We start from the raw sequence: 72,089 nt of genomic DNA, 5'->3' as shown, positions 1-72,089 counted from the left end.
TCTACAGCTACATACTGCCAAATCACAGTAATCCAATGGCATTAAACTGTGAAATTACAATATACTGCTGTAGTTGCATTGCATTTTACTGTGAAATTTTTACAGTGCATTACTGTAAAACATGTGCAGTAAATTACTGTGAAATATTTACAATAAATTACTGTAAAATTACCGTGAAATGAATGCAATTATTAGCCAGTAGTTTACTGTAAAATTACTGTGAAATATTTTACAGTGTATATATAACAAAACTGATAGGTGAAAAATCACCCTAGTTACCTCAGGACTCCGAAGCTGCATGAAAGTATATTTATTAGACAAACAAACACAGACAATTGCAATCAGGCTCCCCTGCCAGCACAAGGCTGACAGTGAAGGCATGATAAATCCTTCCGACAAAGTTTATGTAGTCAGAAGTTTAGCTTTCAGCAGGGTTGATCACGTGGTGGATTTCTCACGTCCGAGGCTCCCTGCCTTGCAAGGATGGCAGTTTTGCACAAGGTCGGAAGAAGCACAGTTCCCTTCTTATCTCCTCTGGTCTAAACATGCTCTTGTTCATATGCAGACATATGCAGTGGCTCATAATATTCTAGTTACACACAGAGAGAGAAAAGCCATGCTCCTGCTTTCATAAGCATATGATTCATACAAGCAATATATTAATACAAGGCACTTGATTACTATATTCTAAGTCATTAACAGTGTTTGCAAATAATCTCTATCAACAACACACCATTCTGTCTTTTGCTAAATGAGTGATATAACACAGTTCACTGTTATGTTTTTCTCTACACTGTTGATGCATGTAACCTTCCTGCCATTAAAGGCACCCAGTGCTACTTTATATAAACATTCAATGAAAAATAAACATTCAATTTCTAGTCTATTTTACACGTAGTAAATTTCAATGACTCCATAGCATTACATATCGACCTTCAAGGAGCAAAGATGAGACGTCGTTGTGTGGTGAGGACTGATAGAAAATCGTAAACAACAACAATCACCGGTGAAGAAACGCAATTTTTCCATTGACTGGAATCCTGCTTTATTTTTTGGAGGTCTCAATAAATAAAGAAAATGGCGCCCATTGTTTTTGTTTATGTTTTTCTATCAGTTCTCACCACACAACGACGTCTCATCTTTGCTCCTTAAATGTCGATATGTAATGGTATGGAGTTATTGAAACTTACTAAGTGTTAAAAAGACTAGAAATTGAATGTTTATTTTTAAGCCTCGACAGTTGCACTGGTTGCCTTTAAAGATACAGAATAAAGTGTAATGGAATGGCAAGATTAATTTAAAAAGTGGGACTCTGTTTCTACCATGTCCTGGCTGCAGTGAATGCAGGACATCTCTTTTCTGGACAGCCAGGTTTGTCTGTGTCTACCCCTTTCCATAGCCAGGCTATGGTTGCTCACAAAGACGTGCGGTGAGGTTCGTGGCTGGTAAGGCACTGACTCTTTTAGAGTCAGATTTACAAATACATAAACCCAATAGAGTATCCTAAATCACCATTCAATTGGCAGCTTGCACATTGACTACTGGTTGTTTTTCATATCAGAATTCTTTACACAGGTATAGGTAAGGTATATACAGTTGGCAGCTGCTAGTTTGTGATAGACCTCGTGTTAATATGTGTGAATATGCACGCATGAATATGAACTCTTTCATACGAAGTTGCACAGGCACCCTGAGGGTTTCTACCTTTTCCCATCATCATTTTAAGAGTTTAATTGAGGAGAATATAACATCAGCTAGATCAGGGGTTCTCAAACTTTTGAAAGCTGGGCCACCCGCCCGCCCTAGCAGCTATGTGAGCCTGCATGCTTTCTTCTTATAATAATCATCATTATTTTATATTATTATTATTATTATCACTTCACTCATGCATTTGTTGAATGCCATCATCTGGGGAGTGAGATTGATATTTCTGAATGGGGCCTGGAGGTGGACACGCAGTGGATATGCTGGATCTCCATATAGGCACATTGGATGGACGGCTGGGGACACTGCATGTATCTGGGTGACAGTGGTACAGGAGGTAGAGAAGTCGATTAGTAATCAGAAGGTTGCCAGTTCGATTCCCTGTCAAAGTGTCCTTGAGCAAGACACTTAACCCTGAGCTGCTCCTGATGTGCAGTGTGCCATCAGTGGAAATGTAAAATAAATCCTTGTAAGTCGCGTGGGATAAAACTGACCGCTAAAATGACAAAATGTAAATGCATGCTGTTCCAGTACAGGTAGTAAACCGCAGTCTGCTAAAAGCCCAGAATCATGTTTCCTTCCCTCTGCAACACAAAATACCAGTATGCTTCGGTTTGGAAAGAAACTGCACATCTGGATTCCAAGCGAGTGTGAAGAGAGAAAACCTTGGCACAGAAGCCTTTGATCTGAGAAGTTAAGAACAGTCATTGAGAGAGCAACCTGTCTGGCAATAACACAATATCAGATCTCTCCCTCCCTCTCTCCTTCACTGGCTCCTTCTCTCTCTCCCTCTCTAACTTTCCATGGGAAGTTTGGCTCGTGAATTTTGCATTTTGTTTTGTTGCAAAAGATAGCCTATTACGTTTATTAGCAGTCTTAAATAAGCCAGATTGGAGTGCACCCATGTTCTATAGGGCTGAATTTGTGAGACATTGTATGGTTCTACACAAGGGCGTAGGTTTGGTCTCAGCATTGGTAGGGACACTGCCCGGCAGACCCCCCCACCCCCACCATAAATTAAAAAATGCAGTTGATGTTATATTTAACAGGCAAACTTTATTAGAATATATTAACATTTGTGTACTAACTTGTGGAACTTGTAACTGATTTAGATGACATAATAAGAATAATAAACCCCTAGTTTAAATAAAAAACTAAACATTCTCCACATTTCTTGACATCACATGTTTTTGTTGTCCTTTTTGGATATCCCAAACATGAGTAAGACCTCATTTCAAGCCCTGATGGTCCAGCTGCTTCTTCCTCAACCTGCACTACATCTGCACTGGATTTCTTAGTTTCCTGAATGCATTTCAAAATATTGCCTTAATGAACAAAATTACCTAATGATAAGTACATGCAGTGCATTTGTTTGTTCTGAAAATAATATGTAGGTAAATGGTTAAGGTTTTATGGAGCTGTACTAAGCCTACATCATCTGGATTGCAGTGCAATGAAATAATGTATTCATGAATTATATGCTACATACATTTGGGCATCCCAATTTATTGCACCTTTTTACTACCTTCAAGTATAACATGTATTCTCAAAATAGCCGGTGTGATTGATTACATTCATGGGTAAAATTGTCTAAACAATTGTACAATTGAACATTGTATTGATAATAATACGAATGAGTTTGCAAATATATTGTGCAAAATAATGTTTTTCTCAAATTAACAAAATATTGGTAGGGACTTTTTTTGTCTTTCCCAAACTTTGGTCGTGAGTAGTCCCTACCAACCCTATGCAAACCTACGCCCTTGGTTCTACACATTGCATAATAACCATTCATGGCTTAAATTAAAGAGGACACTTGGGCCATCAAATGCAATCAGTTAAAGTGTTTTAGTTTACATTTCAGAGCAGCAAAACATTTGTATGTTGCAGTGTATAACTTTTTTTTGAATGCAATAGGAAACTAACAATAACATTTCCTGATGCACCAACATCTTGGCAGTGTGTGTAAAAATTTGAAGCAGATTGACAAAAGTTTACAAGTAAGTAAGTAAGTAAGTAAGACTTTATTTATATAGCATATTTCGTACAGGAGTTGCAATTCAAAGTGCTTTACATAAAATCAATAAGAGCAAGCAGCAGGAGCAATAAAATATTGGTCAACATCGTATCAGAACCTGATGTTCCGATAGGCTTAAAATATTGAAATCATAATAAAAGTAATAAAACCCTTCTGCCTGGTATTTAGCGCAGTCGAAACCATAGTGCTGCTCCATAGATTCCGCGTGTTACACATCAGTTTCCATATGGTGTCTTTAGACTTCGCCAAATGCTTTTCCACGCTGGGCACTTTTATGTGACTTCGCTCCAGTGTGTATTAACATATGTTATTCAAGATGTGAGATGTTTGAAAATGCTTTTCCACACTCGGCACAATTATGATACTTCTCTCCAGTGTGTATTAACATATGTTATTCAAGATGTGAGATGTTTGAAAATGCTTTTCCACACTCTGCACAATTATGAGACTTCTCTCCAGTGTGTACCAGCATATGGTTATTAAGATTTGAAATGCGTGAAAATGCTTTTCCACACTGGGCACATACATGAGGCTTCTTTCCAGTGTGTATAAGTATATGACTTTGAAGACTTGAGGAACAAGTCAATGTTTTTCTACACTGGGTACATTTATGAGGCGTCTCTCCACTGTGTATTATCATATGTGTTTTAAGTCTTGAAATCTGTGAAAATGTGTTTCCACACTGGGCACATATATGAGGCTTCTCTCCAGTGTGCATTAACATATGGGTTTGAATATTTGAAATCTGTGAAAATGCTTGTCCTTAAGCATTTCTACAGTGTGTAATAGTGTATGCCTTTGAAGATCTGAGGAACATGTAAATGCTTTCCCGCATTGGGCACATTTATGAGACTTCTTTCCAGTGTGTATTAGTGTATGCCTTTGAAGATCTGAGGAACATGTAAATGCTTTTCCACACTGGGCACATTTATGAGGCTTCTCTCCAGTGTGTATTAGTACATGCCTTTGAAGACTTGAGGAACATGTAAATGCTTTTCCACACTGGGCACATTTATGAGGCTTCTCTCCAGTGTGTATTCGCATGTGGGTTTTAAGACTTGAAATCTGTGAAAATGCTTTTCCACACTGGGTACATTTATGAGGCTTCTCTCCAGTGTGTATTAGCATATGGGTTTGAAGATGTGCAACTTGTGAAAATGCTTTTCCACACTGCACACATTCATGAGGCTTCTCTCCAGTGTGTATTCGCATGTGGATTTTATGAACTGAAATCTGTGAAAATGCTTTTCCACACTGGGCACATTTATGAGACTTCTCTCCAGTGTGTACTAAGATATGTTTGTTAAGATTTGAAATCTGTGAAAATGCTTTTTCACACTGCACGCATTTATGAGGCTTCTCTCCAGTGTGTATTCGCATGTGGATTTTAAGATCTGAACCCCATGAAAATGCTTTTCCACACTGGGCACATACATGAAGCTTCTTTCCAGTGTGTATTAGTATATGCCTTTGAAGACCTGAGGAACATGTAAATGCTTTCCCACATTGGGCACATTTATGAGGCTTCTCACCAGTGTTCTGCCTTTGATTAGCACTAAGAGTGTGTGTTTTCTGGTGTTCCACGAGTTCTCTCAGGACCGTGAAACTCTCCCTGCAGACTGTGCAGTGGAATGGCCCTCCATTGAGTTGCTGGTGGAGTTCATCGTTCTGTCCATGGAGCTTCTGTTGGGTTCCATCTGATGCACCTGCAAGAGATTCATATGGATTTAGAATGACAGACAGATGTTCTAGATGCAGCAATTCATTGTTACCCGATGAGGAAATATTCCATTGTTTGGATGTTCTGATCAGGGATTAGAAACGGTTCAAAGAACGAAAACGAAAACCGGTAAAGAACAAAATTTTGTGATGAACGTAATCGAAAACCGGAACAAAAACAATTTCAGCTGTTCAGGAGTGAAAACAATATTTTCAATTTTAAATAACCGGTTAATAACGTTATTTTTCGTTCCAAATAACCTTTCTTGAAATATTGAGGGAAAAAAATAATTGTTAAAATAAATCTTGAAATAAAGTTTTATTCCGGAAGTGATGGGCTTGGATACCTGCCCGCTAAATGTTACCCAGACCGCCTGGCTGAAGTGAAACTACTGTTGACACTAGTAGCCTAACAGATCTGCAAAGATTGTGCTGCCTGTGCCCGTTACCTAGGTCAGTGTAGAGCGTGCCTTTTCGCCTCTCAAATATATCCTGTCTCCTCTGCGCAACAATCTGAAGGAGAATGTTTTGGAGGACATACTTTTCCTTAAACTGAATAAGCAATTTGGTATGTAAGCTATCTGTTGTCCATTTCAAATAGGCTTACTCTCGAGTTAATAGAAGAGAGTAGGCATAGGCCTCTAGCTATGGACATGAGTTGTGTTTATTTTGCGCGTAATGGAGAACGTTTTGTAGGAGATGCTTTCCGAATTTGAATGTAGGCCTAAATGTGACCGACTGAGTTTGTTGTCATTTTGTTTTAAATAGCCATGGGTCTAAGCTGCTGCATTTCTTGCTTTCTTTTTATTGAACGGACTTCAGTTCGAAAGACATGTTTGCGTTTAAATGGTCCTGCAGCCTAATTTCATGTTGCCGACTGGAAACAAATAAAATTGAACTGCAAGGTGATATAATGTTGTTTCATTATTTATTATAAGTTGTAGGCAAACTCCGTTTCCACAACGTTGGAAAAGTGCGCATTGCATTTAGCCTATAGGCTTCACGCACGCGCAGCCCCCCCCCCCCCCCCCCCCCCTGCATAATGACAAACATTACCCCCCCCCCCCCATGACATTTTTGAAAAGAACGTTATTAACCGTTCTTTTATAAGGTTCTAACCGGTTAATAACATGAAGAGAAGCATAGGAACACTGGAACGGAACAGAAAAATAACGTTTCTGGTCAGAACGAAACGAAATGAAAAATATATCGTTTTTAATCCCTGGTTCTGATACATCTAGAAGAGTTAAATCATTAAACTTGCTTTTCTGGCTCTGCATGGGAGCATGTTTGTGTTTCAACCCCCTTCACTAGTAAAACACAATCAATGTTCTTACTCACATTGACTGTGCGCTAGCATTTGGCATACTATCCACACCATTTGGCATAGTAACCACACGAATTGGCATAGTAACCACATCAATTTGGCACAGTAACCACATCAATTCTCTGATTGGTCTTGCCACTACTTATAGCAACTGTCTGCAGACTTTTTTTTTCAACTGTTTTTCACCTACAATTCATTGTTCCCTGATAAAGAAATATTCAATTCCAAATACAGATCAAAACAAATTATTGAGTATACATACAGTCTAGGGCTGCTCGATTATGGGAAAAATCATACTCACGATTATTTTGGTCAATATTGAAATCACGATTATTCAAACGATTAATTCTGAGTTTGAAAACATGACGCATTTATTTACTGAGAACTTTGAAATTTCCGTTAAAAATTGTATTTGTTGTCTAACGCTATATGCGTTGGAATGCGTTGAACAGTCAAGGTTGACGGATCCCCATTCAAAGTGAATGATAGTTAGCTCAGACACCTTGCAAATCCTCTCAGACATATTTTTGAGTTACAATAATGGGGGTTTGACATTGTCCAGTGCTTATTTCTCAGTAACTTTATAAAAATATAAGGTAAAAACAACCAACTTTTAGGTGCAAATGAGACCATCTACGGAGTTTGGTCACCCATCTTTAGTTTTTTTTGCTTCGCTTTTGACATAATAATAATCGTGATCTGATTGGCTAGAGCCTGTGCTGTCATGAACATCTGTCAACGGTTGATGCTGCTGATTGGCGGCTCACTGGCATGTCCGGCTAGTGGCATACAACTTTGTGATGTCACACACCAGTTTAAGATTTAACTCCCTCTCGCCGCGTTGAATGCTTTTGGGGGAAAGACTGAATTACGGAAATTAATCGTTTCAAGTCAATTATATGAGTTTGGAGATCGTTTGGCCCAAAAATTGATATCGCGATCAAAATTCGATTAATTGCACAGCCCTAATACAGTCATAGACAAAAATATTGGCACCCCTGCACTTATGTCAGATAATGTACCACTTCTCCCAGAAGATTGTTACAAGAACAAATGTTTTGGTCTTCACATGTTGATTTCTATTTTTTGCATTGGAACAAGCAGACAAGATAAGCCAAATCTGACATGATTCCACACAAATCTCCAAAAATAATTGTAATTCAAGCATATAATGTTCCTTTTATTTGTATTTAAACTACAGATGCTCCGATCATCATTTTTGGGGCCGATCACCGATTACCGATCACCAAAATCATGATCGGCCAATTGCCGATCACTGCTGATCGATCACAGAATGGCAGGGGAATGGTAATCCTTTATCTATAATCTAGCAAAGTTTGCACTGTTCAAAAGGCTGCCGCTATCAACCAGCGGTTAGTCTGTTTCATGTCAACAGTATATGTTCAAGATATTATTTCTAGTATGATTTTAATCATTCTTCCGTAATCAGTGTTGGGAAAGTTCACTTTCTTTAAGATGAACTGGTTCAGTTCATAGTTCAAACATTTTAAAATAAACTAGTTCAGTTCTTTATTTCAATATGTTGGGAGCTATACTTTTTCTAAAGAATTTCCACAGCCCATATAGAACCAGACAGCACCTATTTTAATAGATTAACGCTGAAACACTGGTGGCTGTCGTTGCCAGATTGAAATCTCTATCTGTCTGCAATACCGCTCTCGGCCTCTACACAACTTTGGCGCTCTCACACTTACCAGGCATAGGCAGTAGAGGAAACCCTGGATTGTTAACGGTGTGATTTTCGCCTGGAAGTGAGATACAGATTCGATCAATGAACGCGTTCAGACACAACACTGGTCATAATATTCTTCATGCGTGTAAATATTTGTTGTATATAATTGTTCATATCTTGTTATCAGATAAAACACTTGCATTGCATTTGATGGCCCAAGTGTCTTCTTTAATTTAAGCCAGGAATGGTTATTATGCAATGTGAAGAACCATACAATTTCTCACAAATTCAGCTCTATAGAACATGGGTGCAGTCCAATCTGGCTTATTTAAGACTGCTGTTAAGCGTTATAGGCTATCTTTGCAATGGAAAGTTTCCAGAAAATTAGAGAGAGAGGGAGCAGAGGGAGGGAGGAAGAGGTAGAGAGGTAAGGAGCCAGTGAAGGAGAGAGCGAAAGAGGCTGAGAGAGAGAGGGAGGGAGAGGGAGACAGAGAGGTAGAGAGAGAGAGGGAAAGAGGGAGAGAGTAAATGCGAGTGAGGGAAAGAGGCTGAGAGAGAGGTAGTGAGAGAGGTATAGAGGAGGGAGAGAGAGGAAATGAGAGTGAGGGAAAGAGGCTGAGAGAGGGAGAGAGAGGTAGAGAGGGAGGGAGAGAGACGGAGGCAGAGAGGGGTAGAGAGGGAGGTAGAGAGGGAAGGAGAGATAGAGAGGGAGGGAGAAAGAGAGGGAGAAAAAGCCTCCTGGCATGCCTTCGACTCCCAGCATGCACAGCAAGAAGCATCTGACAGTCTGACCTCCCTTTGCCGTCCGTCCATCCGTCCGTCCGTCCGTCCCCTCACACAGGATTAACGAGACCAATATCACAGGCCATGTCTGTTTGTCTGGTTCCTGGCCCGACAGGCCTGGCCACTGATCCAGCCTGACCTTTCACAACCAATCAGAGACCCTGCTTGACCTTTCACAACCAATCAGAGACCCTGCTAGACCTTTCACAACCAATCAGAGACCCTGCTTGACCTTTCACAACCAATCAGAGACCCTGCTGGACCTTTCACAACCAATGCCACGGGCTGTAAACTTCTTGATGACACTGCACACAGTGGACACAGGAACATTAAGATATCCGGCGATAGACTTGTAGCCTTGAGATTGTCCATGCTTTGCAACAATTTTGGTTCGCAAACCCCCAGATAATTATTTGCTCTTCTTTCTTTTGTCCATGCTCAGTGTATTGGTAAAAAATTGCTTGATCGGTGTACCCCAAAAGCACTGATCAAAAAACCCGAACGATCACGTGACGTAAATTAGTTGCAGGACTTTTTTCACCTGCATGTGCAGCAAACGGGGAATCAGCAGCACAGCAGAGCAAATGGTGCACATAAAATACGGGGATATTTGGCTGATTGAATCCCAAAAGGATGTGTATGAAGGTTATGAAATAAGTTCCAATCGCCACAGACTCCGGTAAGAACAGATAATGTCAAAGTTCCAATGAAGTAAGAACGGTATTTATTTTCTCGCAAGACATGAATTGGTACGTTGAATATGAATGACTGTCTACATAAATGATCAATAACAAGATATGAACAATTATATACAACAAATATTTACACGCATGAAGAATATTATGACCAGTGTCAGAGGTTGACAGTGACACTGTGAGGTCCATTCTCCATCCATAGTGTCCAAATGAGCATAAAATATCACTAGTATGTAAAAACTACACGGACAACAAAATAGATGTTAATTGTATTCCCGTCTGCTCATAATAAAACAAGTAAACAACTAAAAAGTTAAAACTTATAATAACAAAGGTATATACTTTATTTCACTTTGTTATATACTTTGTCATATAGCCTCCTTTTTTTTTTTTTTTTTTTTTACTGTTTTGTGCTGTTCCTGCACTTTTACATATATTTTTACTTTTGAGAAGGTGTATGTAAAGATTGTAAATATTTGTAAAGAGAAATTCAATTTTCCATGAAAGCCACAGGTGTAAGCTCTCAAATACTTTTTGAATTGTGTTCCTATCTGTTACAGGGGCTGAGAAATCAGTAATGTAGTAGGCGTTGACACAATTGCTGCATTTCTAGAAAAACTTCAGGTTTTAGGGGGGGTTTCTGAAATCGCCCATAGGTTTTAAAGGCATTTTTTCCAGGCGTTTTAGGCCTATATGGGTTAACAAATGCTCTTGAAGGTAAGAAATGCGTGAAAATGCTTTTCCACACTGGCCACATTTATGAGGCTTCTCTCCAGTGTGTCTTAACATATGCTGTTGAAGATGTGAAACGCGTGAAAATGCTTTTCCACACTGGGCACATTTATGAGACTTCTCTCCAGTGTGTATTAACATATGTGATTTAAGGTGTGAAACATTCGAAAATGCTTTTCCACACTGGGCACATTTATGAGGCTTCTCTCCAGTGTGTATTAACATATGCTGTTGAAGATGTGAAACGCGTGAAAATGCTTTTCCACACTGGGCACATTTATGAGACTTCTCTCCAGTGTGTACTAGCATATGGGTATTAAGATATGAAATCATTGAAAATGCTTTTCCACACTCGGCACATACATGAAGCTTCTTTCCAGTGTGTATTACTATATGCCTTCTAAGACTTGAGGAAAATGTAAATGCTTTCCCACACTGGGCACATTTATGAGGCTTCTCTCCAGTGTGTATTAACATATGTGATTTAAGGTGTGAAACATTCGAAAATGCTTTTCCACACTGGGCACATTTATGAGGCTTCTCTCCAGTGTGTATTAACATATGCTGTTGAAGATGTGAAACGCGTGAAAATGCTTTTCCACACTGGGCACATTTATGAGACTTCTCTCCAGTGTGTACTAGCATATGGGTATTAAGATATGAAATCATTGAAAATGCTTTTCCACACTCGGCACATACATGAAGCTTCTTTCCAGTGTGTATTAGTATATGCCTTTGAAGACTTGAGGAAAATGTAAATGTTTTCCCACACTTGGCACATTTATGAGGCTTCTCTCCAGTGTGTATTAACATATGTGATTTAAGGTGTGAAACATTCGAAAATGCTTTTCCACACTGGGCACATTTATGAGGCTTCTCTCCAGTGTGTATTAACATATGCTGTTGAAGATGTGAAACGCGTGAAAATGCTTTTCCACACTGGGCACATTTATGAGACTTCTCTCCAGTGTGTACTAGCATATGTGTATTAAGATATGAAATCATTGAAAATGCTTTTCCACACTCGGCACATACATGAAGCTTCTTTCCAGTGTGTATCAGTATATGCCTTTGAAGACTTGAGGAACATGTAAATGCTTTCCCACACTGGGCACATTTATGAGGCTTCTCTCCAGTGTGTATTAACATATGTGATTTAAGGTGTGAAACATTCGAAAATGCTTTTCCACACTGGGCACATTTATGAGGCTTCTCTCCAGTGTGTTCTACCATATGCTGTTTAAGATTTGAGGAACATGAAAATGCTTTCCCACACTGGGCACATTTATGAGGCTTCTCTCCAGTGTGTACAAACATATGTGTTTTAAGATGTGAAACGCATGAAAATGCTTTTCCGCATTGCACACATTTATGAGGCTTCTCTCCAGTGTGCATTAGCATATGGGTTTTGAGAGTTGAAATCCGTGAAAATGCTTTTCCACACTGGGCACATGTATGAGGCTTCTCTCCAGTGTGTATAAGTTTATGACTTTGAAGACCTGAGGAAAATGTAAATGCTTTCCCACATTGGGCACATTTATGAAGCTTCTCACCAATGTTCTGCCTTTGATTAGCACTAAGAGTGTGTGTTTCCTGGTGTTCCTCGAGTTCTCTCAGGACCATGAAACTCTTCCTGCAGACTGTGCAGTGGTTGGGCCTCTCATTGAGTCGCTGGTTGAGTTCATCATTCTGTCCATGGAGCTTCTGTTGGGTTCCATCTGAATGTTCTGCACCTGAAAGAGATGCATATTGATTTAGAATGACAGACAGATGTTCTAGATGCAGCAATTCATTGTTACCCGATGAGGAACTATTCCATGGTTTGGATGTTCTGATACACCTAGAAGAGTTAGATTGGTAAAAGAAAATACATTTTCTTACTCACATTGACTGTGCACTAGCATTTGGCATACTAACCACACCATTTGGCATAGTTACCACACTAATTGGTATAGTAACCACACTAATTGGCATAGTAGCCACATCAATTTGGCAAGGAATCTGCACGGGAGATGAGGTTGAAATGGTGGCGTGTTTATTTGATTCATCACAGCATCCTAGAGGACGCGAACACTCTATTATCTTGTAAAACTTTTGTCTTTTGTTCTTGTTTATGCTATTTTGTTGTTATGCTAGGTGTTATGTGTTATGTCCTATGCACCAACCACACCAAGTTAACTTCCTGTATGTGTGAATATACTTGGCCATTAAAAATAATTCTGATTCTGATTCTGACTACAAATACACACACACACACACAACACATATACAAATTGGGGTTTAGTATCAGGCCAGATCATTAGGCCTGTTCATCAAAAAGGGCCACCCCTAGATACCCCTTTACCACCCTGCAATTACCATCATTCATAGCTATTATATCAGGGGTACTCAATTTGAAATCCAAAAAGTCCACTAGCCAAATTTCCATTCAGTCCAGGGTCCGGAACAGTGACGGTCAAAATAACTCCAACAAAAACGTTCGAACTATGCACTAAAGGTGATGTGGTCTGGCCTTATTTGTGTGAAAGGTGGCGCTTTTTTTGTTGTTTAAACTTGGGCATAAAAGGTGTGAAGGGTTCATTAGTGAGTGCGCTCCTGTATTTGTTTTTCACAATATTCATGGTTAAAAAAAAAGTATATTTAAGTATGCAGACTCTTTTTGTGTGGCTGATCTAACTATTACACTGCAGCTTGCTTGGTATGATTGCTCAGAGTTCTGCGGGTATTTCTGTTCGAAGTGTGAATGCTTGGTTTCATAGTGACTTTTCACGTTACCACTTTTGACAAGGGCAAAAGTCTCGTTCAGTGTTGCCAGGTCCGCGGTTTTACAGCGGAATTTGGCTACTTTTGAAGAGTTGCCGCGGGTTGAATTCTTTGTCCACTTGTACGAGTAAACCAATTTTGCATGGAAATAACATTATATATTATATGTATTATATATTTAAATATTTAATACAAAATTGTTTTTATACCCAAATCCTACCAAACTGACCCCAGATCAGCACGTACACATATGGACTTGCGAAAAGCTGAAATAACTTTAATTCAGTAAATACTATTGTAACGTGCCGGCATAATCGCCCCATAATGCCGAGCAGCAGGCGCATACTTTACTGTTTATGATGCACTAGTGTTCGACGATGTTCCCTAAAACCTGATAACAATGTTCCTTATTTTTCTAATTGCATGTCGTTGTTTTGTGTTGGGACTGCATTTATACAGGTGTGTGACGGTAACACAGTCCGTTCGAGATAACTTGTACCAGGGCATAAAGTCCGTGCCACTTTGAAATTGTGTTGTGATTACTATAAGTACATGATTTAAATATAGTGAAGCAACATGATAAGGTGTACTGCAGTAAATGCATATGAAGTAAAAACAGTACATTCATGTTGTCCAGGCAGGGAGGAAGAGGGAAAAGGGACGAGAAAGCCAAAAGACAAAGCAACATGTTAGTTTGTCCCTCATTGAATTGGTCTACACCATCAGGGGCATATTTTGAGTTCTGATATTAGGCTGGTTTTTGGGCTGGCTTCATTGGCCATTGGGCTGGTTTTGATTGGCCATTGGGCTGGTTTTGGGCTGGTTTTGATTGGCCATTGGGCTGGTTTTGTCACTCAGACCTAGCAACCCTGGTCTCGTTGCAGATTAAACACACCGATTTTGTGCTCCCCACAAGCAGCACAAATGCATACTTGTCAGTCCACTCTGTCTTAAATTCGCTATTTTTGGAATCCATCTTTTGTTTTTGTTGGTTTACTGTAAAGCACGCCATGATTTTCGATTGCTGGGAAAATATACCGTTCACAAATCTATCTGCCCCCGTTTTTGCCATTGACACACACAACCTGCGTGACCCACAGAGAGCTCGCAGCAAACATTGAGTGAGTTAATTGTCATAGTGATGATGTTTTTACAGCTCCTGATTGGACCTCTGGATTGGACACGGAAGATAGAAACCACATTGAGTAGGACAAACATATACAGCACGAAATCATGCACCAATAAAACTTGCTTGGATCATCATTAAATTAGACTGCTGTTTTTGGTTCGGCCCACATTTGATTGCGTCTGGGTCCGGATCTGGATTGCGGCCCGTATTAGATGGTTGTTTAGTTTGAGTTAAGTAGAGTTGGGCAACAACCTGAGCACTTCATTCAACAGCCATATCTGTCCACAACTTCCCCATCAACTAAGCCGGATTAACACATTTTTTAAGAAACACAAATATGCGTTAACGCATGAAAATTGAAAGGTATCAGACAAAAATATTTGAAAACACTCAAAGACTGCCAGTCCATTGACAGAATTTTGTTGGTCTCAATCAGAGCATGTGAGCGGATCGCCGCGCAATACCCGCTCCCCGCTCAGGAGGATGTCCGCTCAAAACCGCTCCGCGCTCATCTTAAATGTCCTGCTGCTCCGGCAAAATCGCTCCACGCTCCGCTCAAATTTTTAGGAGAAATTATTTTCTGACATTTTCCCTTCATGTAATTATGCCAGGGCCCTGGGACATATGGCGTTTGATTTAATGATGTCACCGATACACGTGTCAAGTCTCATTCAGTTACTCGAAATGATGCAGACAAACGGACGGTCATATCACCTAACCTGCTGATAATAATGGGCCTAAACCAGTATGACTGTCAAGTTTTTGACCGAAAAGTGTCAGTCTGCTGCTCTCACTCTGTTTCTTGGCCTGAATAAGAAATAGGCCTATTTTAGAACGTTGTATTAAAATACAGGCTTTCATGAACACGAAATGAACATGAACATGAAATGACGTGTAATTTCTCTGTGTAGGCATAGGGCCTATTAGCTAAAGGCGGCTACTGAATAAGACAAAGTGACATAGCAGTTGGAGAATCCGACGGCAGCCAACTGTCAACTTGTATTTAAATTAATCAAAATTATTTAATGAAATAATCTAACTCCAAAGAATTAGTCTACGGGAAATTGTTGTTATTGAGAAGTCAAAACAAAAGGTCTTTGGGGAAATGTTGTACCCAAAATGTTTAATCTAGAATTGGCAAAAGAGGAATGCTCACGTTTTGTTGTATCCTGGTGTTTGCGGAGCACCTCCTCGTGTTCTCATGATATGCCTTCGAAGGTTAAAATACGAATCTAAGTCTTAGTCATAGGTCTTAGTGCATCAGTCTAAAATGACTTACTTTCGAGAGGAAAATCGTTGTGTTGTTGCTCATCCTCTTCTATCTTCACTTTAACTTCCACTGAGTCTTGGCATGTTATCATATGTCCATATTCCTCTTCTTTCACTCTCAGTATCAGGTGTACCTGGTGTGTTTCATCACAGGCAGAGCTCAACGGCAGCCCGAGATCCATGTTAGCAATGGACCCGAGATGATCCTATCCAGTTTCCTATATAGTCAGGGAACACCACAAAGAAAACAGAAAAACAATGACTGTCAATCAAAGTTTTTGTCTTTGTCAAAGTTTCAGAGAAATAAACTTAACTGGCACGTCGCATTTCGCACGGAGGAATTGATATTGTCGCGGTCTCCGTATCTCACTTGCCTATGGCTGATACATTCGAGTACGAGCTAATGAAGAAGGCTAAGATGTTATAAAACGGTGCGATCTAAGTCTACTGTTGGATCTAACGAAGACGGCTAAGATGTCATGATACTGTGACTAAAAACCTACTTCAAATACTCACATAAATATCTTTGAGTACGAGCTAATGAAGAAGGCTACAAATGCCCATGACATCGTAGCCTTCTTCGTTAGATTCCACAGTAGCGTTAGATCACAAAGTATGACTTAAAACCTACTTCAAATAAGTTAGCACATAAAGATCTGTTAATTTAATGTTAACGTCAAGCAGTGTTTATCACAGCAAAATATGAAGACGAAGCGGTCTTTACAGAAGGAACTTCGGCAACACACCGTAAACTTCTCCCGTGGATTCCTCTGAAATGTTTTTACTTGTGTACTTCCGGTAGTTGGCAAACCAGACAGAAAATGATGTATGACTGCCACGGCCTGGACAGGAGTGTGACTTCAGGAACATCCTTAAACATTGAACACCTTCACAACCAAAAGGCTATTTGATTCAAAAGACACCGATGTTATGTTACCACCCCGTTACTGAGAATTGTAGTGAAACTTTCTCTGTCATTCAAGGGTGGTTGGAATGTGAGTACTTCTTGCTGTGCATGCTGGGAGTCAGAGGCATTCCAGGAGGCTTTCTCTCTCCCCCCCTTCCTTCCCTCTCTCTCTCTACCTCTCTCTCCCTCCTCTCCGTCTCTATCTCTCCCTCCCCTCTCTTTCCCTCTGACTGACTGAATAGTCGCTACATCTGCTGACAGAGAATGACCTAAAATATTTATGAAATGTATTTCCACTAAATTTCTCAGTAACGTGGTGGTTATCTAAATGAGTGAACACAACACACCATTCTGTCTTTGTGCTAAATGAGAATAACACAACACACCATTCTGTCTTTTGCTAAATGAGTGATATAACACAGCTCACTGTTATGTTTTTCTTTACACTGTTGATGCATGTTATGTAACCTTCCTGCCATTAAAGATACAGAATAAATTCAGGTTTGCCTGTGACTCCCCCTATGGTTGCTCACAAAGACATGCAGTGAGGTTCGTGGCTGGTAAGGCACTGACTCAGAGTCAGATTTACAAATACATAAACCCAATAGAGTATCTTAAATCACCATTCAATTGGCAGCTTGCACATTGACAACTGGTTGTTTTTCATATCAGAATTCTTTACACAGGTACAGGTAAGGTATATACAGTTGGCAGCTGCTAGTTTGAGATAGACCTCTTGTTAATATGTGTGAATATGCATGCATGAATATGAACTCTTTCATACGAAGTTGCAAAGGCACCCTGAGGGTTTCTACCTTTTCCCATCATCATTTTAAGAGTTTAATTGAGGAGAATATAACATCAGCTAGATCAGGGGTTCTCAAACCTTTGCAAGCTGGGCCCCCCAAAGCTGGTCAGAGGTAGTTGGGGCCCCCCCACCCGCCCTCCCTGAAATACACCACCATATATAGATATATAGCAGGATGTATAGATAAATAGCATATGGTTTTTGATAGGCCTCAAATACACCACCATATATAGATAGCTAGAAGGATGTATAGATAAATAGCAAATTGTTTTTGATAGGCCTCACATATCTAGGTTAGGCTGTTGTTATTGTTGGGCCCAAACAGACAATTATTATTAATATTTATTATTATTATTGTTATTATTATCAGTGGTAGGCCTATTAGTAGGCTATTTATATTAGCAGCTATGTGAGCCTGCATGCTTTTTTCTTATTATAATCATCATTATTATCACCGTCATATTATTATTATTATCACTTTACTCATGGAAGGTTGCCAGTTCGATTCCCTGTCAAGGTGTCCTTGAGCAAGACACTTTACCCTGAATTGCTCCTGATGTGCAGTGTGCCATCAGTGGAAATGTAAAATAAATCCTTGCTTAGGATAACAGTGTCCACTTAAATGACAAAATGTAATTGCATTGTGAATGTAATATTAATGTAAATGTAATTAGTTTGGTTGGTGACCACTAGAGGGAGCTACCTGTGTGGGGAATGTGCTGCTACGTATATTAATGCAGGAGATAGCTAAGTTTTTAAATCATTACAGCTACCGACCTGAACAAAGCAGCACGGTGTTTGTCTTTCCTTTACATACACGTCTTATCCACTCCACAGTGTGTTGGAGTGTGACACATGCTGCTCCAGTACAGGTAGTAAAGCAGTCTGCTAAAAGCCCAGAATCATGTTTCCTTCCCTCTGCAACACAAAATACCAGTATGCTACGATTTGGAGAGAAACTGCACATCTAAATTCCAAGCGAGTGTGAAGAGAGAAAAGGATGGACAAAGAAGATTGCTTTTAAACATTTATGACACCTCCACACTCAAACACACACACGCACTCCTGACACAAGCAAAGGATTTTCTTTGAAAACTCACCAACCTTGGCACAGAAGCCTTTGATCTGAGAAGTTAAGAACAGTCATTGAGAAAGCAACCTGTCTGGTAATGACACAATAGCAGATCTCTCCCTCCCTCTCTCCTTCACTGGCTCCTTCTCTCTCTCCCTCTCTAACTTTCCAGAATTTTTCCATGGGAAGTTAAGTTCGTGAATTTTGCATTTTTTTTTTTCAAAAGATAGCCTATAACGCTTAATAGCAGTCTTAAATAAGCCAGATTGGAGTGCACCCATGTTCTATAGGGCTGAATTTGTGAGACATTGTATCGTTCTACACATTGCATAATAACCATTCATGGCTTAAATTAAAGAGGACACTTTGGCCATCGAATGCAATCAGTTAAAATGTTTTATTATGACATTTTAGTTTACATTTCAGAGCAGCAAAACAATTGCCAGAAAAAAACATAAAACGTCTAGTGTTTTTTTTTATGTTGCAGTGTATAACTGGATGCAATAGGAAACTAACAATAACATTTCCTTATGCACCAACATCTTGGCAGTGTGTGTAAAAATTTGAAGCAGATTGGCAAAAGTTTACAAGTGTTACACATCAGTTTCCATAGGGTGTCTTTAGACTTCTCCAAATGCTTTTCCACGCTGGGCACATTTATGAGACTTCTCTCCTGTGTGTTTTAGCATATGCTGTCGATGATTTGAGTAAAAAGTAAATGCTTTTCCACACTGGGCATATTTATGAGGCGTCTCTCAACTGTGTATTATCATATGTGTTTTAAGATTTGAACTCTGTGAAAATGCTTTTCCACACTGGGCACATTTATGAGGCTTCTCTCCACTGTGTATTAACATATGGGTTTGAAGATTTGAAACGCGTGAAAATGATTTTCCACACTGCACACATTTATTAGGCTTCTCTCCAGTGTGTATTCGCATGTGGATTTTAAGACTTGAGGAAGAAGTAAATATTTTTCCACACTGGGTACATTTATGAGGCGTCTCTCCAGTGTGTATTATCATATGTGTTTTAAGATTTGAAATCTGTGAAAATGCTTTTCCACACTGGGCACATTTATGAGGCTTCTCCCCAGTGTGTGTTAGTACATGCCTTTGAAGACCTGAGGAGGTTGAAAATGCTTTTCCACACTGGGTACATTTATGAGGCTTCTCTCCAGTGTGTATTAACATATGGGTTTGAAGATTTGAAATCTGTGAAAATGCTTTTCCACACTGGGCACATACATGAGGCTTCTTTCCAGTGTGTAATCGTATATGACTTTGAAGACTTGAGGAACAAGTAAATGTTTTTTCACACTGGGTACATTTATGAGGCTTCTCTCCAGTGTGTATTAACATATGTGTTTTAACGCTTGAAATATGTGAAAATGCTTTTCCACACTGGGCACATTTATGAGGCTTCTCGCCAGTGTGTATAAGTATATGCCTTTTAAGACCTGAAATCTGTGAAAATGCTTTTCCACACTGGGTACATTTATGAGGCTTCTCTCCAGTGTGTATTAACATATGTGTTTTAAGACCTGAAATCTGTGAAAATGCTTTTCCACACTGGGTACATTTACGAGGCTTCTCTCCAGTGTGTACTAGCATATGGGTATTAAGATCTGAAACCCGTAAAAATGCTTTTTCACACTGCACACATTTATGAGGCTTCTCTCCAGTGTGTATTAACATATGTGTTTTAAGACCTGAAATCTGTGAAAATGCTTTTCCACACTGGGTACATTTATTAGGCTTCTCTCCAGTGTGTACTAGCATATGGGTATTAAGATTTGTAATCTGTGAAAAAGCTTTTCCACACTGGGCACATTTATGAAGCTTCTCACCAGTGTTCTGTTTTTGATTAAAACTAAGAGTGTGTGTTTCCTGGTGTTCCTCGAGTTCTCTCAGGACCGTGAAACTCTCCCTGCAGACTGTGCAGTGGTACGGCACTCCATTGAGTTGCTGGTTGAGTTCATCATTCTGTCCATGGAGCTTCTGTTGGGTCCCATCTGAATGTTCTGCACCTGAAAGAGATTCATATGGATTTAGAATGACAGACAGATGTTCTAGATGCAACTATTCATTGTTACCCGATGAGGAAATATTCCATTGTTTGGATTTTCTGATACACCTGGAATCAGGGTGGGAAATTTACATATTTTTCTCAGGACCGTGAAACTCTTCCTTCAGACTGAAATCCAGGGGGATTCAACAAAAAATTGGGGGCACTTTTAGAAACTTGTGAAATAACATTTAACCTTGGTTCTAAATAATAAACACACTTATTTAGGCTTACAGTATATGAACAATTGTCATCAAATGGCAATAATAAGACTATTAGGCATTAATCTACAATTTCAAAGAGTTTTCTCAGATTTTTTTAACAAAAAACAAACTGTCAACGTAAATCATATTCAATTGTATTCTTATTTCTTTGTGGTTATTAGTTTTCATTACTACATTTTTTTAAAACAACTAATAACAATCGTTTTTTTATAATAATATATTTATGTATGGATTTTTGTGTTACCTTGAATCATGTACCTACAGTAGGCCTACAGGAAATACAGATTAGACTAGCTAGCTAGCTTGCAAGCAAGCCTTTGTAGCCAACGCACTATCAAAGATAGCTAACGTTAGCTAACTAACATTAAACTAGCTTAACCAAACTAAATCATTTCTAATAGTATTATTACTAATTATCATTCACCGTAGGCGATGCGTGTTGCTTGGCGCTTGGTGACGAAATGCCATGTATTTCTGAATGTTTTCGATCCCCTTGATGGAGTCAGCAGAATAATTGACAACGATGTGGGCAACTCGTTGTCCACAAGTCTGACATGCCTTGAAAACAAAACCGGGTCTTTTTCTCTTCGTCGTCGTCATCCTCCTCCCCAAGCTAATCTAGCTTTCATTTTTGACAGTCGCTGGGTGTGTGAATTTTATCTTTTAGAACCTGAGATGGTGACAGAGACTGCGCTAATCCACATTTCTCCTCACTCTCGCAGTAACAGGTCTGATTAGGAAGCGCTCCAAATATTTTTTGTTACAACGTTCGTTTCTTCACGCAACAATCAGTCTAAGCGAAAATCAAAACATTTAATGGCAACTGACCGGGTCATATAGGCTACGATGTTTTTGACACGTTCATTTAATTATTATTACAGAAAATTATGGGGGCATTTTTTGCCCCTCTCCTAGTAATTTTAGGGGCAAAATTATATTTCTTAGGGGCAGTTTTGCCCTTTGCCCTCGTGTATTTCCGACGCTGCCTGGAAGACTTAGACTGGTCATTAAACTTGCCTTCCTGGCTCTGCATGGGAGCATGTTTGTGTTTCAACCCCCTTTACTAGTAAAACAAAATCAATTTCTTACTCACATTGACTGTGCACTAGCATTTGGCATACTAACCACACCATTTGGCATAGTAACCACACAAATTGGCGTAGTAACCACATCAATTTGGCACAGTAACCACATCAATTCTCTGATTGGTCTTGCCACTACTTATAGCAACTGTGTGCATATTTTTTAGTTTTTTTTTCCAACTGTTTTTCACATACAATTTATTGTTCCCTGATAAGGAAATATTCAATTCCAAATACAGATCAAAACAAATTATTGAGTAGAAATACAGTCATGGACAAAAATATTGGCACCCATGCACTTCTGTCGGAAAATGTACCACTTCTCCCAGAAGATTGTTGCAATAACAAATGTTTTGGTCTTCACATGTTCATCTCTATTTCTTGCATTGGCACAAGCAGACAAGATAAGCCAAATCTGACATAATTCCACTCAAATCTCCAAAAGTGGGCCGGACAAAATGATTGGCACCTTTTCAAAATTGTAAGAAATGATTGTAATTCAAGCATGTAATGCTCCTTTAATTTGTATTTAAACTCATCTGTGGTAAGTCACAGATGCTGGTCAGAATCAGAATCAGAAAAGTTTTTACTGCCAAGTAGGTTTTCACCTACCAGGAATTTTTTGTGGTTCGTTGGTGCAAACAATAAACATACACAGTAAACAATAAACAATACACATGTTAAGTTATTATATACATATTAAGTTATTAAACATGGGAAAAAACTAAATATAAGTGTGAGTTCAGGATTAGAGTCCGTGTTGGGGGGCTGGGGCCGGGCCTTGTTGATGAGGCCAGCCGCAGACCAGAAGAAGCTGCTCTGGTGGCGCGAGGTTTTGGTCCTGATGGACCGCAGCCTTCTTCCGGAGGGGAGGGTCACAAAGAGTTTGTGACCAGTGTGGGAGGGATCGGCCATAATCTTCCCGGCACGCCTCAGGGTCCTGGATCCATACAGGTCCTGGAGAGATGGCAGATTGCAGCCAATCACCTTCTCCGCTGAACGAATGACACGCTGCAGTCTGCTTCTGTCCTTAGCAGTGGCAGCCGCGTACCATATGGTGTTGGAGGAGGTGAGGATGGACTCAATGATGGAGGTGTAAAAGTTCAAAATCATTGCCTTTGGCAGGTTGAATTTCTTCAGCTGCCGCAGGAAGTACATCCTCTGATGTGCCTTTTTGGTGAGGGAGATGAATTTTAGCTACCACTTGAGGTCCTGGGAGATGATGGTGCCCAGGAAGCGGATGGACTCAACACTGTCAACTGGCGCGTCTCTCAGGGTGATGGGGGTGGGTGAGGCTGGGTTCTTCCTGAAATCTATAATCATCTCCACTGTTTTCAGCACATTGAGCTCTAGATTGTTTTGTCCACACCAGGTCACCAGATGGTCAATCTCCCACCTGTAGGCAGACTCATCCCCACCAGAGATGAGCCCATTGAGGGTGGTGTCGTCCGCGAACTTGAGGAGCTTGACGGACTGGTGACTGGAGGTGCAGCTGTTTGTGTACAGGGAGAATAGTAGAGGGGAAAGAACACAGCCTTGAGGGGAACCGGTGCTGATGGTCCGGGGGTCAGAGACATATTTTCCCATCCGCACATGCTGCCTCCTGTCAGAGAGGAAGTCTGTAATCCACCTGCAGATGGAGTCAGGCACACTCAGCCGGAGAAGCTTGTCCTGCAGCAGAGCCGGGATGATGGTATTAAAGGCAGAGCTAAAGTCCACAAACAGGATCCTGGCATAGGTGCCTGAGGTGTCCAGGTGCTGGAGGATGGAGTGAAGGGCCATATTTACTGCATCGTCTACAGACCTGTTAGCTCTGTAGGCAAACTGCAGGGGATCCAGTAGAGGGTCAGTGATGGCTTTGACATGCCGCAACACAAGCCTCTCAAATGACTGGTTACATATAAATCACATTTGCAACCAGTTTAAATGGAGCAAAGGTGACTCAAACTTTGTGTTGTGGTTCTGTGTAAACCACACTGAGCATGGACAAAAGAAAGAAGAGCAAATACTGTAATTGTCTTGGGGTTTGAGAACAAAAATTGTAGTAAAGCATGGACAATCTCGAGGCTACAAGTCTATCGTCTGAGATCTTAATGTTTCTGTGTCCACTGTGTGCAGTGTCATCAACAAGTTACAAGTTTAAGAATACTAATGAGTGCAAATGTCTCTTTGTCTTTGTGACAATGGCAAAAAAGTACCAGCTCTTTTAATGGCCTATTATAGACCCATGACCACAAATACATACAGACTAACACAAACATATACAGACACACACACACACAGGGGCGGCCCTAGCTCATTTGGCTCATTTGGCCCCCCCCCCCCCCCCCCCCCACGAAAACGGATTGCAACTTTCAAACACAATTTTGCCCTGTGAGACTGCATTTCTTTCACATAAACACAACAACAATCGCAACAATGAACAAAAATGTACTCAAGAACTAAATAAATGAGAAAATGTCTCGCCTGTGCTGAACTACGCTCCGTCCACTCCCCCCTGTTCATACTCTTCAACCCTGTATCAACGTTAATGGACACACACACGTCATCTTCCCAATCGCCTGCAAATAATGTTTTCTTAGTCTTCTGTTCTGTTTATGGCCGGCAAATATAAATCTGAGAAGGTCTGGGTCACTTGTGGCACATATTATTCACTCATTTAAAGCCTATACACTATAGAATCAAAACAAACTTTCAACAAACAAACCCTGACATTCTTTCTTCATTCTAGTGCTCAACGATGTTCCCTAAAACCTGATAACAATGTTCCTTACTGTACTAATTGCATGTCGTCGTTTTGTTTTGAGACTGCATTTATACAGGTCTGTGACGGTAACACAGTCCGTTCGAGATAACTTGTACCAGGGCATAAAGTCCGTGCCACTTTGAAATTGTCTTGTGATTAGTGTTTTGTCATTAAAAACCATAATACGCATCCGTGATTTGTTACACTATATACACATGTATGAACTATAAGTACATGATTTAAATATAGTGAAGCAACATGATAAGGTGTACTGCAATAAATGCATATGAAGTTAAAACAGTACATTCATGTTGTCCAGGCAGGGAGGAAGAGGGAAAAGGGAAGAGAAAGCCAAAAGACAAAGCAACATGTTAGTTTGTCCTTCAGTGAAATGGTCTACACTTTCACAGGGAAATTGCTTTTAATGCTGGCATACTAAACGTTTTGTAGATAGTACAATACATTTGGCAGTGATAGCAATGCTCTTGGACTTTAAAAAGCAGTGCATATGGTTTGGCAGGGGCATATTTTGAGTTCTGACGTTCTTGACGGCAAAGGGAGGTCAGACTGTCAGATGCTTCTTGCTGTGCATGCTGGGAGTCGGAGGCATGCCAGGAGGCTTTTTCTCCCTCCCTCTCTATCTCTCCTTCCCTCTCTACCCCTCTCTCCCTCCCTCTCTACCCCTCTCTGCCTCTGTGTCTCTCCCTCCCTCTACCTCTCTCTCCCTCTTTCTCAGCCTCTTTCCCTCACTCTCCTTACCTCTCTCCCTCTTCCTCCCTCCCTCTGCTCCCTCTCTCTCTAATTTTCTGGAAACTTTTCATCGCAAAAGATGGCATACAACGCTTAACAGCCGTCTTAAATAAGCCAGATCGGAGTGCACCCATGTTCTATAGAGCTGAATTTGTGAGAAATTGTTGGTTCTACACATTGCATAATAACCTTTCCTGGCTTAAATTAAAGAAGACACTAAGGCCATCAAATGCAATGCAAGTGTTTTATTATGTCATTTAAGTTTACATTTCAGAGCGGCAAAACTTAAACATTTGTCAGAAAAAAACATAAAAGGCCTAGTGTTTGCACTGTTGCAGAGTAGAACTGGGTTTTGAATGCCATAGGAAACTAACAATAACATTTCCTGATGCACCAACATCTTGGCAGTGTGTGTAAAAAATGCTTTTCCACACTGGAGACGTACATAAAGCTTCTATCAAGTGTGTCCTACCATATGCCTTTGAAGATCTTAAACACATGAAAATGGTTTTCCACACTGGGCACATTTATGAGGCTTCTCTCCACTGTGTATTAGCATATGTCTGTTGCGGTTAATAAGATGTGCAAATGTTTTCCCACACTCTGTTCATTTATGAGGCTTTTCTCCAGTGTGTACTAGCATATTTTTTTAAAGAATACTAATGCGTGTAAATGCTTTCCCACACTGGGCACATTTATGAGGCTTCTCTCAAGTGTGTATTCGCATGTGGATTTTAAGACTTGGAATCTGTGAAAATGCTTGTCCACACTGGGCACATTTATGAGGCTTCTATCCAGTGTGTATTCCCATATGCCTTTGAAGATATGAAACACCTGTAAATGGTTTTCCACACTTGGCACATTTATGAGGCTTCTCTCCAGTGTGTATTAACATATGCTCTTGAAGGTTCGAAATGCGTGAAAATGCTTTTCCACACTTGGCACATTTATGAGGCTTCTATCCAGTGTGTACTAGCATATGGGTATTAAGATATGAAATCATTGAATCGTTTTAGGCCTAAATGGGTTAACAAATGCTCTTGAAGGTAAGAAATGCGTGAAAATGCTTTTCCACACTGGCCACATTTATGAGGCTTCTCTCCAGTGTGTACTAACATATGCTGTTTAAGATGTGAAATCTGTGAAAATGCTCTTTCACACTGCACACATTTATGAGGCTTCTCTCCAGTGTGTATTCGCATATGGGTATTAAGATATGAAATCATTGAAAATGCTTTTCCACACTCGGCACATACATGAAGCTTCTTTCCAGTGTGTATTACTATATGCCTTTGAAGACTTGAGGAAAATGTAAATGCTTTCCCACACTGGGCACATTTATGAGGCTTCTCTCCAGTGTGTATTAACATATGTGATTTAAGATGTGAAACATACGAAAATGCTTTTCCACACTCGGCACATACATGAGGCTTCTCTCCAGTGTGTTCTAACATATGCTGTTTAAGATTTGAGGAAAATGTAAATGCTTTCCCACACTGGGCACATTTATGAGGCTTCTCTCCAGTGTGTATAAACATATGGGTTTTCATATGTGAAACACATGAAAATGCTTTTCCGCATTGCACACATTTATGAGGCTTCTCTCCAGTGTGTATTCGCATATGGGTTTTGAGAGATGAAATCCTTGCAAATGCTTTTCCACACTGGGCACATGTATGAGGCTTCTCTCCGGTGTGTATTAGTATATGACTTTGAAGACCTGAGGAAAATGTAAATGCTTTCCCACATTGGGCACATTTATGAAGCTTCTCACCAGTGTTCTGCTTTTGATTAACACTAAGAGTGTGTGTTTCCTGGTGTTCCTCGAGTTCTCTCTGGACCGTGAAACTCTCCCTGCAGACTGTGCAGTGGTAAGGCCTTTCATTGAGTTGTTGGTTGAGTTCATCATTCTGTCCATGGAGCTTCTGTTGGGTTCCATCTGAATGTTCTGCACCTGAAAGAGATTCATATGGATTTAGAATGACAGACAGATGTTCTTAATGCAGCAATTAATTGTTACCCGATGAGGAACTATTACATTGTTTGGATGTTCTGATACACCTAGAAGAGTTAGATTGGTAAAACAAAATCAATTTTCTTACTCATATTGACTGTGCGCTAGCATTTGGCATACTAACCACACCATTTGGCATAGTTACCGCACTAATTGGCATATTAGTAACCACATCAATTTGGCAAGGAATCGACACGGGAGATGAGGCGGTTTGAAATGGTGGCGTGATTTATTTGATTCAACTCATCATCCTAGAGGATTGATCGCGAACACTCTATTATCTTGTAAAACATTTGTCTTTTGTTCTTGTTTATGCTATTTTGTTGTTATGTTATGTGTTATGTCCTATGCACCAACCACACCAAGTTAACTTCCTGTATGTGTGAATATACTTGGCCATTAAAAAGAATTCTGATTCTGATTCTGACTACAAATACACAAACACACACACAACACATATACAAATTGGGGTTTAGTATCAGGCCAGATCATCCTGTTCATCATAAAGAGCCACCCCTAGATACCCCTTTACCCTCTGCAATTACCATCATTCATAGCTATTAGATCAGGGGTACTCAATTTGAAATCCAAAAAGTCCACTCGCCAAATTTCCATTCAGTCCAGGGTCCGGAACAGTGACGGTCAAAATCCCCAAAATAACTCCAACAAAAACATTCGAACTATGCACAAAAGGTGATCTGGTCTGGCCTTATTTGTGTGGTTTTACCGCGGAATTGGGCTACTTTTGAACAGTTGCCACGGGTTGAATTCTTTGTCCGCTGGTCCGGGTAAACCAATTTTGCATGGAATTAACATTTAAATATTTAATAAAAAAATGTATTTATACCCAAATCCTACCAAACTGACTCCAGATCAGCACGTACACATACGGACTTAGGACAAGCTGAAATTACTTTAATTCAGTAAATACTGGCCTATTGTAGTGTGCCGAAATAGTCGCCCCATAATGCCGTTCAGCAGGCGCATACTATTCTGTTTGTGATGCACTAGTGCTCAACGATGTTTCCTAATACCTGATAACAATGTTCCTTCAACTGTTCTAATTGCATGTCATTGTTTTGTGTTGGGACTGCATTTATACAGGTGTGTGACGGTAACACAGTCCGTTCGAGATAACTTGTACCAGGGCATAAAGTCCGTGCCACTTTGAAATTGTGTTGTGATTAGTGTTTTGTCATTAAAAGCCATAATACGCTTCCGTGATTTGTTACACTATTTACACATGTATGAACTATAAGTACATGATTTAAATATAGTGAAGCAACATGATAAGGTGTACTGCAGTAAATGCATATGAAGTAAAAACAGTACATTCATGTTGTCCAGGCAGGGAGGAAGAGGGAAAAGGGAAGAGAAAGCCAAATACAAAGCAACATGTTAGTTTGTCCTTCAGTGAATTGGTCTACACTTTCACAGGGAAATTTCCTTTTAATGCTGGCATACTAAACATGTTGTAGATATTACAATACATTTGGCAGTGATAGCAATGCTCTTGGACTTTAAAAAGCAGTGCATATGGTTTGGCAGGACCATATTTTGAGTTCTGATATTGGGCTGGTTTTTGGGCTGGTTTCATTGGCCATTGGTCTGGTTTTGGGCAGGTTTGGATTGGCCATTGGGCTGGTTTTGATTGGCCATTGGGCTGGATGTGGGCTGGTTTTGTCACACAGACCTGGCAACCCTGGTCTCATTGCAGATTAAACACATCGATTTTGTGCTCCCCACAAGCAGCACAAATGCATACTTGTCAGTCCACTCTGTCTTAAATTCGCTATTTTTGGAATCAATCTTTGTTTTTGTTGGTTTACTGCAGGGGTTTTCAACAGGGGGTCCGTGACGACATTGCAGGGAGTCCGCGACATGAGCCAAAATTGATCAGTTCACCATTGATTTTTTTTAAATATTAAAAATTTGCTTTGATATTTCAACACACATTGAATATTGTGAAAATATCGTTTTATTGGCAGAATATCTGTGCAGGGGGAGGGGGCGTGGCGGCTAGTGATGTACCCTGATAATTTCACATATTTAAGTATTAAAGGCAGACTATCTGTGCAGGGGGAGGGGGTGTGGCAGCGGCAGTAACAAAAAGCACACGCGTGCAGGCACATCAGTGGGCCGCAAATTACTTTTTTGTCGGAATGGTGGTCCCTGGTAGCCTGGATACCAGCCTGAACTCCGCCCACAAAATTTTTGGTCTGGGATATTCAGTCTGGAGTCGAACTAGTTGGGAGAGTTTAAACCCCCAGAAAAGTGATCTGACCATTCAAATTGTAAGGGCGGGCTTTATACGTTGATGGACAGATATAGATAGAATACCGGTATACATCGAACAAAGATGGCGCCGTCTCGGAAGCTTAGTGGGACATATTTTATATGATTTAAGCTATCTTCACGACTTTTTTATGTCTACATTGACTCGGTTAGTTGTGTTTACGCAAAACGAGTGTTGCCGAGGACTATAGGTCTAACTGAAGCACTCTAGAGCATTATTGATAGGTTATGCTAACGCGTAGAAAAAAAAAACATTGAAACCAATGGTAGCTTCTAGCCTTGAGTGCTAATTAAGTAACGTGAGCAGGCTCAACAGATATCGACAGCGCATTCATTTTGAAAGAGGAACAGAGAAACGCTATCAAGGCATTTGTCGATTGAAAAGGTGTTTTTGCCGTCCTTCCTACGGGATCAGGTAAAAGTTTAATCTATCAGATGGAAATACTACGTTGCTCTGATTGGTTCTAGGTATCCAATTCAGCGAAGAGGAATTTTCTTTCCTGGTTCGTTGAAACACGCCCCATAATCACAGCCCAAAGGGCTCGGTCTCACACTCATATTCTGACTAGAATTATGAGTATGACATCGTCAGGCTAGGTCCCTGGTACAAAACCAGTTGAAAACCCCTGGTTTACTGTAAAGCACGCCATGATTTTCGATTGCTGGGAAAAGATACCGTTCACAAATCTATTTGCCCACGTTGTTGCCATTGACACACACAACCTGCGTGACCCACAGAGAGCTTGCGGCAAACATTGAGTGAGTAAATTGTCATAGTGATGTTGCTTTCACAGCTCCTGATTGGACCTCTGGATTGGACACAGAAGATAGGAACCACATTGAGTAGGACAAACATAATATATTATATAGCGCGAATTAGACGGTTAGACGGCCCGCTATTAGATGGTTGTTTAGTTTGGGTTAAGTAGGGTTGGGCAACAACCTGAGCACTTCATTCAACAGCCATATCTGTCCACAACTTCCCTATCAGTAAGCCGGATCAACACATTTTTAAGAAACACAAATCTATATTGAATTAACGCATGCAAATTGAAAGGCATCAGACAAAAATATTTGAAAACACTCATTGACAGAATTTTGTTGGTCTCAATACACATCACAATAGATAAGATCAATTCATAATCATCAGTTGACCATTGAACACAGCTCTTAGTGCATCAGTCTGAATTACTTACTTTCCAGAAGACAATCGTTGTGTTCCTGCTCATCCTCTTCTTTCTTCACTTTCACCTCCACTGTCTGTAGTGTGTCATTATAAGTGGAGCTTAGTGACTCTGTGAAGTCTGATTCCGTCTTACAGTGAAGATCTGCAATGGGCTCTTCTTCTTCATCTTGGCATGTAATCATATGTCCATATTCCTCTTCTTTTATGTCCTCTTCTTTCACTATCAGTCTCAGGGGTACCTGGTGTGTTTCATCACAGCCAGAGCTCAACGGCAGCGCAAGATTCATGCTGGCAACGGACCAGAGATGATCCCGTCCAGAGTTTCCTATTTAGTTATGGGAAAAACGCAAATTAAATATAATGTAACAAAAGTTTAAGTCATGGGTCATAGTGCATCAGTCTAAAATGACTTACTTTCCAGAGGAAAATCGTTGTGTTGTTGCTCATCCTCTTCTTTCTTCACTTTAACCTCCACTGAGTCTTGGCATGTAATAATATGTCCATATTCCCCTTCTTTTATGTCCTCTTCTTTCACTCTCGGTCTCAGGGGTACCTGGTGTGTTTCATCACAGGCAGAGCTCAACGGCAGCCCGAGATCCATGTTAGCAATGGACCAGAGATGATCCTATCCGGTTTCCTATATAGTCAGGGAACACCACAAAGAAAACAGAAAAACAACGACTGTCAATCACTGTTTTTGTCTTCGTCAAAGTTTCAGAGAAATAAACTAGCTAACTGGCACGTCGCATTTCGCACGGAGGAATTGATATTGTCGCGGTCTCCGTACCTCACTTGCCTATGTACGAGCTAATGAAGAAGGCTAAGATGTTATAAAACGGTGCGATCTAAGTCTACTGTTGGATCTAACGAAGGCGGCTAAGATGTCATTATACTGTGACTTAAAACGTACTTCAACTAAGTTAGCACATAAATATCTTCCGAGTACGAGCTAATGAAGAAGGCTACAGATGCCCATGACATCGTAGCCTTCTTCGTTAGATTCCACAGTAGCGTTAGATCACAAAGTATGACTTAAAACCTACTTCAAATAAGTTAGCACATAAAGATCTGTTAGTGTTAATGTTTACGTCAATCAGTGTTTATCACAGCAAATATGAAGACGAAGCGGTCTTTACAGAAGGAACTTCGGCAACACACCGTAAACTTCTCCCGTGGATTCCTCTGAAATGTTTTTACTTGTGTACTTCCGGTAGTTGGCAAACCTGACAGAAAATGATGTATTACTGCCACGGCCTGGACAGGAGTGTGACTTCAGGAATCTCTAGTGAAAAATGATAACAATTGGAATACAAATGTGTCCCAAAGTACTTTGTTAGGCAGATCCTCCAGACTAAATTGCCCACATTCTAAAACAACCAAAAGGCTATTTGATTCAAAAGACACCGATGTTATGTTACCACCCCGTTACTGAGAATTGTAGTGAAACTTGTTCTGTCATTCAAGGGTGGTTGGAATGTGAGTTGCTTCTTGCTGTGCATGCTGGGAGTCAGAGAGGCATGCCAGGAGGCTTTCTCTCTCTCCCCCTTCCCTCCCTCTCTCTCTCTACCTCTCTCTCTCTCCCTCCTCTCAGTCTCTCTCTCTCCCTCCCTCTCTCATTCCCTCTGACTGACTGAATAGTCCCTACATCTGCTGACAGAGAATGACCTAAAATATTTATGAAATGTATTTCCACTAAATTTCTCAGTAACGTGGTGGTTATCTAAATGAGTGATATAACACAACACACCATTCTGTCTTTGTGCTAAATGAGAATATATAACACAACACACCATTCTGTCTTTTGCTAAATGAGTGATACAACACAGCTCACTGTTATGTTTTTGCATACACTGTTGATGCATGTTATGTAACCTTCCTGCCATTAAAGATACAGAATAAAGCCAGGTTTGCCTGTGTCTACCCCTTTCCATAGCCAGGCTATGGTTGCTCACAAAGACGTGCGTTGAGGTTCGTGGCTAGTAAGGCACTGACTCTTTTAGAGTCAGATTTGCAAATACATAAACCAAATAGAGTATCTTAAATCACCATTCAATTGGCAGCTTGCACATTGACTACTGGTTGTTTTTCATATCAGAATTCTTTACACAGGTATAGGCAAGGTATATACAGTTGGCAGCTGCTAGTTTGAGATAGACCTCTTGTTAATATGTGTGAATATGCACGCATGAATATGAACTCTTTCATACGAAGTTGCACAGGCACCCTGAGGGTTTCTACCTTTCCCATCATAATTTTAAGAGTTTAATTGAGGAGACTATAACATCAGCTAGATCAGGGGTTCCCAAACGTTTCCCTCAAATACACCACCATACATAGACAGATAGAAGGATGTATAGATAAATAGCATATTGTTTTTGATAGGCCTCAAATACACCACCATATAGATAGATAGAAGGATGTATAGATAGATAGCATATTGTTTTTGATAGGCCTCAAATACACCACCATATATAGATAGATAGAAGGATGTATAGATAGCATATTGTTTTTGATAGTCCTGACGTATCTAGGTTAGGCTATTGTTATTGTTGGGCCCAAACAGACAATTATTAGTGTGCTTGCCCGAAGGGAAGCACAGTATTGTTATCGTCAAGTTTTCTTTATTTATTAGTGTGCTTGCAGCTAACTACTCCTCGCCCGATTGAGATAGAGACGCCGTTCAAACACCAAAACGTCCGGCCCGATCCGGTGCAAGCTGCTATGGCGGTACTCCTTGCCACTCCTTTTTTATTCCTCTTTTTCCATCACCTTTTTTCTCCATAGACTTGCATGGCAGAACTTTGAGGCATTATGACATCATAATAGGCTCATTAAACTGGCTTGCACCTGTGATTCACTGACAACTCTCACTGACACCTGCGCATGGTTCCTCTTCTCTCTCTGTCCCTCTCCATTCAACTGTATAACTAGGAATATTAAGAGACACCTTCCATACCAGGGCTCTACTCACTCATGCATACTCACTCATGTTTACTCACTCGTGCATACTCACTCATGCATACTCACTCGTGCATACTCACTCATGCACACTTACTCATGCATACTCACTCATGTTTACTCACTCATGTTTACTCACTCATGCATACTCACTCATGCGTACTCACTCATATTTACTCACTCATGCATACTCACTCATGCATACTCACTCATGTTTACTCACTCGTGCATACTCACTCATGTTTACTCACTCATGCATACTCACTCATGCATACTCACTCATGCGTACTCACTCATGTTTACTCACTCATGCATACTCACTCATGCATACTCACTCATGTTTACTCACTCGTGCATACTCACTCATGTTTACTCACTCATGCATACTCACTCATGCATACTCACTCATGCATACTCACTCGTGCATACTCACTCGTGCATACTCACTCATGTTTACTCACTCATGCATACTCACTCATGCATACTCATTTGTGCATACTCATTTGTGCATGCTCATCCAGCAGGGAGAGCTGGAGAGCTGACACCTGCCCCAATTCCAAGGCACTTGTTCTCTCGGTCATGGCCGCAACAGAGCAAGCACACTCTCGCAGTTCGTTTACGAAACGCATTCTAGTTTATTCCGTACGTTTTTCTTGCAGCTAACTACTCCTCGCCCGATTGAGCTAGAGACGCCATTCAAACACCAAAACGTCCGGCCCGATCCGGTGCAAGCTGCTATGACTTTTCGTGGCGGTACTCCTTGTCACTCCTTTTTTATTCCTCTTTTTCATCCCCTTTTTTCTCCATAGACTTGCATGGCAGAACTCTGTGCATTATGACATCATAATAGGCTCATTAAACTGGCTTGCACCTGTGCTTCTCACTGACACCTCCGCCAAATCCAAGGAACCGCATTTTCTATGTCCCTCTCAATTCAACTTTGAAAAAGAATAAGAGGAACCGTATTTCTCTGTCCCTCTCAATTCAACTTTGAGAAAGAATAAGAGTAACTACAGTTTCTAACCTAGCTACCGTATTTCCACTTCGTTAAGGTGAGTTGAATGGCAGCATTTTCAGTGTACTGAAGCCGTAGCAGCTAACATATAAATTAACGTTACGTTAACGTTGGAGACGCCATTTTCCTTAAATCAAGTTGTGAAGTAAACCTTTGAAGTAATTCATGAATTTAGTTGTGTGGATATAGTGAGCTAAGGCTTGTATTCCCACTACGGTAACGTTAGCTATCCTAGCTGTGTTAAGCAGCTGTAACATCTGAGTACGGGGCTAAAGGCTAACTAACACTACGTAACGGGAGTATCCACTGGCAGTTTCAGCTAGCCGTAACAGGGGATAATTTTCCTTAATTCAAGTTGTGAAGTAAACCTTTGAAATAATTCATGAATTTAGTTGTGTGGATATAGTGGGTTAAGGCTTGTATTCCTACTACGGTAACGTTAGCTATCCTAGCTGTGTTAAGCAGCTGTAATATCTGAGTACGGGGCTAAACGTAAGCTACCTAGACCTATACGTTGTAGATATGCAAAAGTAGCTTATACTGAAAGAATGGTTAACTTGTTAGCTCACCAGTTTATTTTGTTGCTAATGTGGTTGGAGAGGACCGATAGCGTGAGTTAACATTAACCCGTGTCCTGGGAGTAATGATTCATGAGAGACCTTGAACCATTAGGTTACCTGAAAAACGTTTGAGGATACCTGGACACAGCGTAGCTATTGTAGTGTGCTCAGTTTTCGAAAACTAGACTTAAACTAAGAAGGATAACTATGACTAAATGTGACTAAAACTAATATGCATTTTTGTCTTAAGACTGAATCTAAAATAGCTGCCAAAATGAACACTGATAGGGGACCCCTTAATCTGCAATTCATGGTTGCTAGCTCTAATCAGATGTACTAACTAGGCTTATAAGAGAAGACTAACTTTTTATGCCAACGAACACACTAGACCCTTTCACAATAAAATAGTGGTAGGCCTATAAGTACCGTATTTTCCGGACTATAAAAGCCTTTAATTTTATCAAAAAACGACAGTGAGCCTTTTAATCCGGAGCGCCTTATATATGGATTAATTCTGGTTGCGCTCTGTCAAAATGTTTTAGTACGTTTGCAGCATTCACTTATAAGTTAAATTTAAATAACTCAGATAGACCTACGTATTTGTCACAAAGCCTTGTCATTTTAATATAACTAGTATTGACTGTTATTTAAGCCTTCTACTAGGCCTAGGCTGATCCCTTGATTACACGTTTTTTTTCTCCGTGTTTTTCTCCAACCCATATCGTCCGAGAGCCCCGGCCATCAGCAAAAGAGCCAGTGGTGGCTCGCGAGCCATAGGTTCCCGACCCATGCCATATAGGCACATTGGATGGACGGCAGTCTGCTAAAAGCCCAGAAACATGTTTCCTACACAAAATACCAGTTTGCTACGGTTTGGAGAGAAACTGCACGTCTGGATTCCAAGCGAGTGTGAAGAGAGAAAAGGATGGAAAAAGAAGATTTATGACACCTCCACACTCACACTCGCACTCCTTACACAAGCAAAGGATTTTCTTTGAAAACTCACCAACCTTGGCACAGAAGCCTTTGATCTGAGAAGTTAAGAACAGTCATTGAAAAAGCAACCTGTCTGGCAATAACACAATAGCAGATCTCTCCCTCCCTCTCTCCTTCACTGGCTCCTTCTCTCTCTCCCTCTCTCCCTCCCTCCATCTCTCTCTCTGCTCCCTCCTTCACTGGCTCCCTCCCACTCTCCCTCCCTCTCTCTCTCTCTGCTCCCTCCTTCACTGGCTCCATCCCCCTCTCCCTCCCTCTCTGTCTCTGCTCCCCCTCTCCCTCCCTCCCTCTCTCTGTCTCTGCTCCCCCTCTCCCTCTCTGTCTCTGCTCCCCCTCTCTCTCCCTCCCTCCCTCTGTCTGTCTCTGCTCCCCCTCTCCCTCCCTCCCTCTCTCTGTCTCTGCTCCCCCTCTCCCTCTCTGTCTCTGCTCCCCCTCTCTCTCCCTCCCTCCCTCTGTCTGTCTCTGCTCCCCCTCTCCCTCCCTCCCTCCCTCTGTCTGTCTCTGCTCCCCCTCTCTCTCCCTCCCTCCCTCTGTCTGTCTCTGCTCCCCCTCTCTCTCCCCCTCTCCCTCTCTGTCTCTGCTCCCCCTCTCCCTCCCTCCCTCCCTCTGTCTGTCTCTGCTCCCCCTCTCTCTCCCTCCCTCCCTCTGTCTGTCTCTGCTCCCCCTCTCCCTCCCTCCCTCCCTCTGTCTGTCTCTGCTCCCCCTCTCTCCAACTTTCCGGACACTTTCCATGGGAAGTTAAGCTCGGGAATTTTGCATTTTCATTTCCTCTCTCCCTCCTCTCACTTCCTCCCTTTCCCTCTCTGTCTCCCTCTCCCTCCCTTTTCCTCCCTCTCTCTCAGCCTCTTTCGCTCGCTCTCTCTCTTTCTCTCTCTTATAACGCTTATTAGCAGTCTTCAATAAGCCAGATTGGAGTGCACCCATGTTCTATAGGGCTGAATTTGTGAGACATTGCATATTATCTCCCTCTGGAACGAAATACTGCTTTCTGATTGGCTAATGGGGTGTACATTAAGTTCGTATAACCGGACACCTTGGACGTAGTCCCAGTAGAAACGTTAAATCGCCGTTCCATATCAATGCTCTTGAATGGTTACCATTGACAACCAACGTAACGTTTATTTTTTGACAGCTAGGATAATTTGAACCAAGATGGCGGCGTGTTGGGACAAGTTAGTGGGCAATGTTTTATGTCAATTAAGCTATCTACACGACTTTTTATATGTCTAAATTGACTCAGTTAGTTGTTTATGTTCTACACGAATGTTGTAGAATATTGTAATTCTTAACTGAAAGTCTCGAATATTATTTGTAGGCGGCTGTTAGCGCTTAGAAAAAAAAACATTGAAACAGATGGTAGCTCACGGCTAACTAGCCGGCTCGATTGTGAGCCTTCGACCAAAATTACTAAACTTGACCTCCCTGTTGCTCTGTCCAACTTCACCATCAACGGAAACGTGGAGTTCAACTGTAAATAGTAAAACCTTATGAACAATACCTGTGTCCGTTTACTTTACAGAGGTGAGCTCATGAGTGTCACTTTGCAGCAACGCCCGGGGAAACTAAAGGTCCAGTTCCACGCACTACTTTCTCACTACTTTCTCTAACGGGAGCACTAGGCTTCAAATCAAGAATTCATCAGGTTATTATGCATATTAAAGGAAATTCTAAATAATAATAAAAACATTTTTGGATGTTGTAAACGGGAGATAAGCGGGATAACGGCCTCCGAGCTGTCCAGTTCTACGAAGTTAATGGACTTATGCGGACCAACACCACGACGCGGAGCCCCGCAGCGTCCATTAACTTCGTAGAACTGGACAGCTCGTCGGCCGTTATCCCTTACATAACCATTCACGGCTTAAATTAAAGAGGACACTTGGGCCAACAAATGCAATCAGTTAAAGTGTTTTATTATGTCATTTTAGTTAACATTTCAGAGCAGAAAAACTTAAACATTTAAGAAAATAACATAAGACGCCTTTTTATGTTGCGGTGTATAACTGGGTTTTGAATGCCATAGGAAACTAACAATAACATTTCCTGATGCACCAACATTTTGGCAGTGTGTATTTGTATATGCCTTTGAAAATCTGAGGAACATGTAAATGCTTTCCCACACTGGGCACATTTATGAGGCTTCTCTCCAGTGTGTATTCGCATGTGGATTTTAAGACTTGAAATCTGTGAAAATGCTTTTCCACACTGGGCACATTTATGAGGCTTCTCTCCAGTGTGTATTAGTGTATGCCTATGAAGATCTGAGGAACATGTAAATGCTTTTCCACACTGGGCACATTTATGAGGCTTCTCTCCAGTGTGTATTAGTATATGCCTTTGAAGACTTGAGGAACATGTTAATACTTTCCCACACTGTGCACATTTATGAGGCTTCTCTCCAGTGTGTATTCGCATGTGGATTTTAAGACTTGAAATCTGTGAAAATGCTTTTCCACACTGGGCACATTTATGGGGCTTCTCTCCAGTGTGTATAAGTATATGCCTTTGAGGACTTGAGGTAGTTGAAAATGCTTTTCCACACTGGGTACATTTATGAGATGTCTCTCTAGTATGTATTAACATATGCCTTTGAAGATCTGAACTCTGTGAAAATGCTTTTCCACACTGCACACATTTATGAGGCTTCTCTCCAGTGTGTATAAGTATATGCCTTTTAAGATTTGAAATCTGTGAAAATGCTTTTCCACACTGGGTACATTTATGAGGCTTCTCTCCAGTGTGTATTAGCATATGCTTTTGAAGATCTGAAACGTGTGAAAATGCTTTTCCACACTGCACACATTCATGAGGCTTTTCTCCAGTGTGTAATCGCATGTGGCTTTTAAGATACGAAATCTGTGAAAATGCTTTTCCACACTCGGCACATTTATGAGACTTCTCTCCAGCGTGTATTAGTATATGCCTTTGAAGATCTGAAGAACATGTAAATGCTTTCCCACATTGGGCCAATTTATGACGCTTCTCACCAGTGTTCTGCTTTGGATTAACACTAAAAGTCTGTGTTTCCTGGTGTTCCTCGAGTTCTCTCAGGACCGTGAAACTCTCCCTGCAGACTGTGCAGTGGAAAGGCCTTTCATTGAGTTGCTGGTTGAGGTCATCATTCTGTCCATGGAGCTTCTGTTGTGTTCCATCTGATGCACCTGAAAGAGATTCATACGGATTTAGAATGACAGAGAGATGCTCTAGATGCAGCAATTCATTGTTACCCGATAAGGAAATATTCCATTGTTTGGATGTTCTGATACACCTGCAAGAGGTAGATTGGTCATTAAACTTGCTTTTCTGGCTTTGCATGGGAGCGTGTTTGTGTTTCAACCCCCTTCACTAGTAAAATACAATCATTTTTCTAAAACATATTGACTGTGCGTTAGCATTTGGCATACTTACCACACCATTTGGCATAGTAACCACACTAATTGGCATAGTAACCACATCAATTTGGTACAGTAACCACATCAATTTTCTGATTGGTCTTGCCACTACTTATGGCAACTGTGTGCAGACATTTTTATATTTTTTCAACTGTTCTTCACCTACAATTCATTGTAAGTAAGTAAGTAAGTAAGACATTATTTATATAGCACATTTCGTACAAGATTTGCAATTCAAAGTGCTTTACATAAAATCAATAAAAGCAAGCAGCAGGAGCAATAAAATAATGGTCAACATCGTATCAGAACCTGATGTTCCGATAGGCTTAAAATATTGAAATCATAATAAAAGTAATAAAACCCTTCTGCCTGGTATTTAGCTCAGTCGAAACCATAGTGCTGCTTCATAGATTCCGTCGTACACTGTTAAATATTTTCCCTAGCTATGTTTCCCCGCCCAGAGGCCACCCTTCCTTCTATACCCTTCCTTCAGAGGCCTCCTCGTCTTCTTCCACCGAACGCACTTCAGGGCTTCGGGAGAGACACTAGCTCTCTTTTACAGGCTTAAGGAAGGTGACTGCACCTAGGGGACTAGAACATTTGTTATGGAAATATCTCTGAGAATAATATGTGATATATTGAAGCAACAATATGGTTTCCGACAGTGCCATGGTACCCTCAAAACAGTTTTACAGAGAAATAGTGAAAGTAATAAGTCATAAAACCCTTAAAACAGTTTCAAAGAGAACTAGTAAAAATAGTGCAAGTTACAGAGAAATAAAAAGTGCCAGATAAAATTAATAAAATGCTTTGGTAAAAAGATAGGTTTTAAGCTGCCTTTTAAAGGTGTCCAGCGTGTTTGCTTCCCTAATATTAACTGGTAATGTGTTGCATAATTTTGGGGCGTAGTTGACAAAGGCTGCATCACCAATCTTCTTATGACTGCTTCTGGTGACCTGTAACAGACCTGTATCTGATGATCGCAGTGTTCTAGCTGGTGTGTAGTTAGTAAGAGAGTTAGCAATGTAGCTAGGTCCTTGTCAGTAGTAACAGGAAGCCAGTGTAAAGTAGCTAGGACAGGACTAATGTGTTTTCTCCTTCTAGTTTTAGTTAATAGTCTAGCTGCAGAGTTTTGAATGAGCTGGAGTATTACAGTTGTTTTCTTGGGAAGACCAGTAAAAAGTGAATTACAGTAGTCTAGCCGGCTCGATATGAAAGCATGAATAAGCTTCTCGGCATCATCTTGGTTTAAGAATGATCGTACCTTTGCTATGTTCCTGAGGTGAAAGAAATCTGTTTTGGTGACTTTGTTAATGTGGGAGTTGAAATTCAAATCTGAGTCCAGGATGACACCAAGACTTGTCACCTCAGGTTTAATCCACCGGGATAAACCTCCTAGATTCTTGGTGAGCATCTCTCTTTTTAATTTGGGGCCGATAAGTAGGACTTCAGTTTTGTCCTCATTGAGTTTAAGAAAGTTATTGTTCATCCATTTGTTTATTGCCAATAAACAGTTGGTAATTGAGTTTACCGCTGTTGCATCATTAGGTTCAGCGGAAATATACAATTGTGTGTCATCAAATCTATACTATATTCTCTGATGATGTCACTGAGTGGTAACATATAAAGAGAAAAGAGTAATGGACCTAAACAGCTCCCTTGTGCAACCCCGTAGCAGCTTTCATGTTTCTCGGACATATGGTCTCCTAGACCAGGGGTTCCCAACCTTTTCGATTCCGAGGCCCAACTTTTCGTTCTTGTAACAGGTCGGGGCCCAACAGACACCCGGCTTATTTTAGCAAATCTATATTCCATTAGGCTAATTGAATCTATAATCCATTCATTCTAATTAATAAGCGATTGTTATGTGTGAGAAAAAGCAACATCAGCACCTGCCACAGGTGGAAGCCTATAAATAAATAAAAGAAAATCTAACTCTATATATTGCATCAAAATTGTATTGTGCACCAGAAAACAGCAAAAATACACACAGAGAACTTAATTGCAGTAGGCCTAGGCCTATTTGTGCACAGCAAACAAGCAAGGAAATCAAACCAGAAAAGACCCAAAAGATAGCATGCACTCAAAACAAGTGACGGAACATGCAAACAAGACCACTCAGCTAGGCCTAATTAAAATAGGTGATGCTTCAGACATGCAAACAAATAGGTTCAAATAGGTCAATATAATGATCAGAATAATTTAAATAATGAATTAAATCTGTGGCTGCAATCTATTATCAACATAAATAGCCCCAATCATTCCTGGGCAGTCGTTTGAGTTAGTAGCTGTCCACAGAAAAGCATAAACACTCCAATGATAACGCACAAAAACAGCCCTAATGCAACTTTACTGACGTCTGTCGAATCCTATACATTTACGAGACATCACTTCAGACAGCGTGTATTTTAGACACTGTTGTTTAATGGTATTTTTTTCGTGCTCTCTCGCCGTCAAGCAAGGAATATAGGTGAAACACAATGCTGCCACTCGACGGTAAATCGTAACAATTATCCCCTGAAGCAATTCGGGAACACCTCAGTCAGCCCACCGTCTTCAACTATGTTGAAGAGCCGACAGTCACCACCAACCCAAACTGATACAGCGTTGGTAACCTTTTCACGGACTGGTCTAGTTATTTACCTAGAAACGTCGTGGAGTGTGGGTTGGCAATCATCAAACCTGGGGCTGCTTTCTGTCGGGTGCTTTGCATTAAGGTGATAACTTAAAGACGAGATGCTCTGTGACAGCTAAATTCAGCTTGACAAATGCTACACACAACTTTAGATTTGTCGATTGTTCTGTCATTTTGTCTCTTAAACAGAAACTTTCCGCCAAACAATCCCTCAGCTCTCCATCTTTCACTACCGTCTCGGTCGCTCTTGCCTAACTGACTGTAGGCACGCGCTGGTTTCGTGTCAGTGGTCAACGCACACCGGAAGTAAACAAAGTTGCGTTAACTGCATTAAAATATTTGTATCACATTAATCTCGGTCACAATAATATCATAGATGTACGCGTTAACTTTAACGTTCTTAATTAATATTGTTCTCAATTTCAAATCAGTTACTCGCTTTGCGGCCCACCAATGGGGAAAAAATAAAATCTGAAACATTTTCGCGGCCCAATGGATAGTGCTCCGCGGCCCATTGCCCATGGGTTGGGAAACCGTGTCCTAGACTAACATAAAACTTCCTTCCTCTAATATATGTTTTGATCCAGTTCAATACACAGTCAGAGAACCCAATAAGATTTTCAAGTCTATTGATTAGGATGTCGTGATCAATGGTATCAAATGCTGCACTAAGCTCTAACAGGATAAGGATAGAAACTTTATTTGCATCAGAGTTTTGTCTGAGGTCGCTAATTCTTTTGGTGAGAGCGGTTTCAGTACTGTGATGTTTTCTGAAACCTGACTGAAAGACTTCCAAGATGTTATTTTCTTCAAGAAAGGAGTTTATTTGGACTAATACTATATTTTCCAGGACTTTACTAATAAATGGAAGATTGGATATCGGTCTATAGCTTGCTAGTGTACTGGTATCCAATTTGGGTTTCTTTAATAGGGGCCTTACAACAGCTGTTTTGAAGGCATCTGGGAAAACGCCAGTTCTAAGGGAGGTGTTTATGATGTCAAGGACCGGACCTGAGACACTTTCAAACACTCGCTTAAAGAATGCGGTGGGAATAGGATCAATATCTGAGGTTGTAGATTCACATTCGATGATGATTTTGGAGAGTTCACTTAGTGTGATGCATGTAAAAGTGCTCATAGTTAAGTTGCAAGATCTACTGATGTCAATTTCACCTCCAGTAGTAGTGATACTAGCTCTGATCGATGTTATTTTGTTCTTGAAGAACTGAGCAAACTCTTCGCGTTTAACTGCTGAGGATAGTGGGGGGGCAGGGACAGTGTTTAGCAGCCGGTCAATGGTTGAGAACAGAACTCTGGAATTTCCGGCATTTTCTGTAATAATGTTGGAAAATGAATCTTTCCTTGCTAGACGGATGGTTTTGTTATAAGTAGTTAGTGCATCTTTGTAGATACCGTGGTGGATAGTGGTCTTTGTTTTTCTCCATTTTCTCTCTGCTACGCGACATTTTCTTTTCATTTCACTAATATTTGTATTTCTCAGCCATGGGGAGGTCCTACTTGTAAACTTCTTTTTTGTTTTAATGGAGGCTACAGAGTCTAACACAGATGATAATGCTTCATTGAGGTTCTCTACCATTTCATTCAGAGAGCAGTCACGACTAGTTAGCTCATATAGAGCAATCTGCTCAGAAAATCTTTCCATAGCTTCATCGTCTAGATGTCTTTTATGGACTAAGAATTCTTTTGTGGTTTTTGGCAAGATGATTTCCACATCAAAAAGTATACAATAATGGTCAGACAGGGGTAGATCAGTTATTGAAATATTATTGATGTTTAATCCAGTTGTTATTACTAGATCTAGTGTGTTTCCGTGCTGGTGTGTTGGATCCGTTATGTGTTGAGTTAGATCGAAACTGGCTAGGAGATTTAAAAGCTCAATAGTTCTTGGGTCTGCTTTTTTATTTACATGGATGTTTAGGTCTCCATTCAGGACTATTTTGTCATACCTGGTGACACATAGTGATAATAGTTCAGAGAATTCTTGTATGAATATTGGCGAGGGCTTGGGTGGCCGATATATAATAACAAACAGTATTGATTCGGTTTTGAGCTCCATAGCAAGATATTCAATTGATGTAAATTCACCTAGCACGGTGATTTTGAACAACAGTTTAGATGAGAAAATAGCTGTGACTCCTCCACCTCTTTTTGATTTCCTAGAAACTTGGTGGAAGCTGTAATCTGGAGGACACGCTTCTATCAAAGTTGCTGTTGCCGTGTCATCGTTTATCCAAGTTTCTGTAAGACAGATACAATCTAAATTGTTTTCTTTAACCAGATTGTTAACCAGAAAGGTTTTGTTATTTAGAGATCTGACATTTAGAAGGGCCAGTTTCATCTGTGGGGTATTAACAGGTAAAACAGGGGGAGATATGTTTCTAGGAAGAACATGGATAGTTTCCAACCTTCTAGGACGAGTTTTGGGTTTATCATTGTTCCCTGATATAGAAATATTACATTCCAAATACAGATCAAAACAAATTATTGAGTATATATACAGTCATGGACAAAAATATTGGCACCCCTGCACTTATGTCAGATAATGTACCACTTCTCCCAGAAGATTGTTGCAATTTCAAATGTTTTGGTCTTTTTTGCATTGGAACAAGCAAACAAGATAAGCCAAATCTGACATGATTCCACACAAATCTCCAAAAATAATTGTAATTCAAGCACATAATGCTCCTTTTATTTGTATTTAAACTCATCTGTCGCAAATCACAGATGCTGGTAACATATAAATCACATTTGCAACCAATGGAGCAAAGGTGACTCAACCTTTGTGTTGTGGGTCCGTGTATACCACACTGAGCATGGACAAAAGAAAGAAGAGCAAATAATTGCCTAGGGGTTTGAGTACCAAAATTGTAGCAAAGCATGGACAACCTCAAGGCTACAAGTCTATCATCGGAGATCTTAATATTTCTGTGTCCACTGTGTGCAGTGTCATCAAGAAGTTTACAGCCCATGGCATTGTCACTAACCTCCCTGGATGTGGAAGGAAGAGAAAAATGGAAAAAAGGATTGTTCGAATGGTGGATAAAAAACAACTTTGAAACAAATGTAAGCTTCCCTGCAGACACAGGGTACAACAGTGTCAGCTCGCACTATCCTTCACCTGTGGAATGACATGGGATGCTATGGTAGGAGACCTAGGAGGTCCCCACTGCTGGCACAGAGACATCAAAAAGCCAGACTGGAGTTTGCCAAAAACCTTCCTGGGGAAGCAAAAATCATTCTGGGACAGAGGAGACCAGGGTAGAGCTTTTTGGTAAAGCAGTTTACAGGAAACGAAATGAGGCCTTCAAAGAAAAGAACACGGTCAGATGGAAACCAAAGATGTAACCCATTCTCTCACTATCCATCGGCCCGCTGCTACTCTGCGTGGTGTTTTGACGGTTGGTCTAGGTTGGGCGCACCAAGGAATCATCGACACGGGAGATGAGGCGGTTTGAAATGGTGGCGTGATTTATTTGATTCATCACAGGTTCCTAGAGGATTGATCGCAAACATTCTATTAGAAACAGCCCCCCCCCCCCCGATAATGTTCACAGCATCCTAAGTTTTTCAGCTGTCTGTTGCTGTCTCGTTGTCTTTGTGACAATGACAATAAAGTACCAGCTCTTTGAATGGCCTATTATAGACCCATGACCACAAATACATACACACTAACACATACATATACACACACACACACACACACACACACACACACACACTCGCGACTACAAATTCAATTACACATATACACACACACACACACACGACTTAAAATACACACACACACACACATACACACACACCAGATGACTAAAAATACACACACACACACACACACACCTATGACCACAAATAATAAACACATGACTAGTAAAGACAAAAACATCTCGCCACCTCAACAGTTTTTTTCCCCATGGGAGTGGGGCTCCCAAACCAGCCCCCTGCATCCCAAACCAGCCCCCTGCATCACAAACCAGCCCCCTGCATCCCAAACCAGCCCCCTGCATCACAAACCAGCCCCCTGCATCCCAAACCAGCCCCCTGCATCCCAAACCAGCCCCCTGCATCACAAACCAGCCCCCTGCATCACAAACCAGCCCCAGCCCCCTGCATCACAAACCAGCCCCCTGCATCACAAACCAGCCCCCTGCATCCCAAACCAGCCCCCTGCATCACAAACCAGCCCCCTGCATCACAAACCAGCCCCCTGCATCCCAAACCAGCCCCCTGCATCACACTGACTCTGGGTTTACGTATTCTAGTTTAGCATCAGGCCAGATCATTAGTCCTGTTCATCATGAAGGGCCACCCCTAGATACCCCTTTGCCACCCCTAGATACCCCTTTACCACACTGCAATTACTATCATTCATAGCTATTAGATCAGGGGTACTCAATTAGAAACCCAAAAGGTCCACTCGCCAAATTTCCATCCAGTCCAGGGTCCAGAACAGTGACGGCAAAATAACTCCAACAAAAACGTTCAAACTATGCACAAAAGGTGATGTGGTCTGGCCATATTTGTGTGAAAGGTGGCGCTTTTTTGTGGTTTAAACTTTGGCATAAAAGGTGTGAAGGCCAGGTGGAGGCACTGATGTAAGTGTTCATTAGTGAGTGCGCTCCTGTATTTGTTTTTCACAATATTCATGGTTAAAAAAAGCAGACACACAACAGTATATTGAAGTATGCAGACTCTTTTTGTGTGGCTGATGTAAATATTACACTGCATGCTGCTTGGTATGATTGCTCAGAGTTCTGCGGGTATTTCTGTTAGAAGTGTGCATGCTTTGTTTCATAGTGACGTTTCACGTTACCACTTTTGACGAGGGCAACCGTTAGGGGTGTGCAAAAAAATCGATTCACATTCGTATCGCGATTCAAGTGCTTCCGATTCAGAATCGATTCATAGAATTCCAAAAATCGATTATTTTTTTTTTAACGCTCTTTTTGGCTTCGCAAACTGTGCAGTAGGCTAACGTTGTGGTTTGATTGATGGTGAGCGCGATACGGCGAAATGGTTGATAAACAGCTACTGAATAGAAAGTTTACCTTTAAAAGTTGTGTTGTGCAAAAGAAGCGAGCTTCACTGTTGTCTGAAAATGTCAACAGGCAGCTGGCTGAAAGCACAGAAGTAGTAGGCTTACCTTGTATTGGTAACCTAACTGTTACGGTTCATTCTTTTTGAAATAAGAGGCCTGACTTCTATGTTCACAGCAAACTTGAAAAAAAGAAAATATTAAGCCATGGTTTAACTGCACTATAGGCCGAGTCTGAAATGTGCACTTTATGATTTTATTTTGTACCGCCCTGTTTGGCAATGTTGTTTTTCAATAAAATAAAACATTGCATAAAGCAAGCCAATCCACTTTTCCATGATTCATTTATTTGCGATTAATCTTGAGTTAAGTATGACAAAAATGCGATTAATCGCGATTAAATATTTTAATCGTTTGACAGCACTAACATTTACATACTGTGAATCAATTTTTTTGAATCGAGAATCGTTTTTGAATCGAAAATCGATTTTGAATCGAATCGTGAGCCTAAAAATCGGTATCAAATCGAATCGTGGCATTTTCTGAATCGTGCACCCCTAGCAACCGTCTCGTTCAGTGTTGCCAGGTCCGGTTTTACCGCGGAATTGGGCTACTTTTGAAGAGTTGCCGCGGGTTGAATTCTTTGTCCGCTGGTCCGGGTAAACCAATGTTGCCTGGAAATAACATTAATATATTTAAATATATAATTTCGTGCAGCAGGCGCATACTTTTCTGTTTGTGATGCACAAGTGCTCGACGATGTTCCCTAAAACCTGATAACAATGTTCCTTACTGTACTAATTGCATGTCGTTGTTTTGTTTTGGGACTGCATTCATACAGGTGCGTGACGGTAACACAGTCCGTTCGAGATAACTTGTACCAGGGCATAAAGTCCGTGCCACTTTGAAAATGTGTTGTGATAAGTGTTTTGTTATTAAAAGCCATAATACGCATCTGTGATTTGTTACACTATTTACACATGTATGAACTGTAAGTAGCCTACATGATTTAAATATAGTGACGCAACATGATAAGGTGTACTGAAGTAAATGCATATGAAGTAAAAACAGTACATTCATGTTGTCCAGGCAGGGAGGAAGAGGGAAAAGGGAAGAGAAAGCCAAAAGACAAAGCAACATGTTAGTTTGTCCTTCAGTGAATTGGTCTACACTTTCACAGGGAAATTGCTTTTAATGCTGGCATACTTAACGTTTTGTAGATATTACAATACATTTGGCAGTGATAGCAATGCTCTTGGACTTTAAAAAACAGTGCATATGGTTTGGCAGGGGCATATTTTGAGTTCTGGCGTTCTTGACGGCAAAGGGAGGTCAGACTGTCAGATGCTTCTTGCTGTGCATGCTGGGATCTGGAGGCATGCTAGGAGGCTTTTTCTCCCTCTCTTTCTCCCTCCCTCTCGATCTCTCCTTCCCTCTCTACCCCTCTCTCCATCCCTCTCTACCCCTCTCTGCCTCCGTCTCTCTCCCTCCCTCTACCTCTGTCTCCCTCTCTCTCAGCCTCTTTCCCTCACTCTCATTTCCTCTCTCTCCCTCATCTCACTCCCTCTGTTCCCCTCTCTCTCCCTCTCTATTCCTCCCTCTCTCTCTCAGCCTCTTTCGCTCCCTCGCTCTCTCCTTCACTGGCTCCCTACTTCTCTCCCTCTTTCTCCCTCCCTCTGCTCCCTCTCTCTCTAATTTTCTGGAAACTTTTCATTGCAAAAGATAGCATATAACGCTTAACAGCAGTCTTCAATAAGCCAGATTGGAGTGCACCCATGTTCTATAGGGCTGAATTTGTGAGAAATTGTATGGTTCTACAAATTGCATAATAACCATTCCTGGCTTAAATTAAAGAAGACACTTGGGCCATCAAATGCAATGCAAGTGTTTTATTATGTCATTTAAGTTTACATTTCAGAGCGGCAAAACTAAAACATTTGTCAGAAAAAAAAAAACGCCTAGTGTTTGCACTGTTGCAGTGTAGAACTGGGTTTTGAATGCCATAGGAAACTAACAATAACATTTCCTGATGCACCAACATCTTGGCAGTGTGTGAAAAAAATGCTTTTCCACACTGGACACGTACATAAAGCTTCTATCAAGTGTGTCCTACCATATGCCTTTGAAGATATTAAACACATGAAAATGATTTTCCACACTGGGCACATTTATGAGGCTTCTCTCCAGTGTGTATTAGCATATGTCTGTTGCGGTTATTAAGGTGTGCAAATGTTTTCCCACACTCTGTTAATTTATGAGGCTTTTCTCCAGTGTGTACTAGCATACGTTTTTTAAGAATACTAATGCATGTAAATGCTTTCCCACACAATGCTTTCTCAAGTGTGTATTCGCATGTGGATTTTAAGACTTGGACTCTGTGAAAATGCTTGTCCACACTGGGCACATTTATGAGGCTTATATACAGTGTGTATTCCCATATGCCTTTGAAGATAAGAAACACCTGTAAATGGTTTTTCATACTGGGCACATTTATGAGGCTACTCTCCAGTGTGTATTAACGCATTTAAGCCGGGAAAGCATTGCCGCTGTTCTACCTTTAAAGCCGGGAGCGCTGTTGCGTCATTCTACCTTTAAGGCCGGCAAAGCATATACGTCGTTTTCCGGTATAAGGGGGGGCTTTGCGCAAGTTGTGTGAAATGCATCAGAATAGACACGTGATAGTGTTGTTTGTTCTTCAGACCCCCCTTGGCTTGGTTTTGGCTTAAACAAAAAAATCGTTGGCTTTCTCACTCTGCCAAGTAACGTCTCTTCAACGACATCCAGGAGGATTATAGCCAAGGTGTTTAGCTCAAAGTTAATTAGGCAAGGAGTGAATTGTGAGTACTGTTAGTTACAGAATGTGGTTATCTGTAGTTTTTAACCATTGTTACTTGCCTAAATGTAGGTTTAATTGAGGTAAATTAAAGGAAATATGGTAGAGGGCTATGTAAACACTAAGCTAGCTAGCTAGCTTGCTATGTTGTTAAAACTTTCTCCAGTGAGCAAGAGTCTGCACGAGCGAATTTGAAATACAATTAATTACTATCGACATTTTTGAGACTTCTCTCCAGTGTGTATAAGTATATGCCTTCGAAGACTTGAGGAATCTGTAAATGCTTTTCCACACTGGGCACATTTATGAGGCTTCTCTCCAGTGTGTCTTACCATATGGGCTTTAAGACTTGAGTGCCATTTAAATGCTTTTCCACACTGGGTACATTTATAAGGCTTCTCTCCAGTGTGTACTAACATATGGATTTTAAGGACTGAAATGTGTGAAAATGCTTTTCCACACTCGGCACATTTATGAGACTTGTCTCCAGCGTGAATTAGTATATGCCTTTGAAGACTTGAGGAACATGTAAATGCTTTTCCACACTGGGCACATTTATGAGGCTTCTCTCCAGTGTGTATTCGCATGTGGATTTTAAGGACAGAAATGTCAGGAAATGCTTTTCCACACTGGGCACATTTATGAGACTTGTCTCCAGCGTGAATTAGTATATGCCTTTGAAGACCTGAGGACCATGTAAATACTTTTCCACACTGGGCACATTTATGAGGCTTCTCTCCAGTGTGTATTCGCATGTGGGTTTTAAGGACTGAAATGTGTGAAAATGCTTTTCCACACTCAGCACATATATGAGACTTGTCTCCAGCGTGAATTAGTATATGCCTTTGAAGACTTGAGGAACATGTAAATGCTTTTCCACACTGGGCACATTTATGAGGCTTCTCTCCAGTGTGTATTCGCATGTGGATTTTAAGGACTGAAATGTGTGAAAATGCTTTTCCACACTCGGCACATTTATGTGACTTCTCTCCAGTGTGTACTAGCATATGCTTATTAAGATGTGAAGTCTGTAAAAATGCTTTTCCACACTCGGCACATTTATGAGACTTGTCTCCAGCGTGAATTAATATATGCCTTTGAAGACTTGAGGAACGTGTAAATGCTTTTCCACACTGGGCACATTTATGAGGCTTCTCTCCAGTGTGTATTCGCATGTGGATTTTAAGGACTGAAATGTGTGAAAATGCTTTTCCACACACGGCACATTTATGAGACTTGTCTCCAGCGTGAATTAGTATATGCCTTTGAAGACTTGAGGACCATGTAAATGCTTTTCCACACTGGGCACATTTATGAGGCTTCTCTCCAGTGTGTATTCGCATGTGGATTTTAAGGACTGAAATGTGTGAAAATGCTTTCCCACACTCGGCACATACATGAAGCTTCTTTCCAGTGTGTATTAGCATATGGTTATTAAGATGTGAAGTCTGTGAAAATGCTTTTCCACACTCGGCACATTTATGAGACTTGTCTACAGCGTGAATTAATATATGCCTTTGAAGACTTGAGGACCATGTAAATGCTTTTCCACACTGGGCACATTTATGAGGCTTCTCTCCAGTGTGTATTCGCATGTGGATTCTAAGGACTGAAATGTCTGAAAATGCTTTCCCACACTCGGCACATACATGAAGCTTCTTTCTAGTGTGTATTAGTATATGCCTTTGAAGACTTGAGGAACATGTAAATGCTTTCCCACATTGGGCACATCTATGAAGCTCCTCACCAATGTTCTGCCTTTGATTAGCACTAAGAGTGTGTGGTTGCTGGTGATCCTCCAGTTCTCTCAGGACCGTGAAACTCTTCCTGCAGACTTTGCAGTGGTATGGCCCTCCATTGAGTCGCTGGTTGAGTTCAGCATTCAGTCCATGGAGCTTCTGTTGGGTTCCATCTGAATGTTCTGCACCTGAAAGAGATTCATATGGATTTAGAATGACAGACAGATGTTCTAGATGCAGCAAATCATTGTTACCCGATTAGGAAATATCCCATTAATATCATTAATATTAGGAAATATCCCATTGTTTGGATGTTCAAGATCCCCTGCTTCCGGACCATCAGTGGTAAAATAACGACGCTGTACGACACAACCAAAGATGGCATTAGGGGAATGATGCGTTGAGAAAAAGTTGGACTGACCACTAATGGGTGGAGTTCTTTGGCTACCGAGTCGTATGTTACGGTCACAGCCCATTTCATCGATAAGGACTGGGAGATGAGAAATGTTGACAGTATTCTACAGGATTTTCAAGTGGAGCGGGAGTCTGTGCTTGCTATCACAACTGATAATGCGACAAACTATGTCCATGCTGTAGAGAGGTACCTGATGATCACGGATATTCCGTGCATGGCTCACACAATCAATCTGGCAGCGAGAAAGGGTTTTTCAGAGCGTTCCGTTGCAACAGCAGTTAGCTGCCTGAAGGCTGCCGCTCAGCATTTCAAGAACACATTACTGTTTGCACATTTATGAGACTTGTCTCCAGCGTGAATTAGTATATGCCTTTGAAGACTTGAGGAACATGTAAATGCTTTTCCACACTGGGCACATTTATGAGGCTTCTCTCCAGTGTGTATTCGCATGTGGATTTTAAGGACAGAAATGTCAGGAAATGCTTTTCCACACTCGGCACATTTATGAGACTTGTCTCCAGCGTGAATTAGTATATGCCTTTGAAGACCTGAGGACCATGTAAATACTTTTCCACACTGGGCACATTTATGAGGCTTCTCTCCAGTGTGTATTCGCATGTGGGTTTTAAGGACTGAAATGTGTGAAAATGCTTTTCCACACTGGGAGATGAGAAATGTTGACAGTATTCTACAGGATTTTCAAGTGGAGCGGGAGTCTGTGCTTGCTATCACAACTGATAATGCGACAAACTATGTCAATGCTGTAGAGAGGTACCTGACGATCACGGATATTCCGTGCATGGCTCACACAATCAATCTGGCAGCGAGAAAGGGGCTTTCAGAGCGTTCCGTTGCAACAGCAGTTAGCTGCCTGAAGGCTGCCGCTCAGCATTTCAAGAACACATTACTGTTTGCACATTTATGAGACTTGTCTCCTGCGTGAATGAGTATATGCCTTTGAAGACTTGAGGAACATGTAAATGCTTTTCCACACTGGGCACATTTATGAGGCTTCTCTCCAGTGTGTATTCGCATGTGGATTTTAAGGACAGAAATGTCAGGAAATGCTTTTCCACACTATGTCAATGCTGTAGAGAGGTACCTGATGATCACGGATATTCCGTGCATGGCTCACACAATCAATCTGGCAGCGAGAAAGGGCTTTCAGAGCGTTCCGTTGCAACAGCAGTTAGCTGCCTGAAGGCTGCCGCTCAGCATTTCAAGAACACATTACTGTTTGCAAATGTAATAACACATATAAGACTCGTTTACGTTGGCTAAGCTAAGTTTGTGTTTTGTGTAACGTCAAGTGGCACATAGCCTCCGCTAGCAGTATAGCATGTTAGTGGCGCTAGTTTGTAATAAAATGTGTTTGTCCCGCAGGTGAAAGACGTGCTGAAGCCGTTCAAAGTCAAAGGCGAGTCAACAGAATACTACCCAACAGCATCAGCGGTCCTTCCCCTGCAGTACGTGCTTCTGACACAGCTAAAGCCCTCCACCGATGACTCGGCAGGACTGAGAAATAAAAAAAAATGATGTCAACTGATCTGATGGCGTGATATGGCCATAAAGATGCAATCTTGCTACTGAACACAGCCAGCTACCTCGACCCCAGTTTTCAAGAGTCGCGGCAGGCAGTGCGATATAAGGTTCTGGGGGAGCTTGCAGACCTCAGCGAACAGACAGACGCAGAAGGCGAAGATGAGAACGGCATGACTACGGAGCCACAGCAGCGCAAGGAAAAGAATGCTCTTAGTGCGATGGGGGACCTCTTTGGCGAGGTGTACTGCCAGAACCTGGCCGGAGCAGGTAATAATTATGCTATTATAATCAATAAGAAATAATACAAAACGTTTCAATTATCGATTGCTTTTCATAACAACTCAAACTCGCTATGTATAGCCCTACAAAAGTGCAGTATAAAACGTAGCCTAAACAACACATTAACAAAAACAAATATATTTTAACAGATAGACCGAATGATGAAGATATGATCCGAAGAGAAATGATGGCCTATGACAATGAGCCCCCACCCCCGTCTGACAGCAACCCCCTGTATTGGTGGAAGGAGAGAAGCCCCAAGTACCCCCATCTCGCTCAGCTGGCACACGGCTAGCTGGCAATATGCGGGACATCCGTGAGGTCGGAAAGGGTGTCTTCCACCGCGGGGAACAGTCAACAAACAACGCTCTTCCCTAGAGCCAGAACATGTCAACCACCTGGTATTTTTGGCGAATAACTTAAATAAGTCTGCAGGCAAATTATTATTTATCTTTATTTTGATGAAGCCACAGTTTGTGCACACAGTTTGTGTGCACAATAGATTTTTGGTGAAAGCGTTAGCAATAACCTAAAAATAATGGTCTAGACAGCTTTAGTTAAGACCAACAATATTCTGCAACATTCGTGTTGCAGATACACAACTAACCGAGTCAATATAGACATTAAAAAAGTAATGTAGATAGCTTAATTCACATAAAATATTTCCCACTAACAGGCTCACGAGACGGCGCCATCTTTGTTGGATTTCAAATCTATCGCTTGATCATCTGTCCATCATCGTATAAAGCCCGCCCTGGCACTTTGATTGGCTGTACTGTTTTCGACCAGGAAAAAATTCTCCCCAACGGTCGCAGAGCCAGACTGAACTTCCCGACCAAATGTTTTTGTGGGCGGGGTTGAGGCTGGTATCCAGGCTAGAAGACTACACTACTATAGCCATGTTGACCGTTGTCAATCTGTACAATCTGTTTTTGATTGTAACTTGAAGTTAGCAAGTAATTGGTTGCTAGGCAACACCTGAAACAAACTGTGTCGTGGGAAGACTTGAGAGCTGAACAAAACGACATGTTTTCTATTTACAATTACCATTTATTTTCATTTACAAAATTAAAGGAGCTAAAAATGCCATATGATACTCAACTTACTGACCGTGACCGATTGGTTACAGCCTCAGGCTGATATTTCCCAGCATGACCTCACTCTCGGTCAGTTAACAATAATAATAATAATAATAATAGTAATAGCTAATAATAATTACCTCTGACGTCAAAATATGTTCCAATATCTCATCAAGACAGCAATCGTCTAACCACCTCTTATAAAGTCATACTTTGGCTCTGATTACTAATTACACACCAGTCTTCCAGTCAGGCTTCAGAGCTCTTCATTTTTTTATATATATTTTTAGTTTTTCATTTTTATTCAGATTTTTTTCAGCAACCATTTTGAAATCACACTTTTCTAGAACATTTGTTTTCCTTAAAAAAGAAAAATACAATTAATGATGAAAATGATTAATGTATTATTAATTATTTTATGGTTATCAAGTTTTTATTTAATCACACTCACTAACCCTTACCCACTTCAAACCGACTGAAACAGAACTTAAACAAGTCACACACACACCTCTCTATCAAACCCACTGAAACAGAACTTAAACAAGTCACACACACACCTCTCTATCTCCAGATCAGAACTTAAACAAGTCACACACACACCTCTCTATCAAACCCACTGAAACAGAACTTAAACAAGTCACACACACACACCTCTCTATCAAACCCACTGAAACATAACTTAAACAAGTCACACACACACACACCTCTCTATCTCCAGATCAGAACTTAAACAAGTCACACACACACACCTCTCTATCTCCAGATCAGAACTTAAACAAGTCACACACACACCTGTCTATCTCCAGATCAGAACTTAAACAAGCCACACATACACCTCTCTATCTCCAGGTGCCGGTATTTCAAAACTTGTAATCCAGATCAGAATGATCCGGATAACCAAATCCCCCTGTCCTCAGCCACGGATCAACCTGATCTATCCCGGTATTTCAAATCTTTGCTGAATTGGATCAGAGCGATCCTGATACCGGCAGATTGGGATGTCAAAATCCGTCCCGCACCCTGGATCACAGACAGGAAACAGGAAATGGAGCGAACATTTTACCAGAAAAAGGAGAAGCTAACACAACTATCGTTTCTAAATTAAAGTATAATCTTGGTCAGTGTTGATGCGTCGTTAGACTAGGTGAAAGAAGAGCTTACGTAAATCAGCACAAAGTTGAAAGAAGAGCTTGGCGATCTCATATAAAGCCGAGTTTGCGCTAATGCGAGCTAACGCTGCTCTATTGACTTCTGTGTTAAGGAGCTAACAAGTTGGTAAATAGGCTAGCGTCTGTATGTCGCGGTCCACAGACCACATTTTCATGCATTAACTCGCAAGGCATTGTGTGTAGATTTTAAAATGTGTTGCACATATCTTTTTTAGGAAACAGTTGTTAACAAAGGGGACAGCCCTTAAACCTTTATATTAGATTTTCTTTACAGATGTCTGTGGGAAGAGAAGACAGCCAGTTAACACAGACTTGCTCCAAATGGCATTACTTTTTGAGCTTTGGCTATGAAAATTAAGTGTGTGTGCTGAATGCATGTTAATAAGTACATTTGACTGATTTTCAGTGGAGGCTTTTATCAGTGGGTATAACTTAACAAAAAACGGTTACTTAAATGAGGCATTCATATTCAAACTTTCACTGTGTTTTCTGAAAAAGAAAGGTAAGTGCAACGAAAATAAACATTGATCAAACAGCAGTGAATTGTAGCTACTGTATCAAACAAAGAACTTTGGGAGCAGTTACTGTTCAAACCTTTACATGTAATCTCCCTCAAATCCACCTCTGAGGTGGGATCAGGGTGATCCTGTTTTTTGGGATCAAACTGATCTGGATTTCCCACTTAAATTTTGAAATACTCAACAGCAGTGTTTAATCCAGATCAAAGGCAGGATTGATTCCCAAATCTGAATCTGAATCTTCAGGATCAGATATGCTTTGAAATACCCGTTTTTAGGATCTGATCAGGATTTAATCCAATCCAGGAGGATAAATCCTGTTGGATCATTTTGAAATACCGGCCCCAGAGGTCATATTTCGTGACATTTCTAGAGGTTGCAAAAGCACCATCCAGCAGATGGCGCTGTTGTTCACTGATGTATCTTTAGCTCGACTTAAGTGGGCCTTCATTTCTGCGGGAACATCTTGGAAACAATGGCCGGACAAGGAGAGCAGCCACCTTCCTCTGTGAGTAAAAATTATTTTCCTTGTCCTTCAATAGATAAATCTAGTATCAAATATTTGTAGATCACCCTCTGTGCATTTGCAGTTAGTTTTGAGACAAATTTAACTCCATTAATACCCTGGATCTGTCCATGACAGTTTTATCTTCCGGATATATTGTAGTGAACCCATGTCCCTTGTAGAATTTATTAATCTCGCCATGTACACACCTATATTGTTATAATAGACAGTTTATGCATTAATGCCACCAATAGCATAATCTTTATTATCGTGTTCTTTTAAACATCTCCCTGTAGGTGATGGCGGGCAGAACAACAATATAACGCACGCACATTGAATCAGGTTCAGTGATTGAGCGAAATTGAACCAATATATCTATCTCCTCTTCGCTGAACCTTAGTTTTTTTCTTCCTCGAATCTCCATGGTGGCAGTAACTTGCAGGCGATTTCTCCCGTCTTTTAACGGTGCGCTAAATAATGATTGCCAAGCGCGGATCTGGTTTGATAAATACCACGGAAAATGCGGGGAAACACTGTGCGTTAATGTGCGCCCGGAAAAGGCGCAGATTAAGCTGCGGTCGCAATGTTAGTTAATCAGGCCCTAAAGGGCGGTGTTAGCACAGAGTGCCCAGCGCAGATCTGGTTTGATAAATACCACGGAAAATGCACAAAAACACAGTGCGTTAATGTACGACCGCAGATTAAGCTGCGGTCGCAATGTTAGTAAATCAGGCCCTAAGTGCATAATTATGAAGTACTTACTTCCCAGGAGACAATAGTTGTGTTCCTGCTCATCCTCTTCTTTCTTCACTTTAACCTCCACTGTCTGTAGTGTGTCATTATACGTGGAGCTTGATGACTCTTTGCAGTCTGATTCCGTTTTACACTGAAGATCTGCAATGGGCTTTTCTTCTTCATCTTGCCATGTCATCATATGTCCATATTCCTCTTCTTTCACTCTCAGTCTCAGGGGTACCTGGTGTGTTTCATCACAGCGAGGTCTCAACAGCAGTCCAAGATCCATATTCGCAACGGACCAGAGATGATCCCGTCCAGAGTTTCCTATTTAGTCAGGGGGAAAACACAAATGAAATATAAGGAGTCGGAGGCATGCCAGGAGGCTTTTTCTCAATCTCTCTCTACCTCTCTCCCTCCCTCTCATTTCCTCTCTCCCTCCTCTCACTTCCTCTCTTTCCCTCTCTTTCTCCCTCTCCCTCCCTCTCTCTCGGCCTCTTTCGCTCCCTCTCTCTCTTATTTCAGGAAACTTTCCATGGAAATAACCTTTCCTGGCTTAAATTAAAGATGACACTTGGGCCAACAAATGCAATCAGTTAAAGTGTTTTATTATGTCATTTTATTTTATATTTCAGAGCAGCAAAACTTGTCTGTCTCTCTGTTCCCTCTCTCTCTAACTTTTCAGAAACTTTCCATGGGAAGTTTGCAATTTTTTTGGGCGCAAAATGACGCTTAATAGCAGTCTTAAATAAGCCAGATTGGAGTGCACCCATGTGTATAGTGCTGAATTTGTGAGAAATTGTATGGTTCTACACATTGCATAATAACCATTCCTGGCTTAAATTAAAGAAGACACTTGGGCCATCAAATGCAATCAGTTAAAGTGTTTTATTATGTCATTTTAGTTTATATTTAGGAGCAGCAAAACTTAAACATTTGTGAGAAAAAAATATAAAACGCCTAGAGTTTTTTTAGCATATTGTTTTTGATAAGCCTCACATATCTAGGTTAGGGTATTGTTATTGTTGGGCCCAAACAGACAATTATTATTAATATTTATTATTATTATTGTTATTATTATCAGTGGTAGGCCTATTAGTAGGCTATTCATATTAGCAGCTATGTGAGCCTGCATGCTTTCTTCTTATTATAATCATCATTATTATCACCGTCATATTATTATTATTATCACTTTACTCATGGAAGGTTGCCAGTTCGATTCCCTGTCGAAGTGTCCTTGAGCAAGACACTTAACCCTGAATTGCTCCTGATGTGCAGTGTGCCATCAGTGAAAATGTAAAATAAATCCTTGCTTAACAGTGTCCGCTTAAATGACAAAATGTAATTGCATTGTGAATGTAAATGTAATTAGTTTGGTTGGTGACCACTAGAGGGAGCTACCTGTGTGGGGAATGTGCTGCTACGTATATTAATGCAGGAGATAGCTAAGTTTTTAAATCATTACAGCTACCGACCTGAACAAAGCAGCACGGTGTTTGTCTTTCCTTTACATACACGTCTTATCTACTCCACAGGGTGTTGGAGTGTGACACGTGCTGTTTCAGTAAAGGTAGTAAAGCAGTCTGCTAAAAGCCCAGAATCATGTTTCCTTCCCTCTGCAACACAAAATACCAGTTTGCTACGGTTTGGAGAGAAACTGCACATCTAAATTCCAAGCGAGTGTGAAGAGAGAAAACGATGGAAAAAGAAGACAGAAAAGCTCATGAATTTTGATTTTTTTTTTGCAAAAGATAGCCTATAACGCTTAATAGCAGTCTTAAATAAGCCAGATTGGAGTGCACCCATGTTCTATAGGGCTGAATTTGTGAGACATTGTATCGTTCTACACATTGCATAATAACCATTCATGGCTTAAATTAAAGAGGAAACTTTGGCCATCGAATGCAATCAGTTAAAATGTTTTATTATGACATTTTAGTTTACATTTCAGAGCAGCAAAACAATTGCCAGAAAAAAACATAAAACGTCTAGTGTTTTTTTTTTGTTGCAGTGTATAACTGGATGCAATAGGAAACTAACAATAACATTTCCTTATGCACCAACATCTTGGCAGTGTGTGTAAAAATTTGAAGCAGATTGGCAAAAGTTTACAAGTGTTACACATCAGTTTCCATAGGGTGTCTTTAGACTTCTCCAAATGCTTTTCCACGCTGGGCACATTTATGAGACTTCTCTCCAGTGTGTTTTAGCATATGCTGTCGATGATTTGAGTAAAAAGTAAATGCTTTTCCACACTGGGCACATTTATGAGGCGTCTCTCAACTGTGTATTATCATATGTGTTTTAAGATTTGAAATCTGTGAAAATGCTTTTCCACACTGGGCACATTTATGAGGCTTCTCTCCACTGTGTATTAACATATGGGTTTGAAGATTTGAAACGCGTGAAAATGCTTTTCCACACTGCACACATTTATTAGGCTTCTCTCCAGTGTGTATTGGCATGTGAATTTTAAGACTTGAGGAAGAAGTAAATATTTTTCCACACTGGGTACATTCATGAGTCGTCCTCCTTAACATATGTGTTTTAAGATTTGAAATCTGTGAAAATGCTTTTCCACAGTGGGCACATTTATGAGGTTTCTCTCCAGTGTGTGTTAGTATATGCCTTTGAAGACCTGAGGAGGTTGAAAATGCTTTTCCACACTGGGTACATTTATGAGGCTTCTCTCCAGTGTGTATTAACATATGTATTAACATATGGGTTTGAAGATTTGAAATATGTGAAAATTCTTTTCCACACTGGGCACATACATGAGGCTTCTTTCCAGTGTGTAATAGTATATGCTTTTGAAGACTTGAGGAACAAGTAAATGTTTTTCCACACTGGGTACACTTATGAGGCTTCTCTCCAGTGTGTATTAACATATGTGTTTTAAGGCTAGAAATCTGTGAAAATGCTTTTCCACACTGGGCACATTTATGAGGCTTCTCTCCAGTGTGTATAAGTATATGCCTTTGAAGACCTGAGGAGGTTGAAAATGCTTTTCCACACTGGGTACATTTATGAGGCTTCTCTCCAGTGTGTATTAACATATGTGTTTTAAGACCTGAAATCTGTGAAAATGCTTTTCCACACTGGGTACATTTATGAGGCTTTTCTCCAGTGTGTATTCGCATGTGGATTTTAAGATGTGAAATCTGTGAAAATGCTTTTCCACACTCGGCACATTTATGAGACTTCTCTTCAGCGTGTATTAGTATATGCCTTTGAAGATCTGAAGAACATGTAAATGCTTTCCCACATTGGGCCAATTTATGACGTTTCTCACCAGTGGACTGCTTTTGATCAACACTAAGAGTCTGTGTTTCCTGGTGTTCCTCCAGTTCTCTCAGGACCGTGAAACTCGTCCTGCAGACTGTGCAGTGGTACGGCCTTTCATTGAGTTGCTGGTTGAGTTCATCATTCTGTCCATGGAGCTTCTGTTGTGTTCCATCTGATGCACCTGAAAGAGATTCATATGGATTTAGAATGACAGACAGATGCTCTAGATGCAGCAATTCATTGTTACCCGATGAGGAAATATTCCATTGTTTGGATGTTCTGATACACCTGCAAGAGTTAGATTGGTCATTAAACTTGCTTTTCTGGCTCTGCATGGGAGCGTGTTTGTGTTTCAAGTAGGGATGGGCATTCGATTAAATTGTCTTAATCGATCGTCAGGAGAATTAACGATCGATTTTCGATTAATCATTCATATTTTTATATTAAAATTCACTATTTATAGGCTTTATTAAAATGCAGTGAAAATAGAGAAAACAGCGTGTTCCTGAATGAGATGTTTATTACAAGATGAACAACTCTTGTGGCATTTAAACTTACAAGATTGACAACTCTTGTTGCAGTTAAACCGGATCCGTTTAATACACTTAAACATTTTCGCTGCTGTACTCCTAAGCAGCGGCACCGACAGCTAGAAGCAGCTCTCTCTCGAAAAAGACTAAGAGAGAGATTAGCTAGCCTACCTAACAATGAATTAGGCCCATTAACAAAGCTCTATTAAAACAACCGTATTCTCGACAAGCCATTCAATTCACCGGTAAAAAGAATATTAATAGTTAGCCCTTCACCTACAAGTCCAGGAGCTTAGAATAACAGCTGATAGTAGGCAACAACTTGTAAGATGATTCTTGTCAAACTGACCATGCCAATTTCAAGCTACATAATTCCCTGGTTTTGTAAACAGAAACAATATCCCTGGAAGGTATTGCAAACTAGTAACTAACTGTTAAAGCACACGTTTTCAAAAACAACCAGTTACCTAGCTTGGCTACCTTTTGGAATCCTTCAAGCCAAGTTCGCCAGGAAACCTAGGTTAGGATGGGTTGCTAACTTAGCCACGGTAAGCTAAGTGATGGAGGCTGGTAGGATGGCAAGCTATTCCCAACAGTAGCCTACTGATAAATATGGTTGGTTCCAAATGTTTAATACTTACTTAGTTGTGTACCGTCACTAACCAGGGTGGGATGTGCGTTTGCTTTGCAGTGTTGTCAATTAACTAAGTCATTTTTTAAATAAAAATGGTCCCACGCTACACTTCGCCGAGACCTCTTTAGCTTACTTTTGAAAGACACGGAAACTCGCAGGTAACTGAGTAGGCCTGTGGCGTTTTTTCAAACATTGCACTTGTTTGTTAAGAAATGTAATTGCTGACACATATTCATTGCGAAATCCATTGCATTCCTTTAATACTCAGAACATGCATTAGTTTTATCGATGACAAAATAATGTCATCGACGAAATTCTTAATGATCAATTAATCGATCGTCGATTAATTATGCCCATCCCTAGTTTCAACCCCCTTCACTAGTAAAACACAATCAATTTTCTAACACATATTGACTGTGCGTCAGCATTTGGCATACTTACCACACCATTTGGCATAGTAACCACACTAATTGCCATAGTAACCACATCAATTTGGCACAGTAACCACATCAATTCTCTGATTGGTCTTGCCACTACTTATGGCAACTGTGTGCAAACAGTTTTATATTTTTTCATTTTTTTTTTCATCTGTTCTTCACCTACAATTCATAGTAAGTAAGTAAGACTTTATTTATATAGCACATTTCGTACAAGAGTTGCAATTCAAAGTGCTTTACATAAAATCAATAAAAGCAGGCAGCAGGAGCAATAAAATAATGGTCAACATCGTATCAGAACCTGATGTTCCGATAGGCTTAAAATATTTAAATCATATTAAAAGTAATAAAAACCCTTCTGCCTGGTATTTAGCTCAGTCGAAACCATAGTGCTGCTTCATAGATTCCGTCCTACACTGTTAAATATTTTCCCTAGCTATGTTTCCCCGCCCAAAGGCCACCCTTCCTTCTATACCCTTCCTTCAGAGGCCTCCTCGTCTTCTTCCACCGAACGCACTTCAGGGCTTCGGGAGAGACACTAGCTCTCTTTTACAGGCTTAAGGAAGGTGACTGCACCTAGGGGACTAGAACATTTGTTATGGAAATATCTCTGAGAATAATGTGTGATATATTGAAGCCACAATATGGTTTCCGACAGTGCCATGGTACCCTCAAAACAGTTTTACAGAGAAATAGTGAAAGTAATTGAAAGCAAACCAGCCCCCTGCATCACACTGACTCTGGGTTTACGTATTCTAGTTTAGCATCAGACCAGATCATTAGTCCTGTTCATCATAAAGGGCCACCCCTAGATACCCCTTTGCCACCCCTAGATACCCCTTTACCATCCTGCAATTACCATAATTCATAGCTATTAGATCAGGGATACTCAATTTGAAATCCAAAAGGTCCACTCGCCAAATTTCCATTCAGTCCAGGGTCCGGAACAGTGACAGTCAAAATCCCCAAAATAACTCCAACAAAAACGTTCAAACTATGCACAAAAGGTGATGTGGTCTGGCCATATGTGAAAGGTGGCGCTTTTTTGTGGTTTAAACTTTGGCATAAAAGGTGTGAAGGCCAGGCGGAGGCACTGATGTAAGTGTTCATTAGTGAGTGCGCTCCTGTATTTGTTTTTCACAATATTCATGGTTAAAAAAAAAGCAGACTCACAACAGTATATTAAAGTATGCAGACTTTTGTGTGGCTGATCTAACTATCACACTGCATGCTGCTTGGTATGATTGCTTAGAGTTCTGCGGGTATTTCTGTTCGAAGTGTGCATGCTTTGTTTCATAGTGACGTTTCACGTTACCACTTTCGACAAGGGCAACAGTCTTGTTCAGTGTTGCCAGGTCCGCGGTTTTACCGCAGAATTGGGGTACTTTTGAACAGTTGCCGCGGGTTGAATTCTTTGTCCACTGGTCCGGGTAAACCAATTTGGCATGGAAATAACATTAATATATTTAAATATTTAATACAAAAAATGTATTTATACCCAAATCCTACCAAACTGACTCCAGATAAGCACGTACACATATGGACTTGGGATTTACTTTAATTCAGTAAATACTGGCCAATTGTAACGTGCCGGCATAGTCGCCCCATAATGCCGTGCAGCAGGCGCATACTTTTCCGTTTGCGATGCACTAGTGCTCAACGATGTTCCCTAATACCTGATAACAATGTTCCTTACTGTACTAATTGCATGTCGTTGTTTTGTGTTGGGACTGCATTTATACAGGTGTGTGACGGTAACAGTCCGTTCGAGATAACTTGAACCAGGGCATAAAGTCCGTGCCACTTTGAAATTGTGTTGTGATTACTATAAGTACATGATTTAAATATAGTGAAGCAATATGATAAGGTGTACTGCAGTAAATGCATATGAAGTAAAAACAGTACATTCATGTTGTCCAGGCAGGGAGGAAGAGGGAAAAGGGAAGAGAAAGCCAAATACAAAGCAACATGTTAGTTTGTCCTTCAGTGAATTGGTCTACACTTTCACAGGGAATTTCCTTTTAATGCTGGCATGCTAAACATTTTGTAGATAGTACAATACATTTGGCAGTGATAGCAATGCTGTTGGACTTAAAAAGCAGTGCATATGGTTTGGCAGGGGCATATTTTTAGTTCTGATATTGGGCTGGTTTTTGGGCTGGTTTCATTGGCCATTGGGCTTATTTTGGGCTGGTTTGGATTGGCCATTGGGCTGGTTTTGGGCTGGTTTTGATTGGCCATAGGGCTGGTTTTGTCACACAGACCTGGCAACCCTGGTCTCATTGCAGATTAAACACATCGATTTTGTGCTCCCCACAAGCAGCACAAATGCATACTTGTCAGTCCACTCTTTCTTAAATTCGCTATTTTTGGAATCAATGTTTTGTTTTTGTTGGTTTACTGTAAAGCACGCCATGATTTTCGATTGCTGGGAAAAGATACCGTTCACAAATCTATCTCCCCCATTGTTGCCATTGACACACACAACCTGAGTGTCCCACAGAAAGCTCGCGGCAAACATTGAGTGAGTAAATTGTCATAGTGATGATGTTTTTACAGCTCCTGATTGGACCTCTGGATTGGACACAGAAGATAGGAACCACATTGAGTAGGACAAACATAATATATTATATAGCGCGAATTAGACGGTTAGACGGCCCGCTATTAGATGGTTGTTTAGTTTGGGTGAAGTAGGGTTGGGCAACAACCTGAGCACTTCATTCAACAGCCATATCTGTCCACAACTTCCCTATCAACTAAGCCGGATCAACACATTTTTTAAGAAACACAAATCTATATTGCATTAACGCATGTAAATTGAAAGGTATCAGACAAAAATATTTGAAAACACTCATTGACAGAATTGTGTTGGTCTCAATACACATCACAATAGGTAAGATCAATTCATAATCATCAGTTGACCATTGAACACAGCTCTTAGTGCATCAGTCTGAAATACTCACTTTCCAGAAGACAATCGTTGTGTTCCTGTTCATCCTCTTCTTTCTTCACTTTAACCTCCACTATCTGTAGTGTTTCATTATAAGTGGAGCTTAGTGACTCTGTGAAGTCTGATTCCGTTTTACAGTGAAGATCTGCAATGGGCTTTTCTTCTTCATCTTGGCATGTAATCATGTGTCCATATTCCTCTTCTTTCACTATCAGTCTCAGGGGTACCTGGTGTGTTTCATCACCGCCAGAGCTCAACGGCAGTCCAAGATCCATGTTAGCAACGGACCAGAGATGATCCCGTCCAGAGTTTCCTATTTAGTTAGGGGGAAAATACAAATTAAATATAAGGTAACAAAAGTCTTAGTCATAGGTCATAGTGCATCAGTCTAAATGACTTACCTTCCAGAGGAAAATCGTTGTGTTGTTGCACATACTCTTCTTTCTTTACTTTAACCTCCACTGAGTCTTGGCATGTAATCATATGTCCATATTCCTCTTCTTTCACTCTCGGTCTCAGGGGTACCTGGTGTGTTTCATCACAGGCAGAGCTCAACGGCAGTCCGAGATCCATGTTAGCAACGGACCAGAGATGATCCTATCCAGTTTCCTATATAGTCAGGGAACACCACAAAGAAAACAGAAAAACAATGACTGTCAATCAATGTTTTTGTCTTCGTCAAAGTTTCAGAGAAATAAACTAGCTAACTGGCACGTCGCATTTCGCACGGGGAATTGATATTGTCGCGGTCTCCGTATCTCACTTGCCTATGGCTGATACATTCGAGTACGAGCTAATGAAGAAGGCTAAGATGTTATAAAACGGTGCGATCTAAGTCTACTGTTGGATCTAACGAAGACGGCTAAGATACTGTGACTAAAAACCTACTTCAAATAAGTTAGCACATAAATATCTCCGAGTACGAGCTAATGAAGAAGGCTACAGATGCCCATGACATCGTAGCCTTCTTCGTTAGATTCCACAGTAGCGTTAGATCACAAAGTATGACTTAAAACCTACTTCAAATAAGTTAGCACATAAAGATCTGTTAGTGTTAATGTTTACGTCAAGCAGTGTTTATCACAGCAAATATGAAGACGAAGCGGTCTTTACAGAAGGAACTTCGGCAACACCGTAAACTTCTCCCGTGGATTCCTCTGAAATGTTTTTACTTGTGTACTTCCGGTAGTTGGCAAACCAGACAGAAAATGATGTATTACTGCCACGGCCTGGACAGGAGTGTGACTTCAGGAATCTCTAGTTCGGTTTTAGTCGTTGAAAATTGATAACAATTGGAATACAAATGTGTCTCAAAGTACTTCGTTTGGCAGATCCTCCAGACTAAATTGCCCACATTCTAAAACAACCAAAAGGCTATTTGATTCAAAAGACACCGATGTTACCACCCCGTTTCTGAGAATTGTAGTGAAACTTTCTCTGTCATTCAAGGGTGGTTGGAATGTGAGTTGCTTCTTGCTGTGCATGCTGGGAGTCAGAGGCATGCCAGGAGGCTTTCTCTCCCCCATTCCTTCCCTCTCTCTCTCTCTACCTCTCTCTCCCTCCTCTCCGTCTCTCTCTCTCTCCCTTACTCTCTCTTTCTCCCTTACTCTCTCTTTCTCTCTGACTGACTGAAAAGTCGCTACATCTGCTGACAGAGAATTACCTAAAATATTTACGAAATGTATTTCCACAAAATTGCTCAGTAACGTGGTGGTTATCTAATGAGTGATACAACACAACACACCATTCATTCTTTGTGCTAAATGTGTATATATAACACAACACACCATTCTGTCTTTTGCTAAATGAGTGATATAACACAGCTCACTGTTATGTTTTTCTCTACGCTGTTAATGCATGTTATGTAACCTTCCTGCCATTAAAGATACAGAATAAAGTGCAATTGAATGGCAAGATTCATTTAAAAAGTGGGACTCCCTTTCCATAGCCAGGCTATGGTTGCTCACAAAGATGTGCGGTGAGGTTCGTGGCTGGTAAGGCACTGACTCTTTTAGAGTCAGTTTTACAAATACATAAACCCAATAATGTATTTTAAATCACCATTCAATTGGCAGCTTGCACATTGACTACTATAATTCTTAACACAGGTATAGATAAGGTATATACAGTTGGTAGCTGCAGTTTGTGATAGACCTCGTGTTAATATGTGTGAATAGGCATGCATGAATATTAACTCTTTCATACAAAGTTGCACAGGCACACTGAGGGTTTCCACCTTTTCCAATCATAATTTTAATTGTTTAATCGAGGAGAATATAACATCAGCTAGATCAGGGGTTCTCAGACTTTTGCAAGATGGGCCCCCCCAAAGCTGGTCAGAGGTAGTTGGGGTATAGATATATAGGAGGATGTATAGATAAATAGCATATGGTTTTTGATAGGCCTCACATATCTAGGTTAGGCTATTGTTATTGTTGGGCCCAAACAGACAATTATTATTCATATTTATTATTATTATTATATGGCAACGACAGTACAAGCATTCTGATTGGCTAATGGGTAGTCATGCCAGCCGCGTATTGACGTTCTAGCCGGTCTGCGGTCTGATAAGTATTGTTATTGCACACCCCATCAATCCTAAAAATGAGTGATACCATGTACCAAGTACTAAACATTACATCCTTAAAAATTAGCAATATATCAACAGCCATGAGCATGTATTGATAGAATCAGGACTTCTATTATGAAATTATCTGAGAACAGGAAACCAGTTGAATGACGTGGTAACATGACAGTTGATGACAGTTGAAGAATAAAGACTCAAGAATTCGCGAACATTTTTATATCGGGTAATACTTTATAGGACTTCAGAAGCAGCGAAAATGTGTTATTGAAAGTGATGATGAAGACATTATATTATTATTATTATCACTTCACTCATGCATTTGTTGAATGCCGTCATCTTGGGAGTGAGATTGATATTTTTGAATGGGGCCTGGAGGTGGACACGCAGTGGATATGCTGGATCTCCATATAGGCACATTGGATGGACGGCTGGGGACACAGCATGCATCTGGGCGACAGTGGTACAGGAGGTAGAGAAGTCGGCTAATAATCAGAAGTTTGCCAGTTCGATTCCCTGTCGAAATGTCCTTGAGCAAGACACTGAACTCTGGATTGCTCCTGATGTGCAGTGTGCCATCAGTAGAAATGTAAAAATAAATCCTTGTAAGTCGTCTTGGATAAAAGTGTCCGCTAAAATGACAAAATGTAAATGCTTGATGTTCCAGTACAGGTAGGAAACCGCAGTCTGCTAAAAGCCCAGAATCATGTTTCCTTCCCTCTGCAACACAAAATACCAGTATGCTACGGTTTGGAGAGAAACTGCAGTACAGGTAGGAAACTGCAAATCTGGATTCCAAGCGAGTGTGAAGAGAGAAAACGATGGAAAAAGAAGATTGCTTTTAAACATTTATGACACCTCCACACTCAGACACGCACACACTCCTTACACAAGCAAAGGATTTTCTCTGAAAACTCACCAACCTTGGCACAGAAGCCTTTCATCTGAGAAGTTAAGAACTGTAATTGAGAAAGCAACCTGTCTAGCAATAACACAATAGCATATCTCTGACTGCCCCCCTCCTTCACTGGCTCCTTCCCTCTCTCCCTCCCTCTCTCTGTCTCTCTGCTCACTCTCTCTCTAACTTTCCAGAAACTTTCCATGGGAAGTTAAGCTCGTGAATTTTGCATTTTTTTGCTATCAAATGTAATAGGCTGTCTTAAATAAGCCAGCTTGGAGTGCACCCATGCTCTATAGGACTGAATTAGTGAGACATTGTATGGTTCTACACATTGCATAATAACCATTCCTGACTTAAATTAAATAGGACACTTGGGCCGTCAAATCCAATCAGTTAAAGTGTTTTATTATGTCCTTTTAGTTTGCATTTCAGAGCAGCAAAACTTAAACATTTGTCAGAGAAAAACATAAAACACCTAGTGTTTTTTTATGTTGCAGTGTAGAACTGGGTTTTGAACGCCATAGGAAACTAACAATAACATTTCCTGATGCTGGCAGAACATGTTGGCAGTGTGTGTAAAAATTTGAAGCAGATTGACAAAAGTTTACAAATGTTACAAATCAGTTTCCATATGGTATCTTTAGACGTCTCCAAATGCTTTTCCACGCTGGGCACGTTTATGAGACTTCGCTCCAGTGTGTTTTAGCATATGTGTTTTAAGACGTGAAATGCGTGTAAATGCTTTTCCACACTGATTACATTTATGAGGCTTCTCTCCAGTGTGTATTAACATATGGGTTTTAAGATTTGAGGAGGTTGTAAAGGCTTTTCCACACAGGACACATGTATGAAGCTTCTCTCCAGTGTGTATTAACATATGGGTTTTAAGAACTGAAATCTGTGAAAATGTTTTTCCACACTGGGCACATTCATGAGGCTTCTCTCCAGTGTGTATAAGTATATGCCTTCGAAAACTTGTGGAATCTGTAAATGCTTTTCCACACTGGGCACATTTATGAGACTTCTCTCCAGTGTGTGTTAGTATATGCCTTTGAAGACTTGAAATCTGTGAAAATGCTTTTCCACACTGGGCACATTTATGAGGCTTCTCTCCAGTGTGTATTAAGATATGTTTGTTAAGATTTGAAATCTGTGAAAATGCTTTTCCACACTGGGTACATTTATGAGGCTTCTCTCCAGTGTGTATTAAGATATGTTTGTTAAGATTTGAAATCTGTGAAAATGTTTTTCCACACTGGGTACATTTATGAGGCTTCTCTCCAGTGTGTATAAGTATATGCCTTCGAAAACTTGTGGAATCTGTAAATGCTTTTCCACACTGGGCACATTTATGAGACTTCTCTCCAGTGTGTGTTAGTATATGCCTTTGCAGCCTTGATATCTGTGAAAATGCTTTTCCACACTGGGCACATTTATGAGGCTTCTCTCCAGTATGTATTAAGATATGTTTGTTAAGATTTGAAATCTGTGTAAATGATTTTCCACACTGGGCACATTTATGAGGCTTCTCTCCAGTGTGTATAACCATATGGGCCTTAAGGCTTGAGGACCATGTAAATGCTTTTCCACACTGGGCACATTTATGAAGATTCTCACCAGTGTTCTGCTTTTGATTTACACTAAGAGTGTGTGTTTCCTGGTGTTCCTCGAGTTCTCTCAGGACCGTGAAAGTGTTCCTGCAGACTGTGCAGTGGTAAGGCCTTTCATGGAGTTGCTGGTTGAGTTCATCATTCTGTCCATGGAGCTTCTGTTGGGTTCCATCTGAATGTTCTGCATCTGAAAGAGATTCATATGGATTTAGAATGACAGACAGATGTTCTAGATGCAGCAATTCATTGTTACCCGATGAGGAAATATTCCATTGTTTGGATGCAGACATTTTTATATTTTTTAGGTTTTTTCACAGGTGACCTGTTTATGTATTATCTTCAAAAAGTTTGATGGTATGGTTGTGCAAAGGACACAAACACAACTGCCATTCAAACTAGCGGCAGTGCTGCAGTCTGAGAAGGAAACCCCACAAAAATAAACACTTTACTTATTATTCCTATATGATTCAAAAAAAATAAAATCCTTCTCCACATTTCCTCTTCAACACAATTTCCTGCCTAACCAAGAGCCATGATGTAGCCGTCCATTCTTTCCCTTTAACCTGTAATAGAAACGACGTCATTAACTTTAAAAAAAAAAAGATTATCAGCCTTCTTTCCACTCGCAGTCCCCCTTACTGAAACTACACCGGATACACCCATGTGACCTGGGGTTTTCCCAGAATCCTTCACCACTACTGATATTCCAAAATATACCTCCCTGATCTT

General features: G+C 40.6%; 1 protein-coding gene across 1 annotated transcript; it reads right to left on the bottom strand.

Annotated features, from left to right (window-relative positions):
• Positions 1-30,588: 30,588 nt before the first annotated feature.
• On the bottom strand, positions 30,589-58,830 carry LOC308371511 (uncharacterized protein; the record flags this gene model as incomplete). The annotated part of the gene is made up of 4 exons (XM_080846449.1): positions 58,457-58,830; positions 52,196-52,375; positions 39,520-39,693; positions 30,589-30,626 (listed from the first exon to the last, which is right to left on the bottom strand). Exons 1-4 carry the CDS (start codon positions 58,716-58,718, stop codon positions 30,589-30,591), a joined length of 654 nt encoding a protein of 217 aa, XP_080702575.1. The 5' UTR covers positions 58,719-58,830.
• Positions 58,831-72,089: the final 13,259 nt, after the last annotated feature.

The sequence above is a fragment of the Sprattus sprattus genome, assembly GCF_963457725.1.
Source record: "Sprattus sprattus genome assembly, chromosome: 1".
Taxonomy (NCBI): Eukaryota; Metazoa; Chordata; class Actinopteri; order Clupeiformes; family Clupeidae; genus Sprattus; species Sprattus sprattus.
Note: the sequence above shows the minus strand (reverse complement) of the source record. Positions and strands in the feature narration are given on the sequence as shown.